Source organism: Equus caballus, chromosome 3 (assembly GCF_041296265.1).
Source record: "Equus caballus isolate H_3958 breed thoroughbred chromosome 3, TB-T2T, whole genome shotgun sequence".
Classification (NCBI taxonomy): domain Eukaryota; kingdom Metazoa; phylum Chordata; class Mammalia; order Perissodactyla; family Equidae; genus Equus; species Equus caballus.
In genome coordinates this window covers 102,299,274-102,371,362 of record NC_091686.1, presented here as the reverse complement: position 1 = coordinate 102,371,362, position 72,089 = coordinate 102,299,274, and the positions used below count along the sequence as shown (strand labels likewise).

Below are 72,089 nucleotides of genomic sequence, written 5' to 3'. Positions count from 1 at the left end.
TTATGTGAAGTTCAAAAACAAGGTTAATACATGGTATTAGAACAATAATTCTGGGGAGAAAGGAGCAAACAAGATGGTCCCCCAAGGGGTTTTGAGTATTTCATCTTTTTGAACATGCAATATACTTTTTGTAACAATTCATTGAGCTGTACACACATAATTAATGCCCTCTTCTGTAGCAATTTTACTAAAATAAATGTATTTTAAAAATCAAAGTGCCAGTAGAGGGAGATAAACCACTAACTGGGGAAAAAAAATGAAAATATCAGAGGTAGGGAAGCCCATCATTCTAGATGCTGGAATGGAAAGACCATAGTATATTGTAGTAGTTCAACATCGACATATTAAGTGATAAATACTGTTCCAAAAAGCAACACAACTCAGGTTCTAACTGGGAAGAACTTACAATAGAGTTTGAGAGACAGACCAGACAATTGAAACGAATTTTTATAGACATTGGAATTTTCTAAAATAGTGGTATTTGTATCGTTCTGTGGAGTATGCTATGAAGCTATCATTTAATCGAAAACACAGAGTACATATGAGGCAAGTGGACCTCTGTTTCATTAGGAATTTCATGAATACAGTTATGCATGAGCTAACATGTTATTCCACTACTTAAGGTCATTGGTCTATTTCCCCATGCCCGTTGGAGAAGGTTTAAATTCTTTATGATGGCTTTTTCCTCTCTTTTCTTCCTTGCATGCTTCATCATCAGGATGAGCTCATGCATCCTGAGAATGCCTGGCATTCTCTTATCATCACCTTACACAAACTGCTATTTTTTGACCAAAACTTGTTCAACTCTTCACCTGACTAATTCCTGCTCATCATTTATACATGTCTTTCTCAATTGCACATTCTTTGACCTCTAAATACTGACTTTTATCCCTTATTTGAACCCTTAACACTGGACACTGACATAGGATCTGTCACTTTGCATTATTACTGGCTTATTACCTGTCTCTGTTCCTGGATGAATGATAGTCTGAATGAGCACAGCCTCTGTGTCTTGCCCACTGCTGTATGCATAGCACCAAGCACAAAGCATGGCACACAGGAGAGGGTTGATTCATTTTTGTTGAGTGTATGAATGAATGAAATGGAAGGAAGAAAAAAAGAAAGGGAAGTTTGGATGATGGAAAGACAGAAGGACTGGGCTAGAATTCAGGTCCTTTTACTACTGGTCTAGGACTTTTCTATTAAAAATTACGCACTCAAATGGATCTAGGGATAGGCAAGAAATAAAAATTAACAATTTAATTCAAAGAGAGTTTGAGGACTCTGATGAATGTGAGCATGGCCCTCTTTAACGCCAAACCAGCTCCTCAGTTCCAGCTTACTTGTGTCATAGGAGAATGCTGATGAACAGTGTGACCAGATACTTTGATTTTTTTAAAGATAATTCATAGATGTGGATTTTGAAATGGTGGCTAGCAATTCTAGAACCACCATAATCATCTTTGTTATTTATTTGTAAATGCTGTGTTATCAACAGTGTACAATCGGTCTGCCTCCAGTTTTCAAACTCTGCTTTTTGCTGATCTTCTACCACAGTCCATTCTCAGAGGAATATTTTTTTCAGAATGATGACTCTATCTTCAATTTTCAGAATGATGATTCTATCTTTAATTGTTCTTAAAGACATCCTTAAACTTATAAGGTTTTATTTGGATCATTCTCATATGTCAACAAAAGAAGTCAAGAGCGTTCAGTCTGCTCAATATAACAGAAATTGTGTTCCTGATCTGACTTGATATTTTAAGAAAAATGGTCTCTTAAATTAGCAAGTATTTGGGAATTTTCCTTAGCTCTTCTTTTTCCTAATACAATTTGAACACAATGATATAAGCTTTCTTGCCTTCTAGTAATTCACTCTGTTTAGTTATTATTTAAATATATCATTGGAAAAAAATTCCTGAGTTGGATTTGAGATCCTATCTTTCTTAGATTTGAATTCATATTTCTATTGTTTATATTTCAACACTTTTTTTGTACTCCATTTTAAATAAAAAGCCACTAGAAATGTACAAATATGATGGCAGAACTTCTTAGGCATGACTTCAACTCAAAAAGCAACCTGTTTTATTTTTACCTATTGGGTCTTAGATGGCTATCTGCATTGCAAGTTAGAATTAGTTAAAACTTGTTTGTAATAGTAGACTACAAAAAGTATCCATTTGGTTTATTTTAACTGTGGTTTTATTATTCTGAGCATTTAGTGGAATATCCACAATTATAATTAGGCTAATGAAAGAGATTCCTCAATAAAGAACTTTATGTTCATAACTTTGAAATCTTACATCAGTTTGAAATGGAGATAAAGGCATATTTTCAGGATAGAGAAACAAAATAGTTATATTTCCAGGGTAGAGTAATTAGAAGAGGAGCTTTTTCAGGCTCAGATATACAAGAAATATATTTTAAAAGCATTATTAGCTCCCCCTCAAATTTTTGGTTCTATTTGATACTTTTCCGGAATTTTCTATAATCCTAATTTACCTATGTTAAGTTACTCTGGGATTTGCTTCTAAATTGTATAATGTATAAATTTTTTTTATTTCTCTTTATTTTTAGCACCCATGAATTTGTTTCTATGGAGGCAAATAAACAAAGTTGGACATATTGAGAAGAAAGTCTTTGCTATGACGATCTCTCACATATTAGCCTTAATAACCCTTGTTAAACATATGTTTGCAATTGAGTCTCACTGTGCTTGATTATCTGGAGTAATCCAAGACAAAAGACATGGATGAGCTAAAATCATTGATTTTCATTTCTTTTCCATTATAGTAGGTAGATGATTAGTTGCTGTCTCTTGAAGAAAAGCCAAGAGCTACTGTTTTATGGAATATCTTTGTTCTTTTCTGAAATAGTTTTGCAATTAACTCACCAAAATTTTTATTGATCCTCTTCTATTTTTAACTTACTGTCCTAAGCTGATACTTGAAAGGCAAATGAGCAACAAGGAGCTTAATGGGGGCACAAGCCAGATATGCAAATGAGTGCCTCAAATCTTTTGAAATGACCTACAGATTGTGCTAAAATGACTGTTACTATGGTTACCTTCAGAGAAATATTCGAGATTAAAAAGAAAAGCATAAAATATAGATTAATTATTTGCCTTTTCTGTACCATTGACTATGTTATTTGTCTCCTTGTTATAATTGAGAAAAAAAATACCCAAGAAAAGCATATTGACTTTCTTAAAAGAAGGGTAAGAGAATTAATGCCTTTGCATGAACATTTGGAAATTTATTATTTGCGGGAGGATGTAGTGCTGCATCAGAGCTCTGACTGGCTAACTCAACAGCAGACCCTCCAACTACTTCAATCTTAAGGTTTCCACTGTGCGCATCAGGTAGATTTTGCTTTATAATAAAAAATCAATATAATTTAGCAGCTTAAGTCAACAACAATTGAATTTGGTTTACATTGCTGTATAAAATATTACCAGAAATTTAGCAGCTTAAAATAACACACTATTATGTTACTATTTCTGTGGGTCAGGAGTCCAGCATGTTCTATCTCTGTGCAGGGTCTTATAGGGCTGAATCAACGTGTTGGCTGGCTGTGTCCTCAACTGTAGGCTTGACTTAGGAAAGATCTACTTCCAAGATTCCTCAGTTATTGGCAGGATTTATTTCCTTGTGGTTGCAGATCCGAAGTCCCACTGTCTTGCTAGCTATTGACTGGTTACTCTTCTCAGTTCCTAAAAGTTGCTCTCAGGTCTTTGCCATGCAGTCCTCCGTGTCTCAGCCAAGAAGAAGCTCCCCTTGGTGCTTTGAAACCCTTGATGCTTTGAATCTTACTAGCATCCTCTTCTAAGAGTAGCCAGGAAAAACTTTTAAAGCGCTCATGTGATTAGGTCAGGCTCACCCCGATAACCTCCCTATCTTAAGGTCAACTGTGCCATATAACATAACCTGATTATGGAAGGAAAATTCACTAAGTGTGTAATCCCAAGGATGATGGAGTGTGTATATATTAGACAGTGAGAAATTTTGCCTACCATGACCATTTATAAATCTCATGAACTAGCTAGGTTGGGCTTAGCTAGATGGTTCTTTTGGTGTGGCATATTATCGGCTGCTCTCAGTGGCATCACTTATGTAGCTGTAATCAGCTGGACATTAGGCTGGGACAAGACATTTGATGATGACTTTGTATGGAAGAGTTGTACGGAGAGGTCAACTGAGTCCTGTATACCTTATCTCTCATTCTCCAGCAGGGTAATCTAGTGCTTATTATCATGGCAGTAGTTAGAATCCTGAGAGAGAGCATAAATGTGCAAAGCATCTTGAAGCTTAGACTCTGAATTCATACATTGGCCCTTCTAACACATTGTGACCAAAGCAAGTGACAAGTCCTGCCCAGATTAAAAGGAAATAAACTCCACCTTATTAAGAGATGGGAAGAATCTGTGATCATTTTTGCTATCTATCACATTTATTTCTAGATAAGATTAATTAGGACAGAAAAGAAAAATATTAAGTGGGAACATATATACATAAACAGATAATTAGTTAACATTTATACTATTTATTTTAAGAATTTAGACTAAAATTATACCGTGAGAATTTTTATAAGGGAGGATCTGAAAAAAGAATTAAAATTTAGAAGAGCTAGATAAACAAAACTACAAAAAAGAGTTAATTTTTACAGCTATCTTGACATAAGAGAATAAGTAAAAGGAGAGCTGGAAGTAAAAGAGAAGATATTTTTAGATGAAACTAAATTTATTTCTTCTGTCTCAACTTTACTTTGACCAGAATCTTGGTATATTAAAAGGTCGGATAAAAATCTTTGACTCATCTTTCACATTTTATTCTCAGGGAGCTATTCATATACAATAAAAATAAAAGCCACTAAACATCCTTCCTCTATAACTACTGTGTAGCTTTTATAAATATTTCTATTTTTGTTTATCATAGAAAATTGAAGGAAATTTGCAAAACCTAAATAATCTTTTCTGATCTATTCAGAATTTGTTACATGTCAACTTTCTTTGCTTGCTTTGCACAATCTCACAGGAAGATAATGGATAAATAAACAATGAGACACACATATTTATTCTTAGGACTCTAATAGTCTCCTTGGACAATGATATTCAATTTATGGCATGATCTCAAAAGGGAGAACTAAATATCTATTCTCTGTAATCAGTAGTGGCATAATTACACTAGGAGAAATATATACAAGCTGCTTGCTTTAAAAAAGACAATGGTTGACTAGCTGTCCAGGGACAGCAGATTTTCTTAGAAGCTTTGCCAGAGATGCTGGCTTCAACAATTAGCACATATCAGGTCTTATTAAAACCGAAGTTTACAGAGATCAGCATTCCAAATTCCGGGGTTATGAGGAGTCCAAGATTCAAGTTTACTTCCCCTTCCATGATGCCTCTCAAATAGGCCATCTGTCTCTGCATGGCTCTCTTAAGTCCATTTCACTAACTGTACTGCCATAGCTCCCAGGAGAGTAGAGAGGGCATCTGCTTTGGTCAAATATGCAGATGTCCAGAACACTTATAAATTTCTCAGATCTTTTTATTTTTGTTTTATAGCAGGTCAAAGAATTCTGTTACTGAATGGATAAAACTTTCCAAGAATCTTTCTATACTCCTGTTATAAAAACCATATAATTTAATGTCTCATAACTCCTGAAGATGTCCAGCAAAATGTGTGTCCATTAAGAGGAAATGAGTTTTGAGAATCTAGAGATATGAATTCTAGCTTCGATTTTATTCATTTGACTAACCAGAAGTTTTTGTGAACCTAACGAGTACCTGACATTGTTCTAGAGTTTGGGAATAAAGTGGTAACCAAAAAAAATCTTTTCTTCAAAGATGTTTATATTTTATTTGAAGAAGGAGGAAGATAAATAATTAACATACCATAATATGTCAAAGATGATGAGAGAAGGGAGGATATCATATGCACTGTCAGAATCCCACCCACATAGCAGGACTCACTGTCTATGGAATCCATGGATTCCTACTATGAACATGTGACTGAGGTCTTTTTCTGGCTGTCTGAATATACCAGACCTATAAGTAGAGAGACAGAAAGCTGAGGATATAAGGTCTCAGGAGCAGTTCTTTTTCTATGATGGAAGGAAGAATGGCTGAATATCCCAGCCACATCTTCTCTCAGATGGGACAACTCTGATATTTGCTCCGTGAAGACTCCTGAGTTCCACAGCAATTTCCCACTGCATTAGCTTGCTCATTAATACACCTTGTGTTGACTGCCATCTCTCCTCTATTTCACTTCCAAACTCCCAATCATGTGTTTTTGGAGATTGTCTCTCAATAAACAACTTACATCCAAACCCTTGTCTCAGGGCCTGCTTTTGGAGAATCTAATGGAAGATGGAGATTAAGGGCAAATAGTGTGACATTTTACATAGACTGATCAAAGAAGATGTCTTTTACGAGGTGACTTTTGTTTAGACACTCGAATTAATAGGAGAGAGTCATAGGGACACAGGGCAAAAGAAACGTTCAGATTGAGGCAACACCAGTCCAAAATCCTTGGTGAGTTAAAGAAAGAGCAAAGGCTATAAAGTGAGTGAACAAGGAGAGTATAGACAGAAGATGTCTTAGTTCATTTAGTTTGAAATTGGGGTGGTTTATAAACAACAAACATCTATTTCTCACAATTCTGGAAGCTGGGGAGTCTAAGATCAAGGCACCAGCAGATTTGGTGTCTAGTGAGAGACCACTTCCTGGTTCATAGATGGCCACCTTCTCACTGTGTGCTTCCATGGCCATCTTTTCACTGTGTCTTCACGAGTAAGAGGTGAAAGAATTCTGTAGGGTCTCTATTGTAAGGGCACTAATCCTAATCATGAGAGTTTCACCTTCATGATCTAATAACCTTCCAAATACCCCACCTCCTAAAATCATCTCTTTGTGGTTTAGTATTTCAATATATGGATTTTTGTGGAACACAAACATTCAGACTATAGCAGAAGATGTTAAGAGAGTATAAGATAGGCATTTTAGGCATTTGAAGAAACTTAGAGTGTTCTCTGAGTGAGATGGGAAATGACTGAAGAGTTTTGAGCAGAGACATTACATGACTTGACTTACATTTTTTAAAAACATCACTCTGGCTGCTTAGTGGGAATTAGGATGTGAAGGGCAAAGTTGAAGCAGGGAAACCTGATATGAAGAGAGGGATGGTCTTGATAAGGACGCTGTCTGATAAGGGTGACAGATAATGCTGGCACAGCCCAGGGAGGTAGCACTGGGCTGGTGAGAAGGAACCATGTTCTGAGGGTATTTCAGAAGAAGAGTTGACAGGGTTTCCTGTAGTGAAATAAGGAAAACTATGGCAAGCACAGTTTCTCAGGAAGGATCAAGAGTCTGGTTTTGGAGATAATCGTTTTGAAATGCCTATTAGACATCCAAGGCTTTGTCACTATATCATTGCAGCATCATAGACAAGATATGTAACCAGTGAAAATCTACTCTAACATATGCCACATGGGAGGAATCCAGCTCCAGGCCAAAAAGATCTATGTGTGATTTTTCAGGCCTGACCATGGGCCATTACAAAAACTTTCCATGGCAGGCCTCACAGGGAAAAGCTGCCCTCCCCACAGTAGACTAGGTACATGCCAGTGCCCTGCTCTCTCTGGAAGGAGTTGCAATCAAGGACTCAGATCCCTCTGGTTGGTCATGCTCTTCACATAGGTACATTCCTAGCTCAAGTGCCTTCATTCAGAGACCTCTTTATTTAAGACCTTCTGCTGAGGCCCTCCTCAAGCGCTGCTGACAAGATTCCTTATGGGAGAAGAAGGGGGAAACCTTGACTCCTAATGCTGCCCCATGAATGGTCCATGAAACTGCAGGAGCCTTTAGTTCAGGGCCCCGTAAGAGTGAGACAACCCCACATCTGTGCTGATCCAGCTGACCTCAACCAGCACGCTTTCCTATGGGGAGAAATGAAACAAGGAGTAGTCAGCATTTTCTTCCATTTTAGCCTCTTGCTTATACTTTCGCAGTAAGTGACAAAAGTGTAACTGTTACTTTACTTTTGGTTGTTGTTTTTAATTGGCTACTCCAATACCTGGGACCTCAGCTCTTTCCAGCTCAGCTGAGCCCCTGACAAATGTTCCTGGAGAGGCTCAAACATGTTTATTCATTCCAACAGCAGCTCCAGAATTTCCATAAACAACGTTGGTATGCATGTCAGTCTTGATAGTGAGGAAAGAAGCAGGGTAGCTATAAAGCATATCTTAAAATTGTATTGACTTCGAAAAGACAGTATTTTAACTTATACTCATATTTTGTGTAACAACTCAATACAAACTGTAAATTATCCTAAAGATATTTTTCATACTTTTAAGAGTCATTCACTTCTACTTCTATACTGCACCCCAGCAGTGCCAATGAGTCATACATCAATTTAACAAATTTTTATTTATTTATTTATTTATTTATTGAGGAAGATTAGCCCTGAGCTATCATCTGCCACCAATCCTCCTCTTTTTTTGTGGAAGAAGACTAGCCCTGAGCAAACATCCGTGCCCATCATCCTCTAGTTTATATGTGGGATGCCTATCACGTCATGGCTTGTCAAGCAGCGCCATGTCTGCATCCGGGATCCAAACCAGTGAACCCCGGGCCACTGAAGTGGAATATGCAAACTTAACCACTGTGCCACCGGGCTGGCCCCAATTACCAAATATTTATTAAAAACCAATTAGATGCCCGGAATGCAGTGGTAAGTTAAAGCGGCAGACCTCCTGTGAAGGAACATATGGTCTTCGTGAGGCAGGCATTAAACAAATAATGACAAAAATCAATATATAATTTTAAAGGAAAGAGTATGGAGTGTGATCAAAGAGTGTAACGGAAAAGATGAAATTTAAATTCACGGCAAGGGTATGACAGCAACATTTAAGGATGCAACATTTAACCCGAGACCTAAAGAGACCACAGGAAGGGGTCAGTTAGATAAAGGATATAGCGCTGTTTCAGTCTCGGATGCAAAAATCTGGGGCAGGGCACAGTTCAGAGAAAGATACAGTATAAAAAATTAATTTGAAAATGCTTGAAAAAGCCTAAGTGGTATATAAGTGTCCATTATTATTATTAATCATTACAGTAATGATGTCTAAATGTCACAAAAATTTATCTCTAGCTGAAAGCATAAGTAGCAGAGAAGCTCTGATCACAACCACACAGTCATAACAAGTAGCTCAACATCATATCTCAGAATATACTGGTTCACAGCAAGCAGCCATAAAAAAAACAGTAAAGATGCCCAGATCCGGAATAAGCAGATAATGTCTGGGCAAGGTACAGATGCTGACATCAGAAAGATGGCCACTCCAGTGGCCAAAGCTGCTTTAAAGAGATTGCAGTGACAGATAACTGGGTGTCATCCACACAGCTGACCATGGTTGCAAGGACCCTGGGAATAGAGATGCATAAAAAAATCTGGCGACATCAGAATTGTCTATAAACTTGTGATGGGGTGGGGATTCACTGATAGCACATCTCTTCTGCTTAGTCTTGGTGTTACCTATTTAGACTTCTAGGAATGGACTCCCAAAGCCATCCTATGATTCTGCCGTCTACCTGATAGAATTGGCATTCCCTGATACCTCTGTTCATTAGCTCCTCTTTATTTTCCACTTCTTTATGTGGCTTACAGTCCTTTAGAGATTGACTCCTGCTGACATCTTCAGTTGTATTTCCTTCTACTCTCCTACCTCTAACACAGCACCTTTGTCACATTCGACTTCTTTCCATTCCTGAATCTACTGTGCTTTGTCTGAAGTCTGGAACATTACATATCCTCTTCCCTCTGCCAACAACATTCTCCCCTTGCCCTTTCTTTGCATTCTGAACTTCTACTTGACTTTCACGTGTCAATCTAGATATTTCCTTCAGGAAGCCCTTTCTGATCCCAAGTCTGAATTAGATATACCTGTTCTGTGTGCCCACAGGAGTCTATCCAGCACTTCTAGATTGTAATTGCATTGACTAGGAATTGTAATTATAGACAAATAGAATCTACCCCAGCTTGTTTAGATAAAATGGGTACACTAAACAGTGGGGTAGTTTTAAAACATGCCTGCAGTTCTTTGACACTCCTATTAAGAAGAAGGCCGACCCCATGGCTAAGTGGTTAAGTTCGTGCACTCTGTTTCGGCAGCCCAGGGTTTCACCAGTTTGAATCCTGCGTGAGGACATGGCACTGCTCATCAGCCATGCTGAGGTGGCATCCCACGTAGCACAACCAGAAGGATCTGCAACTAGAATATACAACTATGTACTGGGGGCTTTGGGGAGAAGAATAAGAAGAAGGAGACGGAGAAGGAGAAGTAGAAGAAAAGAAGATTGGCAAGAGATGTTAGCTCAGGCGCCAATCTTTAAAAAAAGAAGAAGTGGGCTCAATAGTCTCTTTCTTTTATCACTGTGGGCTGACAAGAATGATTCACTTTTAGACAATGGAATGTGCCAGATGCAGCACCACGTGACCACTGGTGCTATGACAGAGAAAGGGATGCAGGTTCCACTTTGCTCACTGCGGTAGGCAGAATTCTGAACTGGTCCCCCAAGATTTCCTGACCAAACCATGAGGACATCACACCCACCCTTGATTATGTTATGTTCTGTGGAAAAGGGAATTTTTTGGTGTAATTAAGAGTACTAATCATTTGACTTTATGTTAATCAAAAAGGAGAGGCTTAGCCCCATGGCCTAGTGGTTAAGCTCGGCTTGCTCTGCTTTGGCAGCCCAGGTTCGGTTCCTGGACACAGACCTGTAACAAATGTCAACAGCCATGCTGTGGCAGCAACCCACATACAAAATAGAGGGAGATTGGCACAGATGTTAGCTCAAGGTGAATCTTCTCCAAGCAAAAAGATGAAGATTGGCAACAGGTGTGAGCTCAGGGCAAACCTTCCTCAGCAAAAAAATTGGTGGGGAAATTGTCTGGGTGGGCCCAACCTAATCACATGAAACCTTTAAAAGAGATTTCTTCTTCTCAAAGAATTAGAGATTTCTCTGAAAATCAGTAGAAAAAGAAATTAGAGAGGTTTGATGCATAGTGGGGATTCAAAGTGAGGTGGCGTGATGCTAGCTCAGATGTTGTGAGTCTGTCATAGGTCCTGAGAGCAGACCTGGGACTAAGAGGCAAGTTGCTTTCAGGAGATGAATGCAGCCCCCCATCAACAACAAGAAAATGAGGTTCTCAGTCCTATAACTACAAGGGATGGAATTTTGTCAAAAGAATGAGTCTGGAAATGGATTTTTCTTCAGAGAATGAGAATGCAGCTGGCCAAGAAGTTGAGTGTGAGACCCAGAGTACAGAATCCAGTTGAGCTTGCTCAGACACAGTGAGATATGATCAGAATAGTGATGTATTAAAATCTATAGTGAATATATATTTTACAGAATAATGAGATGTTAAACTGGTGTTGTTTTGAATCACTAAATTCCAAGAATTTTATTACAATGCTGTAGAAAACTAATGCTTATTGGGTCATCATTTTAAAAATCTGAGTACACAGAGACCACCATGCTGTGAGGAAGCTCTGGAAACTTTGAGAGCCCACATGCAGGAGCTCTAGATGACAGTCTCAGCTGAGGTCCCAGGTGACAGCCAGAACCAATAGTCACACATGTGAGTGAGGACATCTCCTAATGTTTCCAGCTCCCAGACACAGAGTGACATTGAGCCGTTAAATCTTCCCAGTGAAGCACCAAGATATTGTGGAGCAGAATCAAGCAATCTCTGCTGTTTTCGGTATGAGTTCTGGACCCACGGGATCCATGAGTAAAATAAAACAGCCATTTTAAGCTGCTAAGTTTTGGGGTAATTTGTTATGCAGTATTAGAAGCTAAATTCTGCCTGCAAATGAGTGTTAAGCAATTTATAGATGCTCCTCTAGAATAGACAAGGAAAATGATTGAATTCAAACAGCCAGGAGTGCACAGATAGGAAAGATATGCAATTATATCACACGGCTATTATGGTAGAAGCCCCACAGCTATGCACATACAGCTCTGCATTTATAAGGCTAGAGACTGAAAATGAGCCACTTCACTACAACCATTCCAGAAGAGGCACAAGCCGCTCCCTGTACCCTGTACCGCACTCTGAAAGAACTGATCCTCTGTGGTCTCTAACACAAGTCGCTCACACATAGCTCGAAGTCCCCTGAGGCAGAACCTTGATCACATATGGACCATTGGAGACCACGGCATTTATAAATTGTTTATTATTTTAGCTGTCCTGTCTCTATATTACAGGAAAAGAAAGTAAAAGTGGCTGAGAGTGGATGTGGAGTGAGTCACAATATTGATAGTATCTGCCACAATATTATGCATTTATCCACTCCTTCATTGGAACAAAGTACCTAGAAGGAAGGGAAAAAGGTCTTATTCATGTTTTATCTTCAATATCTAGTAGAGAGACTGATACAAAATTGGTGCTTCATAAATATGTACTAAATAAAAAAGGGATTTTCCTTCCTCTTTAACAACACTTTCCTGCCCAGTTTGGCAAAGCTCACTCAAACTACTTCGAGTATGCCGTGCTAACTGAAGTTGTTTCTAAACTAATTCATTCACCTTTGTCTTGTCTTTTGTTTTCTCTGATGTTCACGTGGAAGGCTATTTTTGTCATTCATTTCTCAGCTTAAATATAATGTCCACAGAAAAGTCTTATCTGACTACATACTCTAAATTACACCCACTTACTATCATATTATTTTTCTCTATTTTAATTATCGGTATAGCACATATTAATATGGGATATTCTCTTATTGATTAATGTCAATTTATTTGTGCTCCAATGTAAACAGCATGAGAACAACAACCTTGTGTATGGCTAAAGCAGTGTCTGACACACAGAACGAACTCTTCAAATATATACAGAGCGGACATAGTTCAGTCCTCCAACCTCTCTACTTCAATTATTTTCCATCAGCTCTGCCTTCCGGGGTTTGAGCGGCCTTTTAATTAAACTCTTTTGGATTGACCTTCCTGACTTACTGCTCTGTATTTTCTGTTATTTCCCTTCTGGAACAAAAATATATTTGGATTGTTATAAAAGAATTGAATTATTTTAGGGATAGCTCTGAAAACTGCCTTGCCACTCCCCGTCCACCTGGGTATGGACTCTACTTGCCTTAGTCCCTTAGTCCATGGCATTTTGCAAAGAGGAAGGAAGGTTTTAGCAACAAACGTCCTAAGCACAGGAAGGAAAACAGAATTGGGAATCTAATATGGAAAAAATATCCCTCATGGCTAAAGAAAAGCAAAATTATTAAAACTGAAAGACAAATTCAGAAACAAAGTAAAACCCGAAGTGACTTGAAGCTGAAACCCAGGGTAAGAGATGAAAGGTTTACAAACCCTTCTAGAAAAATTCAGGACCAGTCAAGTAGCCCACTCAACTTGGTGAATGGATTTCTACTAGAGGAGTAGAAGCTGTCTGGATTACTTGAGTCTTAGGCTTGTGAATGGTGAAAACAGATGTCCAAATTCTGGTATTCTGTTTCCCAACCTCTCTTCCTTGAGGACCAGGGCCGTGATGTGGCCCCAGCTATGGGGAGAAAAAAAAAGAAAGAACACAGAGGCCAATGACCAGGCAGGGTCTTAAAACAGGAAAGAGAAAAAGCAAGTAGAATCTTCTGGTAGTTCTCTTAGAATAGCACTATGCCCTGGATGGTTAATCAAGGAGAACAAAGTGTTTTAAAATATTTAATTTCCCAATATCTAAATTAATCATTTCACAGGTAATTTTGGAAGGAACTTTATTTAATGTCCATTTTAAAATTTGAAAACTCATTGTAGTTTTGTTTGTAAAAAAATCGTTCATTTATTCACATGTACACAAAAAGCTTCATTTTGTTGACAATGCCATTAGCCCAAATTGTAATTTTTAAACATAAAATTACAAAGTAAAACTAATTCTTTTTTTCATAGCTACTGTACAGGGACTTTAGTGAATTAAAATGTGTTCTTTTAAAAAATTAATTTCTGAGAAAAAATATGCTTAAAAAAATTTATAATCCTATACATAAAAGCAGCATGTATCTATTAGTGTAAATAAAATTGATTAACCATATGTTATAATATATATGGTTGTTTAATATTACATATCCATAAAAAACATTTGTTTTTTAAAAAATTGCGTATTTACATATCCAAAGTTATTCAATACAGTGCAAAACAATTGTTCTACACAATCTGGTTTTGCGCTTGACTGAAGAACATTTACAGTTACGTGACTATATTTAAATATTACTTTTTAAAGTCCCTCAAGTATTCAGCTTGATAAAAATTTATATAAACTACGGAATGTATTGAATAGTACCCTCTTTCAGTGACTATTATGAGGATTAAATAAATTAATATATGTAAAGGGCATAGTGCCTATATGTGAAAATGCTTAGTGCCTAAATGAGTTAAGTACTAGTTACTATTATTATTAGTGCTAGTATTTATATTCATGTTATTATTAATAGTATAATAATAGGCTAGTTTATAAGAGAGAGTAGATAAGTTTGGGTGACCACTCCCTACTAATGTTTAGCACAGCATCTAACATAGTGTTGGAAGTTACATACTTTTCTATTTCTACTAGTATTTATTCTTATTCACAACTCACAATGGAATTTATGTAGGAAGTGGTCACCCAAACCTACGTGCTTACCGATGAATAAGTCACTGATCTCACTCCATTATGCGATCAGAAGCAAATTTGAGCAAATTTGTTACAGCTCATCTGCCAGAGCCCTAAAAATGTTAGATCAAATTCATAAAGTTGGGCAAAAATAGGTTTCATTTAGGAAGTGGGAAATTGTCAGTAAAGCTTCAGTTCAGAGGCCAAAACAAAGCTGAAAAGACGTGTTCGAATAAATAGACCCAGAGTTAGACATCTGACTTCTTAAATTGGCAAAAGACTGCTGATTAAATCTTGCAATTGTGGACTATCATAATCTGAGTCAAGCTTTTGGCAAAAATTCTGCAGTTGATATGCATGATAAATTGAAGAGCAATACGATGAGAGTGGTGATTCCAGTTGGAGAATGTGGCAAAGTTTATTCACAAACTCATGAGCTGAACTTTGATAGCAGTAGGAACAGTTTGATCTCTGAGTAGGAAAATTAAAATGGAATTGGGGAGCTGGAGTGGTAGCCATTGTATAGAGGTAAGGACTTTTCATTCGGAGACAGAATAAATAAAGTCATTTCTCCATCTTTTCCACCCTTGAAAAAGTTCCTGCAGAGTAAAACCCAAATCCAATGGTGCTGATGCCCTTATTCAGTAAATACTTCTGTGGTATCTCCAACTTTACATGACTGACTTATTAGTAGAATGTATCACTGTATTTTCTGTTGGTTACTATAATGACTGAATGCTGATTGATCAAATGAGACAATGTAGCGATGTGTCAAATGAGCATAATTAGCCTAATTGTACATGCTTGGAAATTGCTTAATATTTTTTACTTATATTAGGTTTAATATTTGAATAATTATTTATATGATAGTTAATATTTAAATTGATATTTGTTTTATATTAGCTCACCCTTAAAGTGATGGCAACTTAAAGAGATGACGGATGACTGCTGGACACGACATAACTAGTTAACAAAAGACCTTGGAAACCTTGAAAGTTTTTCTCTCATGCCTAATATGATCAGGAATCTTTTTACAACATTCATATAGGTTTTGCTGCAAATAAGCTAGACCTTAGTATGACTTAGAAATGTAATGAAATGGAACTAAAAGACTCCTGGACTGAGACCAATTTAAGTCTGTATCCTGCTCATTAAAATGATGGTAGCCATACTGTCTCTGGTCTCTCCGCCTGAAGGTAAAGAATTCAGCCAGCTAGAAAACCAGGGAACACACCTCAGATAAGATGAACTTATTCAAAGTGATCATATGCTTGAACTAAGTGCAGCTGTGTAATTGTCCTGCCTTTAAGTATCCTGAGAAAGACATTTTTTGAGTTAAAGTTATATCCAATAATAAATATCATTTCAATGTAAATATCATTTCTGTAATAACAAATAGAATATCCACTGAATATCAGTGTGTAGTGGGTAGTAAACGACTACATCTATCTATAGAAATGTGAAGTTAATAAAAAACAACTTCTACTAGTACATTATAAAACACTCCATAAATATCTTTTATTTTATAGATGTATGTCCATCTTGTTATTGGATGGGGCAAATAGACCCTAGAATACATTATTTAAAATAATATTTGCAGCACATTATATTGTTTGTTCCCTATAAAGGGAAAAAGTATTAAATGGTGGTGTCAAGTTGGCCTCAGGTACAGCCAGGGGCCTTCCAGAGAGTCATCTCCAATACGAAGTCTAATAAATTAAGCATACTTTTCTCAAAGCGGTTAGCAAGCTAAATGTGTGACTCAAAATTCACACAAGGCCTCGCAAGGAACCTCATGCTTCTAACCATAGCACCCTGGATCCCAGGCCACAGTTGCTGGCCCAGGAATGAGCTCAAGATTGGAAAGAGACTTTACCTGGGAGTTTTGAACTGGACTTAATGAAAAAGCTGGTGATTCCCTTCTGGGGGCTAAGCTGTGAAATGTTTGGTTTCCTGAGCATTGGTTTCCAAATTTCTGCCATGGAGAGGAAGTCAGTGTGAAATAGAGAAGAATAAAGCTGGCACAGAAAGTTGTTCAAAGTGAGTAATGGATAGATGGAAAAATGTTGGCCCACATTCAAGTCCTTGGTTTTCCTCTTCCCTGTAATCCAGCCACAGTCCTAGTTTTGTTCTGCTTATTTCCAATAAACTAGAATTCTTCCAATGAACCTCCTTTTGGCCACAGCTTGTACAAATTAGCTTCCTTCGTTTTTAAACCATAGATCCTCTTTTGTTTAATTAGTTAAAAAGTTATTTTGTATTCAATAATATTTAATAAATATCAATTATGTAGAGAGTTCTTGTGAGATACTATAGATCCAGACTTAAAAAAGACAGCATTGTAGATAGTTTCATATCTGTAGATTCGAGAGACAAACAAGACATTAAATGATAATGGATCAATTATTACATCATGATTTTGATGAGGCCATGGAAGAGCAGGACACTGGGTTCTGAGAGTGCCCGTGGATCACTTCTGGAGAGCCAGAGAAGCTTCCTTGAGAAAGTGATGTTTAAGCAGAGCTTGGAAGTCTGATTTCAATCCACAGAACAGTGAAACTCCGTAAAGCCAATCAGTCCAATATATTTCAGAATACTGACTGTGAAGAGATTAACAGGGAAGTATCTGCTTTTCAATCTTATTTGCTCCAAAATTTAAGAAAAGTCACCTCTAGTTTCATTAGACACATTTCTTGATCTGGAAAGGAAGGAAAATCCAATCTTCCATCTACTGATAAAATTTGATTACAGTTCCCAGTGTGCAATTGGAATCAATAGAGATATTTAGAGTAAAATAATTAATCATTTTTATGAGATTATGAGTCATTTTAGAGAAAAGACCGTGTTTTCTTCATAATATCCCCAAAATAATGCACATGGCTGGCACTCAACATGTTTCAGAAGGGGTCATATTCAAGGTCTTAAAGGATGGATTGAGGGCCTTAAATTAAATGATATGCTGGGTTCATTGCTCTAGTTTAAAGTTTTCTTCTAAGACACACAAGTAAGAACTTTATGTGGTGTCCAATAAAGTCTTTTCCCATATTCCATTATTTACAAAGATGAAGTAAAATGATTTAACAATGACTGTTGAAAGTCCTTGTTATTATTTGCATTCCAGGGTCCCAGAGGACCAATGACTCTGCCTGTACTATACCTTTCTGGTTCTAGGAAGTCATGTTTAATTCCATCATTTTATTTCCCCTCCCTCCCTCTCTCCTTCTTTCTTTCCCTTCCTTCGTTTTCATTCCTTTCTCCCTTGCTCCTGTATTTTCTTCTACTGTCCTTTCTTCTTTCAACAAATGCTCATTGAATACCTGATTTTTGCAAGAACAAAGCTCTAGTGATATAGTGGTAAATAAAGCACATAGTCCTGGTTATCAAGGAATTTGGGATTTGTGCCCCAATAGAGGAGGTAGATATTAAGAAATTAACTACAAATCTAAACATTCAATTATTTGTGTGTTTAAGATGCAGCAATGTGGTGTTATGGGCTAAATGTTTGTGTCTCCTCAAAATTCATGTTAAAGCTTTAGCCCCAGTGTGATGGTATTTGGAGGTAGAGCCTCTGGGAGGTAATTACGTTTAGATGAGGTTATGAGGATGGGGCCCACCTGATGAGATTGGTGTCCTTCCAAGAAGAGGAAGAAAGACTAAAGCTCTCTCTCTCTCTCTCAGTGAGGAGGCTGCCATCTGCAAGACAGAACGAGAGCTCTCATCAGGAACCAAATCTGACAGTCCTTGATCTTGAACTTTCCAGCCTTCAGAACTGTGAGAAATAGATGCCTTTTGTTTAAGCAACCCACGGTTGCTTATGGTATGTTGTTATAGCAGCCCAAGCTGACTAGTTCGTTCACATGATGTTCAAAAGAATTTTTGTTTCTTTATAACTAGATCTTTATCTAGTTCTCAGGGCTCTTCCACAATGGTAACAGAAAATATAATCTTGCCAATTCAAGATTGCTGGTTCTATCAATTCATGATTCCCCTCCTTCCTTTCTAATTTCTCTTTCTCCAGAGAAAATTCCATATACTCTGCCTCATTTGGAAAGACGTCTGTACAACTATTCATGGGAAATTATTCATGCTAGAGTCTGTAAAATGTACAGTATTTTTTTTCTCCATTCCTATGCTGAAATGTCCCTAGCCATGCCTCCTGCTCTCATTCATTGGTTACCTTTGAAACTGCCTTTAAAATTTCAGGCAATGCCTGTGCCTTTTTTAGGAGGGGAATCTTAGGATATTTCTTTGCATTGGTCTGGAACAAACACTTGGGAGGTCAAAATAGAAAGAGAATAACAGGTCTTTTCACTTTCTCCATTCCCAGGTCTCTGCTGATGCCATCTCTCTTTCACTGTGATCATCCCATACAAAGAATTCTATGATATTCCCTTATCCCAGAGTTGCAAGTAAAAATGAGATTAGAATATTTCTGCTCTTTGACTTCTAAACCTTAGGCTGTTCTTTCATCACTACTGCTCTCCTCCTCTGTCATTCTACAATTTTTGGTCCTGGGAAGGACCAATGTATATAATGCCTTCATCAGTGATCCACACAAATGATTCCCTAATTCTGTCATCTCAAACCCACTCCAAATACTTTTGCAGCAGGAAACTGCTCTTATATCGCTCTTCATTCTTTCCAAATCTATCGGTTCTCTTGTTTAAGAGACACGTTTTTAATTCAGTATTTAATGTTCATTATTAAAAAGCTGAGCTTTGAAATCACAAGTTTTTTTGCTGTTCACAAATATATGGCACTTGCAGTTCAAAACTCACATGACTGTCAAGATCTGTCTTGTAGTAGGCATATCAAGAGACTCATATAAAACTACAAATTTAACTTTTTTTAAGTTATACAAGCTTTAACACTGAGGACATAGCATATAGAAAGGTATCTGCTGAGAGAAAGATGAGGCTAATGTGAAATTGTAAGGAAACAAGATATAGAATAAACTTCTGCTACAATCCTTTCTAATAATTTTGTGAAAGAGAGCTGTTGTGTGCTAAACAGTTGCATTCCTAATAGAGTAATGAGTTCTCTGCTTCTCTAAAAAAGTAGCATTTATCCTTAAAACTGAACAATGAGCAGGAATTACCTAGGATGAGCAAAGAAGTAGAGTTTTGGGAAGGCAAAATTAAAAATATTCAGAAAATATCAGATCAGACATGGTAAGGAAGGAAAGAATTTTTGTTTTCTAAGAACTGGGAAACAACTTAGAGCACAGAAAGTGAAGAGTCAACTGCCACAGATAAGACCACTGAGATGGTACCAGTCTTGGAAGCAGGTAAAATGCTAAATGATTTAGGTTTAATCCTAAGGACAATGGGAATCCAGGGAAAGATTTTCAACAGGTACAAGATTTATATTGTGAAATCAGGTGACCGTCACAACTCTCAGGCTACGCTCCTAGGATCCTGGTAGGATGGGGTACCCTCTTCGAGTATACCTGCCCCTGAGGAGGCATGATTTAATTCCACGCTCTAACCTACCTTCAGACCAAGTATTTCTTTATAATGCTGGTGCATAGACAGAGCTTTACAGATTTGTATGTCTGTAATGGCCCCTATATCAGTTGATCACTTTAAAATTAATATTTGAGACACCATATTTCATTGTGCAGGTGTGACGGAAAAGATCAAGCCTTCCTCTGTGTACTGCATAGGTGTGCACTCCTTCCTGTGTTTCCCAGTTTCATATAATGTGTGCTTTGACTACTTCCACCTGGGGCATCATTCCCTCTGTGCTGCCTTTGCTAAAATAGAACATCCCCATTTAATTGCGCATATGTGTGGGTTTTTGTGCATGTGACTGCGTTCTCTAGAAAGATTTATAGAAGCTTAGAAGGGAAACACTTGGAATGACATAATAGGTAGAAATAAAGGATGAAATACTGTTATGTCACCTTTTCTGATTGGCATTACAGAAAAAAATGGATAATCATAAAAGAGACAGAGAACTGATACTGTACCTCATGAATTGAAAAATAAAGTTTCTAAGCACAGGAATGTAGGCATTTCTATTTTTTCATGAGACAAATTTCAGAGAAATTCTGCCATGTCTAGCTAAATGAATTTTTATGATCATAAAACACCCTAGCATATTTAAAGAGATTACTGCCCATTGGCATTAACAAATTATAATCTAAAGTGAAGTGTCCATTGGGAAGACATTTAGAGTTTGGATGCTAAAGTTTAACTTATGGTATGGAAAAAGTCAAATGATACATTAATTAAATTAATATCTGACCCTACACTAGGAGCAAGGAGCAGAGGAGAAAGTAGAAATATTAACATAGGGGCTGGCCCTGTGGCCGAGTGGTTAAGTTCTCGCGCTCCGCTGCAGGCAGCCCAGTGTTTCGTTGGTTTGAATCCTGGACGCGGACATGGCACTGCTCATCAAACCACACTGAGGCAGCATCCCACATGCCACAACTAGAAGGACCCACAACGAAGAATATACAACTATGTACTGGGGGGCTTTGGGGAGAAAAAGGAAAAAATAAAATCTTAAAAAAAAAAGAAATATTAACATAAATGTTAGAGTTGAACCTCACCATGCAAATATGTGATTTTGCCCAATTGAAAAGGATTATCCAATTAAGGCAGAGATAATAGCATAAAAATATACAAAGTCTAACTTTTGAGGCTAAAGTTCTTCAATTTAGTTTTATTTCTGCAATATAATATAAACTGTAAATTAAACAATTCATTAAAGATAATATTTTTAAAAATAATTCAGTCCTCAAATATGAAGTTTTAGATTCTGCATAATTTCAAGAGAATTAAATGGAAATGTTTTTTCTAATGCTTCCGTATATCATACATACACAAGTAAAATTTAGGTTCATTACTTAAACGTATCTGAATTTGTTTCACTTTATGAAAAGACTAGTCTACCATGTACATGGTATCATTTTAGAAATACAAAAAATCTATCCTCTGGTTTCCTGACCCAATCTTGCCTACATTTTAGATAATGATATGCCATATTAATATTTATTCCTTAGTATGAAGCAAGGATGCAAAATTAAGTTTTTATAGTGAAATAAAATCAACATATGATGCAGTGGGAAGAGTTTCCAAAAAAAATTTGGACCATCTTACAATGTGCTTAGAAATGACTTTTATATAAGGAGTAAAGACTCTCTCTCCCAAACAATACCCTGACTTCAGACTTAAGTGGCAAATGTTTTAAAAGTTGTCTGCTACCATTTAAAAATGATTAATTCTCAAAATGAAGATTATTACAAGATTTACATTAAGGAGCTAATTATAGACATAGTTCAAAGTATTTTTCTCTAATTAAAATATTGTTAGTTAATTCTTTAGACAAATTCCGACAATGCCATATTTTGATAACACAAAACAAAATATAGAAAACAAAGAGTTCTGAATATCTGGATGTGAACATCAGAACTAATTCGTCTTTATTTCACATTAGACTATTGCAAAGTATCTTTTTGAGAATTCTTAGAGTCCATTTTCAGTACATTTGTATTATAATTAATAAGAGAAAATTTCTGATACTTTATACAATTAGCTCATTTATTTTATTACTATTTTAATAGCAGTGTGTTTAAATTAATATAAGCTAGCTGAATAAAATAGTGCTATGGAATGTCCTTTTGAATAGACTTCAATAAACATTTTAATGATATTGATTTTCTCTTAGCACAGCAAATAAAACATTCAAGAATAATTAAAAAGTCATAAATCCTATCTAAATTTAATAGTATTTATATTTGTGTAAACAATAATATTCTGCATTATGGAATCTTCCCCGGATGAGAATGCTGATAGATTACATTTGGAAATTTTTAAATAAATTATTTTTACCTCTGTGTGCATGTGAGTATGTATTTAAAATGTCATTACTATTTTATAGCATTTTATATGTTTTATGTTGGTTACATTCAGAGTTCTGTTATTTCTGAAATTAAAATCTTTGTAAAAATACGTTACAAATTTAGTATGTTCTTACAGTATCATGGGGAATTTATACGCCTTTGACTTTTAAAGGACTTACAAATATAAAATAATTAATTTCTCCCCAACTCCACATCTGGTACACATATACACATGCTGTAAACAACTGGTTGTTTAGCGTCATATAGACTGAATTTTAGGAAATGTCAACAAAGAGGACATCTAAAAATTTTTCTATGTTTCAATATTCTTTAACACAAAATATATTAAAGGAAAGTAGAATCATTGTGATAAATATAGATATTTTATCCAAATACTACAATTTGAAAATACATAAAATGTCTATACTTTAATTGATGATATAGCATTTAGTAGAAAGGAAGATTATAAAGTGAATCATATTTTCTATTACTTTGTTTTATTTGGATATAGAACAGTACCAGTGATATGGAAGTGTATTAGTTATTTATTGCTACATAACAAATTATCCCCAAAGTTAGTGTTTTAATGCAACAAATAATTATAATCTCACACTTCTGTGAGTCAGGAATCTGGGCATGATTTAGCTGGGTCCACTAGCCCTGAATCTTTCAAAATGCTGCTGTCAAAGTTTTGGACAATGCTACAGTCATCTCAAGGCTTTCTTGGGGGAGAATTCCCTTCTAAGCTCAATCATGTGCTGGTTGGTATGATTCAGTTCCTCCTGGGCTTTTCAACTATAGGACTCAGCTGTTGACAGAAGGCTGCCCTAAATTTTCTTCATAAATCATCCCATAATGTGACAACTGGCTTCATCAAATTGATCAAGTGACAGAGATTGATCAGGCAAAAGAGAACCAATAAAATGGCAGTGACATCCCATCACCTCTGTCATATTTTCTTTATTAAAAGAAAATCATTAGGTTTAGTTCACACTCAAAAAGAAGGAAGTATACAATGGTGTGAATACCAGGAAGAAGGAATCTTTCAGAGCTACCCTCAAAGTATGCCAATCGCAAAAGATGTGTAAATATATTCTTGCTGCAAAAAACTTCCAAATTTCTGTGGAGTGAGAACTCTTGATCTCCATGAGGCATCTGGAAAACTCTCACATTAGCAAAGATTAGGAAGCTGCATTCTTTGGTCAACCAAATTTCACAGACCATTGTTCTTCAAAGAATATGTTGATGTGTGTATGACATGGGGAACTCATCATCACAGCCTGTCAAAAAATAAAGGAACAGCGGCTGGCCTGGTGACACAGCGGTTAAGTTCTCACATTCCACGTCAGCAGCCTGGGGTTCGCCGATTTGGATCCCGGGTGTGGACCTATGCATTGCTTGGCAAGCCATGCTGTGGCAGGCGTCCCACATATAAAGTAGAGGAAGATAGGCATGGATGTTAGCTCAAGCCAGTCTTCCTCAAAAAAGAGGAGGACTGGTGGCAGATGTTAGCTGAGGGCTAATCTTCCTAAGAGAAGGAAAAAAAATTTTTTTTTAAGTAAAGGAACACTGCAATGGTAGTTATTTCCTAAAATGATCTTATTTAATATTATAGAGTGCTGTAAATCAAGAAGTTCTGCCCAGTTAATTAAACACAAATTCCATTCCTCAGCTGCATTTGTCTTGACTCCCAGAGATTTTAACTTGCTTCCTTTTATGTGACTTCCATACATAGTGCTGTTGAGAAAGAGAAAATAAAATATATCAATGTTAACTGTTCAATTCAAAGAAAACACTATAATGAGAATCCATATTTCTCAGATGGAGAAGCTATCTTAAAAATCCAATGTATTTAATAGTGCCTTACATTCTAATGCATACAGGCAAGCCAGGCCAAAAATAAGAATGACTATTCAAGGTAGGTTCTTTTATACTTACCCAAATACTATTAGATGAATTCCTAGAAAACGCAGAAAGATATGGAACATTATTCTTCTTATGCTGAGTGATTCATTAATGTTCAACTACCTTGGATGATAATGGAACTATCCATGCACATTATTGGAAAAATGTAGCCCTAGAGATTTAAACAAATGTAAGGCAGGGAATAATGTGTTTCAGGAGGGAATGTATGACCTACGCACTATATTAACTTTGTAGTGTCTTTGCTTCTATGATTGGTTAAGAAAACCTGTAAAAATGGTCATTAATATTTTAGAGAAGAGTTGGAAAGGCTATTACTCCACATTTATAAAGGAAACCAAGCAAACCACTAAAGACTTTACATTCAAGGATCATTTTACCCAGGAATATTTACACAATATACATGCTTCGGATTTGGAATAGGATCACACTTGAATATGAACTATTTTTAAGAGAAATTTCTCCACTTTAGTTGCGATGGTAAATCAATAGATCATTATTGAGTATCTACTATGTTACAAGTCCTATTGGGTGATGCAAAGAAAACTAGGATTTTCTTCAAAGAGGCTAGGATTACATGAACTCAAATTTACCTAACATTTTAGAATATACAAATCAATTTCACATATGAGGGGGAGATATTATCTTCTTGATACTTCTTTTAAGTAATAACTTCAAGACTATGCAGCTTATAACATGGTATAACTTGAAAACTTCTGAGTTCATTGTTTTATCCCTCTAACCAAGTTTTTATCAACGTATGCTCCCTATCCCATTCATCTGTAGGATGCTACTTCCCTGTATGACATCCATGGATTGCCTGATTGGAATCACTTGGATGTGTTAAACGTACATTTTCTAGTCACAAACACGATCATTCTGTATCAAAGTCTCCACGGGGCAGCCAAAAAAATTCCATTTTAACCAAGTCCCTATGTGCTTATTGCACACAATGAAATATGAGAATCACTTCCCTTATCTGTCTGATCCATATATCCCAACTGGAGGGGTGAACTTTCACTTGTGAGTGTAATCATGAAGGCTTGAAAGAAATGGAAGATAAATAATAGAGACTCGGAAAGTGGTAAATTCTTCTTAAACACACTGCATTTTGTTTATTAATGAACATTATTGAAAGCTTATTATCTATGAGGCATTGTACCAAGCACTTTACTTGCAGTATGTAACTTGAATCTGTAACAGAGCCTTCCGATGAAAGAAGAATTTTGAAACGAAGAAATTCAGACCAGGACAATGTATTCCTGAATATGACCACAAAGTCATCAAAAGAGAGGTTCAAAACCAGGTCAGTCTCGGGGCCGGTCCCGTGGCCCAGTGGCTGGATTCACAAGCTATGCTTCGGCGGCCCAGGGTTTCACTGGTTCGGATCCTGGGTGCGGACATGGCCACGCTGAGGCAGCATCCCACATGCCACACTAGAAGGACCCACAACTAAAAATATACAACTATGTGCTGAGGGGCTAAGGGGAAAGAAAAGAAAAATAAAATCTTTAAAAAAAAACAGGTCAGTCTCATCTAAATTTGCATCTTCTATGCTACCCTGGAGAGAATAATGTGGTCTGCAGTGGTTGAAGAAAGTTTGACTGAGAAATGCAACTCATGTGGGCTTTGGTGTACAGAGAAGTGTGACTCACAATAGTCACTGAAAAATGATTGGCATTTAAATAAGCATAAAAAAGAAAAGATAGCGTTCCTGCTTTGACCAACCATGGAAGTAAATCTTCAAGTTGGACATTACCGGGATGTATGTGACACCAAATATGAAGTGTAGAGTAGTGGGTAAAGTTGCCTTACTGATAAAGAGTCAATATTTTTTTGGTAGTTAGGAGGTGAAAATTCTTACCTCCAACAATGTGAGGAAAGGAACATTTTATTTATGTGGCAGTATTTGAGTAGAACCTTCCTTCTGCACATATTTATTGTTATATCTGAAGCATTTAAAGCACTTGACCACTTTCTTCTTAAAACTCTCTTCACCTTGAAGTTGAGAGATCTTATTCCATCCAATTTCCTTTCATCACTCTATTTTTTATTAATCCCCTTGTCTCATTTCTCTTTCTGTGCTTATCCCTTAAATGTGGGTTTTCTTCTGCATGCTGTCCAAGTATGGACTCCAATGATTTTACTTAGAATTTCTGCCAGGGGTTTCTTAAACTAGTGTCCAAAATATTCAGTCTTTATATGGCTTAACAGTAAGTGCTGGATGCCAATTCAATTTTAATAGTTATTTCTTCCTTGTTTTTGGCTGACAGTGTCTCAATTTTGTAGAAATTTTAGCACAGCTAAAATGGATCATCCTAACTCTATAATGAAAATTTAGTTCCTCTTCTATTAGATTTAGGAACAGATATATGAACCAATCCTAGCAACTAAACATGAGTTGAAGTTGTCTGGAGGAGAGGAAGCATGGTTCTAAGAAATCTTCTTCCCTGGTAAAAGAAAACTCACCATTGTTCTCTAGCTGGACCCTGTCAGCTCTATATGCTGTTCTGGGAACTGACGAATCTATCTCCTGCCCGTGAAGAGGACTAGTCCAAGTGCAAACAGATATGCCAAGGCTGGCAGGGAAAAAAGAGAAAAAGTACTAATGTCCATAGTGATATTTTGACTGACTGTATCACCAACCTTGGAACTTAATGTTCAGTATGGTAATGAATTTTTCTTACTATTTAAACTATATTAGTTTTGTGTTTTCTCCTACTTGTAGAGAAAGGCGTCCTCGTTAATTTCAATGGAAAAAAGAGATTGATGCAACCTTGAAATTGTGATTTTTTTTGCATGTTTCTAAGTATACAGCTTTTAGTTTTCATGAGATATTTTAAAAAATATGTACCAGTAACAAATTCTTACAATGTACTGATTGACGTATTGATGACTTGGTAATATGCACCTTCTATATTATTTTCATTAACTTCACTCTTATACTTCTCTGTTACTAAAGTTCTACTTGCTAAATGAAATCTGATCATATTATTTCACTACTTAAACCTCTATTCTAATCTCCTAAGGTGTTTGCCTTTAAGAGAATTATAATCATATTGCCTATAATTTAAATTTTTTATAAAATTATTTGGAATGAATTTTTAAATTTTTTGTAAGCAGTTTATTAAGTTACTGTAATCTTTCAAAAATCAATAGGAAATGCACACAAAGCTTCTTGAGTGATGAACTTGTTATGAATAAAAAAATAAGAAAATAGAGGAGAAGGGTGATGTGTCTGTACCAGATCAGCCTTTCAGCTTCTGCAGATGGAGCAGTGTTCCACTGAGAGATGTGTCCAGGAATACCAGGTGATGGTCAGAACAGGAACCCCTAGCAAAAGTGAGAGCGTCAAGGAGAAGCAGAGGATACTGAAACAGTGGTTGAGAAGAGGAAAAATCAAGAAATAATATCTTACAACCATGGAATAAAGAAAGCTAACACTGAGATGGGAAGGAAAAGCACAGGAAAAGCTCAGATGTTGTCTATTGAACCTCAGATGATGAATTAATTGAAGTCTTATTTCCTCACAGAAATCCTTCAGAGCAGCAGCTGATTGAACGGAGGGAAGAAGGGAGAGCAGTCTATCTTTGATTTGCCTAAGATATTACTTATGTCCTCTTTCCTCAAGGTTCAGTGTCTTCCACGTACTGTGGTGGGGAGGAAAGAAGAAAAGAGGTAAGTGTGTTGCCACTTTACAGGTAAGGCTTGTGGTCCTCCCTCTGCTGGTTGACACTGTTTCTCTGGATGATGCTGTCAAGATACTAATGCTTTGCCTGTGGAAGGTGTTTAAACACAGGGAGACTGACGAGATGCTTGACATCTCTCCATTCTTCACTGAAGGTTATGTAGATTCTCCTTGTCCTTAGTCTGGTCCCATCACCCTTCTCAGGGCCCAAAGTCTCTTACAACAAAGGGTAATGGGTAGGTGCCTTAAGAGCAGCCACTATCTTTATGGGAAGAGTCCCCAATTCTCTAATGTTTTCTGGTCCCCATTGTGTTGAGAATGTATGAAACTGGGTACTTTTTTGTTCTTAATTCTGTGGTACAGCTGCCTATTCTGAAAGACAAAAAGAGAATCCCCAAACACTTAAAGCTATTTTATTTAGCAACAAGCAAACAAAACAAACAGTATTGACTTTTCTAAATTGGGGTCCAAGTACTGTCTTCTGTGAAAACAGACCTTTGTGGATTTTGTATTCGTCCATTATTTTTATTACTGCTTTTTTGGTAAAAAAAAAAAAAAAAACCTGTAATATAAAGAGATGTAAAGCGTAAAAATAAATATTTATGTATTTTAAAATTTATTCTATGGGAGAAGTACCTGAAACACTGGCCATGAACCACACTATTCAAACTTATAATTGTTAATATTATATATTTGTTTCTTTGGACAAGGCTTACCTTTGGACCTTCGATTGTACACATGACTGGACAGATACCCAGAAATCTACTTAAAGACGGGACTGAGGAGTTCCTCTTATTGAATGCATCCAAAATGAAGAGAGTTAGGAAGACACAGATGACCTGATAATAAAACCCTATTTATTGGAGAAGATGGGTGATTCTTATACTTGTCATTTTTATAAAAAGGTATCAATTATCCTCTCTCTGTAGCTCCTGTGTGCCTCAGTCCCTTGTTTATGCCTTGGTTTAACACTCAATAGCTTTTCAGGTTCTCCCTAAAAACCCACTAACCAAAACACTGCTTAGTAATGCTTACTTTCTGTAGTTTTATCTGGGAAACAGGGAAGGGATGTTTTTATTACAAACCTTAAAATAAATAAAGAATTTACCGGTTTATTTTCCACAGTCACATATTTCTTGATTCCTCTCGCCTCCTCTTTCTCTCCTTTGATTTTCATCCAAGATTTTTCCTGAGCACTTCAAATTTGTAAATGCTTTAATTTTTTATTTTTTTTTACACAGAGCAATTCAGTTTCCTCCTGGCTCTCACATACACGAAAAATTAACAAAAATGTCTTTCAGTTAATAGTGCCCCCTACCTAGGAAAGCCGTCTGTGTGTTTGTACAGAATGTCTTATATAAATTCTTCCTCCCCAGTCTTGACCTTATGTTTGAGTCATGAGAAGTGAAGAGACAAAAGTTTGTTGGGGGAAGTACAAAACTGGCTAAAAGCTAAATGACAGTTTGAGTAATAGACTATAGGGTGTCAGTGGCATGAATAGTATGGTTCTCACATGATAAGGTATAACACAAAACACTGATGGAAACTTTCACCCACAGCCTGTCTTTAGCAGAGGCTGAAGAGTTCACTCACGGTGCCCACTGGTGGGCTTAACAGGGAGTTACATTTCAGCACCGTATCTCTCCAGAGGGAGCCTGAGAAGCAGAAGAAGAAAACAGCGGCTTTTATGTTGTGGATGAAGGACTTGTCCTTGATCACACGAGAGAGAAACTCTGTGAACTCCAATGATAACCCAGGAGCACACTGGAAGGGAGCAGCAGATCCTGAGGAACATGAGTTTACCTATACGAATACTATCCTTGTTGAAGCCCTGTGAAAGAATGCTTGAAAAAACATGAGCTATCCAATCATACACAGCACTTGAGAATTTGGGAGCTGGAAAGGACTTCCAGAGATCCATCTCTCCTAAGGTCCTATCTGCCTCTTCTGCCGCCCTGTAGCACAAGCTTGCAAACCTTGCATACACTCTCAAAACAACTAAGTTTTATCACTAAAATATTTTCCATTCTTTCTAAATACTCTTGCTATTTATGATATGTATGCTACACAAATCATATATTTAGTGGCATATTTTCTTATTTCTATAAGATAAAGTTTATTTTGGGAAAAATTATTTTTCATCATCTATAAAGATTTCATTGTCTTTTACTCTAAACGTCTTTATGCTTTCTGCTGTGTATTTTTAAATTTTTTATGGATATAATACAATTAGATTTTTAAAAGTGATAGAATTCAGTAAATGACAAGAATGCAACCCCCAAAGCTATTGGTAATACAACAAAACAAGACAATGAAGATAATTAGAAATCTTAAGAATTTTTGAAACAAATTTATGGAGCTGAAAGTCTACTTCATCAGATAGGAATATAGTTTAATATAAAAATAATTTGATCCTTTCTCCTTGGGCTATAATAACAGTTATGAATTAAAAATACAAACAAATATTTATTAAGAGGGTATTCTATATGCCAGTCATGGTTCTATGCGTTCTTATTTTTCATTTAACCTAATTACCTTGGACTCATAAATAAAGAAAATTGCCACTGAAAGAAACTTGCCATTGTAAACATGGTTTTTGGAGTTAAGTAGGCCAAATTAAACATCCAGCTCCATTCTCTAATACTGTTCTAAATTTTGCTAAGTTGCTCAAACTGTCTAAGCAACTATTCCCATGCATATAAGGAGGACATACCAATATATATTTTTGTGAAATAAATAAGAACTAAACAAGAATTTATTTAGAATAGTACTTGACACTTAGTAGTTGCTAAATGCATATCAATTCCCACTCTTAATCTACGAGGAAATGGAAAATTGTGTTTTCGTGGTAGACCCATATTAGATGCCAAAAATGATTATATTAATGTCTAAACATTGAAAGAGTGCTTACCATGTGCCAATACTAAGCACTTTACATGTATTATCCCATTGATGTCTCAGAACAATGCTGTGATGTGAGAAATATTATTATCCCCATTTAACAGATAATGAACCTGGGACTTCGAGAAATATCTTGCTATGAGTACACTGCTGCTGTGAGAAATTGAGATTCTAGTTCAGGGAGCCTGATGTCAGGGCTCCTGCTCTTCCTCTGTGTTATGTTAATTTAACTCTGTGGGTATGCATACGTGTTTATGTGTGTGTTCATTTCCTTTTGTTGAGGGGACATTTTGAGTGAGTCTTCATGAACAAAGAACCATAAACTATGTGATTAGCAATAAGCATTTATGGAGTGTCTGCTTCCATTTGTTGTCAAAGTCACACTTACCTACTACATAAGAAGGTAATTTTTCAGAATTAAGAATGGCTCGGTGGCACAGTGGTTAAGTGCACACATTCTGCTTCGGCGGCCCGGGGTTCACCAGTTCGGATCCCGGGCACAGACTTACACACTACTTATTAAGCCATGGTGTGGCAGGCATCCCACATATAAAGTAGAAGAAGATGCGCATGGATGTTAGCTCAGGGCTGGTCTTCCTCAGCAAAAAGAGGAGGATTGGTGGCAGATGTTAGCTCAGGGCTAATCGTCCTCCAAAAAAAAAAAAAAGAATGTTAACTAAAGACCTTCATAGTTAGAGTTTGGGATGGAAACTTCCTGAGTTAGATGGAAAATATATATTTTTATAATATATAGATATATTTAGTTATAGATATATAAAAAATTTTAGTAAACTTTTTATTTTGGAATAATTTTAGATTTACAGAAAAGTTGCAAAACGGAGTAGAGAGAGTTCCATATACCCTTCAACAAGTTTCCCGTAATGTTAACATCTTACACAACCATTATACATTTTTCAAAACTAAGAAAATAACGTTACTACATTAGTATTAACAAAACTACAGATTTCATTCGGATTTTACCAGTTTTCCCAAGAATGTCCCTTTACTATTCCAGGATTCAAATCAGGATACCACATTGCACTTAATTTTCATATTTTCTTGTTCTCCTTCTATCTATAACAGTCCATCAATCTTTCCATGTGTTTAGTGACCTTGAGAATTTGAAGAACACTGATAATTTACTTTGAAAAATGTTGTCCTTCAATTTCTCACAATTAGATTGGTGTTATACGTTTGTGGGCAGAAGATCAGAGGTAAAGTCCCCCCTCACCGCATTATACTGGGGTATATGATATTAACATGACTTACTATTAGTGATGCTCACCTTGATTACTTGGTTGTAGTAGTGTCTTCTAGGTTGTCTGCTATAAAGTTACTATGTTTTTCCTTTGCATAGTATGCAAAAGAAGTCCTTAAGTCCAACTCATACTCAAGTAGGAGGGAATTCAATGCCAACTCATAAAAGGGGAAAATACCTATGTATGTTATTTAGCAATGCCCTGTAAAGAAGATTGTCCCTTTTCTCCATTTATTTATTTATTCAATCATTCATTTATATCAATAAGGACTCATGTAGTTTTGTTTTATGCTTTGAGTTAGACTCCAATATTGCATTAATTGTTTTTTCCCTTTAATTTTTCCAGCTTTGAGCACAGGGAGTTTTTTCAAATGGATAACTTTAAAAAAAGATGTGCTTCTCTCTGATTTATAGGTTTCTATACACACCTACAAAATCTGATTTATAGGTTTGTATACACACCTACAAAATCTCTTTCTTAATAACTTTAGCCTATACAAATTTTCTACCTTCTCTTATCAATTCTGCATTTTATTCCATAATTAACAACTTACATACCATTTTATCTACTAATTATCTTGATCCATAAAATTTGCTGTGTTAAATACATCTTGTTCAGTGATCCACCAAACAACAAATCTCTAGGAAATACTTCCTATTTGTTAATGACAATGCTAGATGCTATAGAAACTAAAGGGGGAAAAAAAAAAGAAATAATATTTGCCTTCAAAGATCATATAACCTATGTGAGAGAATAAAAATAGCACTCTTGAAGCAATTGCAGTATAATATGAGAACCTAATAATAGAAGAGATTAAGTCGTAGAAGTGAGGAAAGAGGGCAACAAGGCAAGGCTTTACAAGAATTAAACAGGATTTATCCAATAAATACAATGTGCTAAGGTTTAGGAATAAAGTGGTGAGCAGATGATTAAGAAGTCATGTCAAAAGAGTGTGATGAGTTAGTTTTCAAGATTAGATGCACAGAGCACTATGATGTAACTTCACATGATTTTATGTCCTCAAATTAACTGTAAAATGTCTCTGAGGAGTTTCTATGCAATATTACTTAGCACAAAATTATTTTTCAGTAATCATTCTAATGGCATGTTATATGTATTATGTGTTTGTGTTTGTGTGTGTCTGTGTGTATCTGCATGTGTGCTTTCTCTGTTGGATTTCTTTGTACATGGCCATACACCAACTCTTTCCTTATTCACTCATTTACTCTTCCAACAAAACATCTTCAAGTACTTTGTGGTAGGCAAGATTCTAAGACCCCAAAGACCTTCTCTCTTATAGAATCTATACCTACATATACCTATTTATATAATGGTCAATTCCCTTGACTGTGGTGGCACCTGTGAATATGAGGAGATATAAGTCCTTTGGTTATATTACATTATATGGCAAAAGAGATTTTGTAGAGGTAATTAAAGTTACTAATCAGTTGACCTTGAGTTAATTATAAAGGAGATTCTCCAGACGGGCCTGATCTAATCACATGGGCCTTTGAGTCTACATCTAAAAGTCAGAGAAAAGGGAATTCAGAGATCCAAAGTGCAAGACATATCTGATGCACCATTGGTGATTTGAGGATGGAGATGGCCTCATGGATAAGAATGTAGTAACCTCTTGGAGCTGAGAGTGACCCTGACTAACAGTCAGCAAAAAATAGGGACCTTAGTACTGCAGCCTCAAGAAACTGAATTCTTTCAGCAAGAATGATCTTTCAAGTGAATTTTCTTCCAGAACATCTGGATGAGAACTCAGCCTGGTCAACACCATAATTTCAGCCTCATGATACTCTGAATGGAGAACCCAGTCATGCCATTCTGAAAACAGTAACAAAACAACAATAAATCTCCAAATCTTTGGGCCTTGACACTACAAAAGTTTAGTTCTCATTTATGCAAATTGTTCAGGCAACTGTCCACTGTGTAATGATGCATCAACTCAGGCTGTTAATCTTGTAACTTCATCATCTCAACAAAAGCCTCTCTTCATGATTGACAAAGCAGGGTAATGAACACTGGTCTTATACAACCAATAAATATTTTCACATGGAATAGACACACATCACTTTTGTCTACAGAAATTGGCATGAACTAGTCACTTGGCCATGCCTGGGGGTGTGGGGAATGAATGTGCCCAGTATGGGAACAGGGTACATGTGAGCACTAGAAGTCTCTACCATACTTGGTGGATGAAGAAGATTTTTAAATCAGTGACCAAGACAAAACCCTTGTCCTCATGAAGATTATTCTAGTTTTCAAAGGAATCATCCGCCACTGAGGATAAAAGATTTTATTAGGACAATTTATCCTGAATAAAGCAGAAGGTGAATGCTTAAGTTTAACTTTCAAAAGAACAAAATTAGCATTGTCAAGATGTCAGCCAGTCTGTGTCTTAAAGGTTCTGCTAACTCACCCATGGAAAGACGAACGTGGGAGAAGGAGGGAATCCTTTTTTACTCCTATGGAATTGAGAAGAGTCAAGAAGGCAGATGAAGAGGTAAGAAGCCCATGCTATCATACTCATCTCATTCTTGGTTTGAGCCTTGGGGAGATTGCAAGCATGTGTCCACACCAATATCCAGGATGGAGAATGAACACTGGGGTCAGGTCCTTCAGAATAAGAATACGTCTTAAGACACATTTCTCACCCTATTCCACAGACATTTTTAATTCTGCATCAAGCAAATCAATAAGCAAAAAACCTAGTGGTCTTAGGCAAATTTTCTCCAGCAAAATAAAAATAATAATAAGTAAACAAATAAATAAACTATGTAAGTAAAATGTAAAGAGAAGAAAATTTTTAAGCTCATATGCTGGTTCAAAAGATGCAGTAGACAGACAATTCTAAAAATTTACTTCCTCTCTCTGCACTTACTACTCAGCTTCTACATTTTCAGAGATCACCTTAGACCATTTTAAGGAGTCATGTTTTTACCTGCAATTTTTGTGTTCCACTTTAACTGTTAGCATTATTAAAAAAAAAATCAATGGATGTATTCAAATATCTAATAGTACAATATAAGACACTACAATTAGAAATTTGATTTCCCTTGCCATTGTTAAGCTGCTTGTCAAAAACCAGATTCCTATTTATATATGAATTACTGTGATGCAGACACTTTGAATCAATTGTTTTAATACATTCTACACAGCTAAGTCCAACTCCTTAATTAGTTTTAATTTTATAAGTCCCAAAGAAATAATTCCTCATTTTTTCATTGTTCTATCACCTTCTGATTCAAAAGAAATATCATTTTATGTCATATTACTATGCAAAATTATAGTGCTTTAACAAAGAATAGTTGCTCATGCTTTATCTTAAATAATTAAAGATTTGAAGTTAAGTAGAGCTACTTTCATTGTGATGCATGATATTAAACATATAAATGTCACTATATTTCTCTAATAAAATTTACATAAAATATATAAGCAGTAAATTATTAAAAAGGAATATTTCTATGTACTATAAATTTGTATTATGAACTTACAACCTGGTACTGTACCAGGTTCCATGAGGAAATGTACACAAAATTCAGGGTCTTCAAGGAAGCTGGAATAAAAATAGGAGGACAACATGTAACAGGTGAAAAAGAAGTACAATAAAAATCAGGATAAACTAAGTGTTGTGTGAAAAGGACATACAATGTGCTAACAGAAAATAATTCATTTCTTCAAATGTTCGTTGATGTTCACTACATGTCAGACTCCATGATAGGGTCTGGAGGTGCAACGATGAACAAAAGCAGGCATGAGTCTGACTTCCTGAAGCTTGTAGCCTCCTGGGTGTGGCATGCATTCATTCAATAGCCATGCAAACAGATGTAAAGTGGCAACTCCGTTGAGTTGCCTAAAGAAGGGCATGGCCTGATTGGGGAGGGCATAAAAGAATTTCTTTAAGAAATAATGTTTGGATCAAGAGACAAAAGAATGAAAAATAGGAACTAAATAGTCAACAAAGGAAGTAAAGAACATTCCAGGAAGAGGGAATATCATGTTCATGAGGCCGGTAGTAAGAGGAGCGTTGTAGATTCAAGAACTAAAAGAAGGCCCTTGTTGTAACTGAATACGATAAAGAGTAAGAAAATATTTGAGTTGAGTTGATATCTGGGGAAACTCATCCAACTCTATCAAAAGCAGCTCTTTCATCAAAAGTCAAGTGTTAGTAGGAATGAAAGATCCAGATATTACTTGTGTAAACATTAAGAGTATTTACTTTCTATAGTTTTGCAAGATTGAGGGAAGCCCAAATGCACCTTGGTCTAGCCGTCTCCCTTTCTTATAAGGTCCTTAAGGAAGTTAAAGAACAACGATTAGAAAAAAGGAATGTTCTCTCTCAGAACCCGCATTCAATAATAAAATTTAAGTGAAGAGCTCTCTGGAAAATAAAAACAGATCACTGATTTGTATGTGAACACTTCCTACCAAAATTAACCATTCACTCTCTAGTCATTTTGGTCAAGAGATCAAGCCAGTAAAAGATGATAAATAAAGAATACTAGAAAAGAAGATTGGTTTCCTGAACTTAGTGCCATATGTGCATGTGGTTGTGATTTATACCTAGAGCATTTATTATTCTAGACATGTTCAAGAAGGAAGCAGCATAGAACAAAGCTGAGATTGCTCCTGAAACTTTCCACTTACCATTTCTGTAGCATAGATGTTATAGGGAAGACAGGCCTAGAGACTGTCACAAACCATGTGTGTGACAATGAACAGAAAGTCTACTCTTCAACAAACATGACCCAATGTAAGTCCAGAATATGATCAATAGGATTAATATTCTCTCATCTTGGGTATGAGAACTTTAGTTCATCACCTTGAATAGGAGCCTATGGAACTTCGTGATTTTTGGTGTCAGTGGCAAACACTGTAGATAGAATGAATAGAATGTAGATTAACAAGAGGTTTAAAAGTGATTAAATTTATACAAAATTTTTCCATGTACAGTGATTAAGTAGATTTCTATAGATAAAAATATAAATATATTGAGGCTGGCCTGCTGGCGCAGCAGTTAAGTTCGCACGTTCCGCTTCTCTGTGGCCCGGGATTTGCCGATTTGGATCCCGGGTGCGGACATGGCACAGCTTGGCAAAAGCCATGCTGTGGTAGGTGTCCCATGTATAAAGTAGAGGAAGATGGACATGGATGTTAGTTCAGGGCCAGTCTTCCTCAGCAAAAAGAGGAGGATTGGCAGTAGTTAGCTCAGGGCTAATCTTCCTTAAAAATATATAGAGAGAGAGAGAGAGAGAGAGATATGTAGATGTAAGGAATAAATGCTACTTTTAATGTAATTAAACAAAGATGCCATTATACTGAGGTGGCTCACTCATTGGTAGCCAATGTAAGCAAACTAAAACTTAAGTCAAAGTCTTTTGGAGGAGGTCATAAAGAGGACATTACCACTGGTTGACCCCCAAGATGGACCTGGGCAATTGGAGGCTCCTCACCCCCTCCCTGGCCCTTAGAATGTATGCTTTGCCTGCTGTTCCCACAGTCTGATCCATTTTCAGGGACACAGCCTTGAGACAGCAATGTGTTGTTGAGACCATCTGGACAAAATACCCGACTGAACCCAGGTAAGCGCTCTATGTAAACTTTTAAGACTCTGGTGAACAGGGGTGGAGATCTACTCATCTTGCAGTCACCCAAAGACAAGCCTCATATGTAAGTTTCCTTGCTTATTAAACCATTAAATCTATCACCTACCAATGTGGAGTGGTCAACTTCTTTCTTTGGTTTCTCCTTGCCCTCCGTTTACGGGGGCCAGTTTACAAACCAACAAAGTTGGTGCACTTAAATCTGAGAAAATAAAACTTAAGAAAAATGAATCACAAACAACCAACAAGCCTTTCCCAAATAAGACAATGCTTAAGCTATAGCCAATCAAACAATGTCCTTTCTTTGCTTCCATGTCTCTTCTGTTAAAACCTCTCCCTTGGCAACCGTCAGTGGAGTACTCGTAACCGTGTTTGTTTTGACACTGCCTGATTCAAATTGATGTATGCTCAGAAAAACTCTTGAAAACTTTAATGTGCCTCAGTTTATCTTTTAACAATACTAATTAATTATTAATGGATAAAATTAATTAGTGATTAATGGATAAAATGAAAGATAGTATGCACACAGAGATTACTTCATGATGACCACAAATTTCAACGATAGAAGGGAAAATACAAACAAAATAATTGATAAAACTTACATTACAGATAGTGTTGTATAATACCATATTAAATTATTTTTCTGCCATTATTTTCTCATGTCTCTTCCATCCAGTTAAGTAGACTGCAAACACAAGCTTTCTTGCTCCAGGAGAAATTTAGTTCCAAACACCTAAACTCATGTTTGAGATTATGCTGGATACTTCTGAGGGAAATTCATGGAATTTACCAGACAGTCTTAAAGAAACTAGGAGAAAAACTTTTCCTCCAAGTTTAAAGATTCTCCTAAATGAAGAAGAAAAATAGATAAAAGTCATATGTTGTGCCCTGAATACAAGGAACACATGACTTATTTCCTGGATGTCAGGAATTATGTAAGGTATGAGAAAATAAACAATGTTGACGTGAAGCTTGGTGACTAAAGGAGTTTGACCAAAGAGACAAATACAAATATACGAGCGGCTGGAAATGAAGAATTAGGCCAATAAGGATTATGGATGTCTCAAAAGCAGCCTGTGTAGACAGCCCCACAGAGAAGCCAGTGCATTCATCATCTCTACCCACCTAGGCTTTGGCATTAAGATGGCAGAACTATGTCACAACCACAACCATAGAGAATAATAGGAAGGGCTGACAGTGAGCATTCTTCCAGAAAATCAAAAAGGAAGCATGGAATGAGACGTTAACCTACATATATGAGTTTGAGCATCATGATACCTCACTGCTACTACATGTAAAAGTAGCGCTTGAAAAGCTAAAATTCAGAAGGGACCAAGGACTGCGAAAACATCGCTTTTACTTATGTGCAGAGCTTGAAGGATAAAGCAAAAAGGATGTTGACTCCATAGCAGAAAGAATACAGTACATTCATTGCTGTGTATCTGTGGACTATGTAATCTTAGACATCCATTAGCTGGTGGGAACATAAAGGCATAAAACAAGGGAATTATTCTGTTCCCTCCAAAATCATCCTGTTATGAACTGATATATGAGGACGTAGATATAGATTCATTCTACTGGTGGGGTGCCATAGAAAGACTTATCTGTTTGCCCTAAGGAACTCAGAGAATGAGGGCTCCTCACCCCTTCATTTTACACAAGCTTGTATTTTGATGAAAATAGATTAGGCAATATAATATTTGCTGGTTTTGTGACATTGTACCAGGGAACACATATGCTTTCTTATTTCTACTTTAATGTTTTCTCTTATCTCGGGTATGAATTCCAACTTCCTTTTGCTATACTACTCCACTGGAAGATCAGGTACATTAACCTTCAGCATTTCCTAAATGTCACTATCTTCTCAGCATTGTTGAATTCAAAGCCTCCTGCAGGAAATACATGGAGACTTCAGATGCAGATAAAGTGGCTTGCTCTTTAAAGGTTACCTATGGACCTATGCTCTCGACCTAATAATAACTCAAAATACTTTAGTAGTTATTAGGTAAAGCAAATCAATAATGAAGGAAATCAATATTAAAGAGGAGAAAAAATATTAGACTTAATTATTATTGGCTCTTTATTCTACCTTAAAAATCAATTGTTGCTCAAAAGCCCCGTTACCTACCTTTCCCCAGAACAATTGTTTTGTCACAGGATGTCAAAAATGTGAAAAGTAGTCATGGTCTAGTCTTTTTCTCCTTTAAGTTAAACAATTCAAAGCATTATGTTCTTTATTTTAAGTTTATGTATGTAATTTTCCATTTTGGTTAAATTTAATGAGTTTAAAATACTAATGATTTGAAACTTGGTACAAAGTTTATTAACATTCATCCTTACAATTTATTATTTTGTCATGTACCTTCGAACTAGAGTTTCACAACCACCAACAAAACATTTTTATGTTTCACCCAAACTGAATCACATACATAATAGCAAAATATTCTGTTTCATTCTTCCCCTTAATTTTTGCTCTTGAGTTTAGAAGCCTGTAAATACTCTCTATCCTTTCTCTCATTTGGTGAACTTCCCAGTCTTTAAGATTGCATATAGTAGGGGACTGGTTAAGATGCCCAGATGGGTGGTTAACTATGGCTGGTAGAAATCAACTTGACCACATCTTTGTCTGCTAAAGCCTAATAGAATAGAAATTCAATGTCACTCACAGAACCCCAGCATTCGAAGAATTATTAGAACAGCAACCAGCAGCAGCATTATCCCATTCACAGGTTGCCTTAGTGTAAATAACATGGAATTTATCCCCACAAAATCCAAACCCTAACTCAAACCAAAAGCTACACATGTTTTTGAAAGACAACAAAACAGTCTTCAATTGACTTGCATATTCTTATAAAATTCTCTTACTGTCTTCTGCCTTTGATAGATCTGCAATAGTTTGTAATCATGCTACTCAATGTGAAGTCCAAGGACCAGCACTACTGGCATTAATTGGATTTGATAGAAATGCAGAATCTCAGGTGCCACAAGATTTGTTGAATAAAAATCTTAATTTTTAACAAGACCTCCAGACAATCCACGAGGACATAAGAGATGCAAAAGCACTTGTTTATAAGATATTCTTGATAGATCAATGTAAACTATGACTTCCAGGCCCTCAAACTGACCTTCAATTTGTCACGTGCTGTATTTCTCATTTACCATTTTTATTCCGTAGAAAAATATCATTGTGTAATTATCATTTGCAAGTATCCACTTAGGTCTTGCAAATTCAGCAGTGATAAATATAAACAAAATATCTCCTCTTCTGAACTTATATTCTAAAGCAGAAGAGAATTACTAAACACACAAAATCAGGAAAATATTTAGACTGTTAGGTAGTGACAAAAAATATGGAGTAAGATAATTTATGGAAAAGGGAGAGGGAGGTGGTAAAGTGCAATTTTGGATAGGATGGCTAAGGGAGTTCTTACTAAAAGGCTAACATTTTAATAAATTCCTGCAGAAAGTGAGGCACTAAGCTAAATGGATATTTGGAAAGGAAGAAGTAAACACTTTATGTTATGAAATGTTTTTATATTAAATCTGGAATGCATGATTAGCTCTACTTCCAAGGGCAGAAAAAATCATAATATAAAATATTAGAGGAATTTACTATTCTTTGAGTGACTATTAGTTGCTGTTATTGTGTTAATAATTTTTATGCATTATCTCCTTTAGTTATCGTGACAACTATACCAGATAAACTTTATTATTATCTTGATGAAACTGAATCTCAGAGAAGTTGAATAACTTGCCAGATTTCATACAGGTTGAAATAGATGAATCAAGATTTAAATGTCAAGTCCATCTGTCTCAAAAGCCTATACTGGTTCTTCTCCTTCTCTGTAGCACTCTCATAACCAGGATGACATTGAACTTGGGGGCACACACAAAGTCCGTTTCCTAATAAGTTGAAAAGTATGATTATGAAATGGAGTCAAAAAAAATTCTTCCAGACTTTTTGTTTCCAGAGCATATAAAGGAAGATGAATAAATGACTCAAACATAATGATGACTCTATTATAATTTTTAATCAGTAATTTTAGTATTTTGTGAATGAAGAATCTGCAATGGGATTTTCTTTTCCAAAACCTTATGTTGCACCCCCAACCCCAGTGTTTTAGATTCATTAATTCAGCTTTGTGGCTCAGAGATCTATTTTATAACCCAAAGTTCCGTAAGCAATTCTGATGCTTGATAATATCTAACAATCACTGGGGTAAACTTTCAAAGAAGCTGATCAAAATCACCCAAAAGCAATTTCACCTTAGGGGAAATTAACTTACCAGAAGATTAGTTGGGAGTCTAGCTCACATTCTTTTCCTTTAAGGACTATGCATCTGCCAATAAATAAGCTAAACTACCTTTGTAAACCTTTTATCAACCCTGACCTAGGTGGTGTGCAATTTCCTTTCCAGCGTGTCTCCAGATAGTCAGTGCTGATTGGGCAATATCAATCTTGCAAATTGCATTCACCACATGTTATTTGAAAGGATATGGGATGTGACCAAGGAATAAGAATGAGTCTGCACATTGGAAATAGAATATTACAAGCTCTAGTTGGTAAAGTTTAAACGTATCAGATGTATGTTTGTTCTATTCAATTACTCATATTAATTAAAAAATTCTGTATGATGCAACTTAGATTTTATGCATCCCTCTATCACTTTGAATTGTATTTGAACTTTTAACTCAAAGTTCTTGAAGAAAAATCTGCTTTAATGTAAATTCACTTTGTGACTGACAACTTGACAAGAAACAGCAGAATTGTGAAAATTTGAGGATATTGTCACAAGACTATCTTTGAAACTAGAAAAACAATAGTGATATTATAAAGAAGGTCACTTACTGTGATTTTTGGAATTAAAACTTATCCAAGAGTATACAGTTCCACCATGTATTGTGAAAGCAATTTATTGCTGCTTTTCAGTATTGGAAAAGAAAAAGTTCATGCTGTCATTGATTGACCTTTAAAAAGAAAAATGTAGCTGGCTTATGGGTAATAAGAAAGCAATATATTTTTTTTTGTTACCTTTACAAGTAGACTTTCTTCATTTGGGTCCACTGCATAGTTTTTTCACACTTTTATTATAATCTGATTGAATAAACTAATCACTGCCAAGTCGTATTACCATAATGGATGTGCAATGCTTTTGTTGCAATATTTTTTACGCTGCAAATCTTGCAAAAATAAAATTGAAAAGTAGGAAGACTTGTTTTTTCCTAATTTAAGTCATTATAATTTCCTCATTTGATAAATATGGTGGCATAAAAAAGATGTAATAATTTTTATCATAGTTCTTACAAAAAACTAAAAGCCTCATTTTAAAAGAATAACACTGTGGAATATCTTTGTAGCTATAAGTGTAACTGTCAATTTCTCCACTTCAGTAGAAAATATAATTAAGTAGCATAAAGACAGTGATTGATAAAAAAAGTTTACATGATAAATGATCACAGTCGTGGTCAGTTTTCATAATTGAATAAGGAATGATTGTCTTGAAACTATGACATTTTTCCTATTCAAAATTACCCTCATGTCTTCTCTCTTTTATCTTCATTTTCAGATATTTGCTTTTTTTGTTGTATCATATATTTTACGGAATATTAAATAACAAAAAACACCCAGTTATGCCATACTACCTTACATTATTTTTGGAAATCAAATTCTAACTTGAATTTTGTCTGGTTAGATAAACTTAACATAATTATTATGTCCATGTATTCTATAGATTATCTGTTTTAATAAACAGAGTGTCAAATGCATTTATTTCTTGAACATTAATTTTACTTGCAAAACTTAGTTCTCTGTCCCTTGGCTCTTCTGGTTCAATTTAATTTTCTAAAATGAGAATACATGAGTTTTAGTGAGCCCTTACCATAATGAAGATGACATTTAAAAATAGAAGCCTAGTAAAAATATAAGCCTCATTTCTGACACATTTACTTAACTAATATCAAATAAACATTTTTGATCTTTTTCAAAAAATCATTGCACTTCATTTCGTTTTTAAAATTAAGATTTGGTGATGATATCTTCCAAACCTTGATTTATGCCAGTTGGCACAGAATCTAATGCTAAACTCCTTTTTCAGAAGGTCTCCTAGCTTTACATTTGAGTTAATTTAAGTTAATTGAGTTAACCTTGAGTTAATTCTCTTGAAATCATTGCCCTTTCTTTCTTTGAAAATGGAAGATAATAAGCATCTTCTTAAGAGACTTCAGGGATTTTACATTTTATGGTATCATGTGATTTATATTTAATGCTTCTCTTTTTAAGTTCTGTGAATCTGCCATGTTATCGCCAGCTATAGACCCAGCTTCTACTATAGCCAACATTCAATGGCTGAACCTCCAAAACCCAGAGGCCTTGAAAGATCTTTTCGAAGGTGGCCTTCTATGATAAGGACACTTCCTGCTGAGTTTATTCAGACATCTTGTAGAGACCAATTGCATCCTCTTACAGTGCGGTACCTCAAACCTCAAACACCCTTATAGAGGCCAAGTCCTAATTGTACAGAGCATCTGTAGCTCTCAAAACCACATTTAAAAAGTCCTGTGAAAGATCATCTCTTGACTTGCCTATGTGATTATGCATGACATTCTCTGCTTAGTACCTCGAGGCAAGGAGCCATTTGGGCATGCTTTTCTTATTTGCCTTTGGTTTCCTTTCTATCTTTAAAAGAGGAACGGTGGAAACCAATTCGTATGAGCATGGTTATACTGATATCCACCTTGTTGTCCAATCTTCCTAGGGCTATCTATGGGACTTCGATAAAACAAAGCCTATTTGGGGCCATAGGAATTTGGAATTTGGGGCTTTAGGCAAATTTTCAAAGATATATGCTCTCCACGTATCTCTTCTGCCAGGCTGAAATCTAAACACATCTTTATCAAAGAATGGCAAATAATAATATTTGCAGTAACAGATATATTTTTTTTATTTCACTGGCTTATCACAATAAAAATGTACTTCTCATTTAATACATCATCCAGTGTGGGTAGGAGGAAGGAGGACCCAGGGTGCCAGAGCTCTGCTCTACACAGGGCCAAGTTTTTTCCATCTTGTGTCTCCAGTCTCTGAAATGTGTTTAGTGTCCTCTCCCTTCAGCCACAGATGGGGAAAAAGAGAGCCAGAAATCTGGAAGGAAAGTTTATATGGGACAGTCTTGGGAGTGATGCCCATCAGGTTCACTCATACATGCTATTGACCATTGACAAAAACATAGACACATGGCCACACCTAGAAAGTTAGAGATGCAATGCATTTCAATCGGTCACCCAGTTCAGCTGTAAGGACCATTACTGACCGACCCTGGCAATATCTGTTACAGGTTTTATAGCTGGGTTTTCTATTTGTCATATACATTTATATATTTGTATATATCTTTCCTCTCTGACTACATTTGCTTTTGACTAGATCTCTTGTGACCTGCCAAAAACAAGTTTAAAGACTTTAATCTATTTTGTTTTTCCACTGAGCCATCACTATTATTTGAATACTTTGTAGACTAGCATTTTAATTTTAACTCTAAAATTCAACTATTTAAGCTAGAAAACTTTTTAGAATATACCGAAGTTTTCACTTTCTATCCTCCCGTTTTGTTTTCTCTTGTTGTAGCTGCCCCTGACGCAGGAAGGGTTAATAATCACTGGAAAAGGCTTGCCAACAAACTGTGACCCGGAGGTGAGAAGGCCGGTTAGCCAATGACGGGTAAGGCAGGGGGAGGCAACCTAAGCCAGGCATCGGCCGCCCGGTGGCACAGATGGAGAAACGATATTGGGAGCAGGAGGAACAGTTGCCTAAGAAGCCTTGCCTGCTCCGAGATAAAAATATACGAGCACAGCAAAAACATGATAATATCAAAACAGAGGCCGAGGGAGGGCTCCTTGAGAAATCACTGAGAATTCTTGGCATTCGCTAATTACTTCATCCAGAACACCTGTGTATGTTTAACAGCTGTAAGCTATGCATATATTGAAACGCTGGTTATAATAAACTCAGAGTGGCCATCAGCCCTCTCCGCATCTATCCTGATGTGTACATTGGATTGCGACACCGACACTTGTGAGATAAATTATAGAGGAAAAAGAAGCAGCAGAACAGGTCTCTGTTGCCATTTTCAAAATTTCTCAATGAAAATTGGCATAAATCGGGTACAGTGCCCCATATGGAATTTAGTGGTTTCTTAGGAAGACATGAAGAAGAATCATTTTTTGCCTTACTGTCCTGTACTAATTTCAGTTGATAATTAGACACAAATTCTGGTCTGTAGTGATGGGCTTTCATCAGTTGTAAAAATAAATGAAATAAAAACAAAACTTTCTTACCATGCAATTATTCAATAACTACAAAAGTCATCTGCGTTTTTAAGGTTCTATGTGTTCATAAATGTTTAACATTAGCTTTTATATCCTCCTGAGATTACTGGTCTAACAGGGCAGAGAAACTTGTAGAAAAATAACCTGATCACTTGTATCAAAATACTGACTATAGTTTACTAGATGAGACATGTTGGCTAATGGCTGTATCAAATAACTCAAGATTTGAGTGATAGGAGATACTCAAGAAATATTTATTGAGCTAAATTGAGCTTCATATCTGTTACTTTCATAATGTCAAACATTCTTGGAATACTCAAAAGCATTCAAATTTACCAAGGAAATCTCTTTTAAAAAGAGGACTATAGCAATGCTATAAGTACCATTCTTATTAAATATACAAAATTACTTATAACAACATTTTATAAAGACGTTTTTGGGCCTAGGAATGATGCAGAAGGAGGAAAAAAATGAATGAAGTCAACAGACTGTGCAGCATTAAAGAGAAGAGAATTAGACTGACTTTAATAGTTACCAAGATAAATGGTCCATTATTGAGAAAAAAAATAGTGTAAGACTGAATTGCTTAATTTAAAGTCTGAGTCTGTTAAAAATAAAAATTATTTTATTTTGTAAACTTGTTTATTTATTTATTTTATTTTTTGAAGAAGATTAGACCTGAGTAAACATCTGCCGCCAATCCTCCTCTTTTTGCTGAGGAAGACTGGCCCTGAGTTAACAGCCATGCCCATCTTCCTCTACTTTGTATGTGGGATGCCTGCCACAGCATGGATGGACAAGCAGTACGTAGGTCCACACTCAGGATCTGAACCGGTGAACCCCAGGCTACCAAAGCAGAACATGGGAGCTTAACTGCTGTGCCACCAGATGGGCCCCCAAATTATTTATTTTTCAACAATGTTCCTAAAAAACTGATCAAGTCTGCCTGATTGGTCATGCTGGGTATTGGAAAATTTTTAAATTCTTCTTACTCTCTTAAGTACAAGAAATCCAAGGGAAAATGATGTGAACTTAACAATATTTATAGGTAGGGTATTCTCAGCCTTTTTACAAATATCTCCATTTACTTTTAAGGTAAAAATATGGAATTTAATTCATTTATGTTTTTTATTCAATCAGATATAAAATTATATCATGTGCATAAAATTTAACTTATGAAGATGCAATAGAGAACAGCACAGAATCTGATCTTATATACACAGGATTTATATTCCAATGTTTATGCAAAAAGAAAATGATTTCAACGTGTCATGAAGAACAAAAATTTACCTGAAATATATTCATAATATCTAAAGATAAAACTCATGCAGTAACAAAAAGGAAACCTACAGATGCAATGGAGCGTGTCTCAGATATTGCTTATTTTCTACACTGAATGCTCACAACAACCTCATCCTGTATTCTAGTCATGGGCGCCATGACAAAATTCATGCTGGTGCATCTTGAGATACCTCACCTCAGTCTAAAACTGCTTATTTTCTTTCAGTCTTAGGATGTTTTTCATGAGCAGGAGAATAGAAAGAAAAACAGCAGAAAATGACTTACATCTCAGCATAGGCAACCTCGAAATGTTGCATCCTGTGAGGCTAACTATGGTCAAGGGGATGTGAGAGACAACAAGCGAATGTGTCTCTCTCTCTTTCCCCAAGTGGATTGTCCTGAGTCACATCTCTTAGGCTTCTCAGAGCTTCCCAAGGGAGTGAGTGACCAGAAGCTCAAGCAAGTGACTGACCAGATAAGGGATCTTGATAAGGGCTCTCCTTTTTGTTTAATTCCTCACTCCTGTAACTGGGATCATATTCCCAAATAAACTGCAGCCCTATAAGCCTTTGTCTCAGCTCTGTTTTGAGGTAATTCAGCAAAAGATAGTGTGGCTCAGGTAACTGACGATGGGACGTCATAAGGGGAACTGTTGTAGGCTCACAAAAGCAATTTTAAAGTCTATACTCATTTGATCCTTTGTTTTTATATTTGGGTGTTAGTGCTTTGCTCAAGGCCTCACAGTTTGCAGCTAAAGTGTGACTAATACATGGTCATCTGCTTCTTCATCCAATTTATCTTCCAAATTTGTTCATAGTTATTCTAAATTGTCTTTCATGAAACACACCTTTATCTATCCTAATATGGTTCTCAAAACAGAGGTAAAAATTGAGAGATTTAGAAAAACTAGTCTATAAATGAAATTCTAAAGGATACTGTATATCAGTCATATAGGAAGAATAAAAATATTATCTTATTCTTTTCTACTCTTAAAAAAAAACTTATTAGAGAGCCAGCCCTGATGGCCTAGTGGTTAAAGTTTGGTGCTTTCACCAATTCCACAGCCTGAGTCCATTTCCTGTTCACAACCATGCCACCTGTCTGTCAGTTGCTGTGCTGTGGTGGTGGGTCACAGAGAAGAACTAGAAAGACTTACAACTAGGATATACAACCATGCACTGGGGCTTTGGGGAGGAAAAAAGAAAAAAATACTTATTAGAAATTGCCTCATTTATTTTCAGTAGACCCTTCTCTTTTTTCTGTTGGTTTATAAACAGCTATAATTTACAGAGATGGGTACAAAACAAATCAGAATGAAAACTAAAGTATGCTAAAATCTTACATAATAGAAAGATTTTCTTCAGACATTAAATAACTAAATCGTTTTAGCTTGCTGTCTTCTAAATAGGTCATTTCCTAGATAAAACAGAACAATAAAAAGAAAAATTACACAGTAAGTGATTTTTTTTTAAGCTGGTCAGTGAATCTATTCTACAAAACATTTCATTCATAAAATCTGAATTGCTGCTGCTGCTATCAGCAAGAGGACCCTGGACCAAGGTATTTTGGGATTACCCATCACAAGGTCGTGTGATAGTCATCTCTGAAATGAAAAATATAATCTCAAAGACTCACCAGTCTTGTACATAAGATATTTATAGGTATTGAAGCTTAAACAGGTTCTAAATATACTCATTTTATTGTGACATACAAATTCCATTGATTTTTATGGCTGTAGTTCACATTTTTAGTGAAGAATATGTTGCAAACGATTGTTGAATACATGTTATGTTTTATCTTTAGTAGTCTCCCAAACTTTATCGAAAATATTGAAAATACCAGTTGAGCATCATTTTAGGTCTAGTTCCCCAGAAACAAACCATAATGTTAGGATTCACATGCATGTAAATTATTAAGGAAATGCTCCCAAGAAATCAAGTAATTTCTATTAAGTCCCAGCATCAACTGTATTGTGGTCCAGCAGGAAGCTTCAAAACTTAGTTTTGCCTCTTAGTTTATCCCAATTGGGGAGTGGGGGAATGAAGAGTACAATGGAGAGATGGGAACTCTAATCCCACAGACACTTCCATATTTCCCTCCAATCTCTTTGTATTGGGGAGAAATGGCTCTGACGGCCTGAGGGCAGTCATTAAAAGCAAAACAGGAGCATCTGTGGACCTAGAGATGGGCACACAGAAGCAGTACATGTGTCGGTCGAATAGTGACCTCTCCATCCCCTGTGCAAACAAACAGTGGGGGCAGGAAATACTTCTCTTGTTTAGAAGCAAGGAATTATGTAACAATGTACTTACTGATCAGTCCTTGAAGACAGGAACTGGTCTTCATTGTTTTTATCCCCAGGGCCTGGCACACTGCATGATATGTGGTAAATGCTTAGTAAACATGCATGGACTAATTGAAAACACACACACCTACATACACACACATACAAATTTAAAGGACATAGATAATGAAGCTTCTCAATTTGCATAATTTATACATCAAAAGCCTGAGAGTCAAAATATTGTAGGTATATCAAACCTCTACCAAGAATATCTCACATAGGATTTTAGTGTTTAATCAAATGAAAGAAAAAGACATGAATTTTTATTTCCTACTATACACATGTTCATGCATCCCTTCTGTACTTGACCCTCCTGTGGATTTCAAAGGAGATTTGCTCAGCAGTGCTTAAGGCAGAGGAGTAAGAGATTCATGAAAATAATATTTGATGTTTTAAGCTAATTCAATAACCAAAAGGGAAAAAAAGAGGAAAGAGAAAGAATTGTCATTATTGTACACTGATTTTAAATGCAGCAAAGCAATAGTTTTCCACAATTATCCTTACTTTCTTATACTTCAATGAGTTTTCTTGGAAGAGAAAATTAACTGTTTTTTTAATATATATTAACGTTAATTCATAAAGCATGACCTGTAATTTCTATACACTGAGCACTTTAAATTCTGATTTTCCCATCTTTCCTTAACTTTTTATCACTTCCCATCCTTCTTTCTCCTTCTCTTCTTTCCATTCAAAAAAATGCATATGTGGATAGATGGAGTATATATACACAGCAGTTGTATAAAACATAATAGTAGGCACATTTAAGCAGCATGATAAGGCTAAGATATTGTCACCAGGAAGCTTATAATGCCACTTTTTTTAATCTATTAGAAATAGACAAAAAAAAATTTCTTTTTTTTTCAGTCTTAGATGAGAAAAAAAAGACATCATTTCAGTGTGGTGAACTTAGAGGTTGATTTTTTTTTTCTGGCTTTACTTGTGACAGTCTTTAGAATATAGGTTTTTTTGTTTGTTTTTGTGAGGAAGATTGACCTCGTGCTAACATCTCTTGCCAATCTTCTCCTTTTTGCTTGAGGAAGATTGTCACTGAGCTAACATTTGTGCCTGTCTTCCTCTATTTTAAGTGGGATGCTTTTACAGCATGGACTGATGAGTGGTGCTAGCTAGGTCCTAGGCCCAGGATCTGAACCTGCGAACCCCGGGGCTGCGAACTTAACCACTACTCCACTGGGCTTGCCTCTAAAGCATAGTTTTAAATTCATGAAACTTTTTTATTTTTGAGGCAGATTAGCCCTGAGCTAACATCTGCCACCAATCCTCTTCTTTTTGCTGAGGAAGATTGGCCCTGAGCGAACACCCATGCCCATCTTCCTCTATTTTATGTGGGACACCTGACACAGCATGGCTTGACAAGCAGTGCATAGGTCCGCACCCGGGATACGAACCAGCGAACCCAGGGCCGCCAAAGCAGAACGTGTGAACTTAACCACTGTGCCCCCAGGCCAGCCCCTGCTAACTTTTTGACTTAACATTTTTGCCTTTGATGCATCCCTAATGATAGATAGTGCAGACATTTTTCTTTTGACAAGTTATCTGTAAAACCGTATATGCTCTAATCAGGATGCATGATACTTATTAATGGCTTTTTCTGTTTAACATGGCATCAGGCATAAGGCTGGGAAGAGAATTGTTGCTCAAGAAATACTTATTGAATGACTTTGGTAAAAGCTTATAATGTCAACACAAAATTATTTAGTACTTTTCTGGATATTTCCAGGCATTATAAATTTAAAATATGCTAAGTGACTTGAGAAAGAACAAATTTACTGTGTTAGATATTTTTGATCACTGATAAAATTCCCTTTATATTTCAGATAGAATCTTATATGAATTATTTCTTTGTACCAGACAATGATTACCTTTCTAATTACCACTTGGAATCTATAATAATTTTGTACAAGTGGAATGTGCTCCATTGTAGTATTAGGAGTTGCCCATCCCTGGAATTATTCAAGGTGAATATCACTTTTCAGAAATGACAAAGGTATTTCCATGGATAGAAGTATGGACTAAATGCTAAGTAGTTACTTCTAAAATACATTAAGTTCATGTTACTTACTGCCTTAAAATCCTTCAGTGTTTCCTCATAGCTTTCCGGATAGAGTACAAAACACCTTAAATTGTCTTACAAATCTGTCTACAATTGGCAAAGTGTTAGGCACTCAACATCCCACAAGTAGTATATATAAATACACACACACCCTCTTGCAATTTACTACAAAGAAGTTTGACAAGATCATTTATTTTTCTGATGTACCCAAGAACCTTGTATGTAGGTACGTAGAAATAACTCCATATGGCCAACTAAATAAGCGACCACAGCAGAATATGACAATTACTGATTCAAACATACATCAATCCTAGTGAGATCTGAAAAGCATCTTTAGATATCCTTAGATACGTGTTCCCTCTTGTATTGTCCAGAGAGGACTATGATCTTTGACAAATCAATTGGTTCACCTTTAAACCAACCCATTATTTCATATTCTAACAGTAAGACAATGGATAAAAATTTACAACACTTAATTCATAACAATAAAGTAAATTTGATTTGGAAACATTCCAGTGATAGTTATTATGGAAGAATTAATCTACAGTCCTAATGAGGAAATTTTCTCTTGAAATACATCTCTTATGTTGAAGGATAAACTCAATTAGTCTAAATAAAGCCTCCTTTCATTTTGGTCTCCCTGCCTACTCACCTTCTGTCGATGAAAAGTCTTTAATTGTCAATCCCTAATCTATAATTAAATACATTGAGCTTCTCTCCCATGCGTTTTCTATGTATTGAGCTAAACTTTAATTACATGTGTATTGTGCTATTTCTCCATAGTTGTACTTTTACCTATTTATTTTTCTAAATAAAACACTTATGAAATAACTGTATGTATTTGTATTTCTAAAACTGATTCTGTTTTATTTTGATAAATATTCATAAAATATGGATACAAATTCATGATATTTTGATGTAATTAAAAAATATTTGTGTCTCCATCTCATGCAGTCAATAATTCTTGAGGATTAGGTTCTGTTTATATGTCCTAGTACCTGGGAAAGGATGAATTCAGTTGACTTGCTTAATTAGTGGAAAAAATAGGCACATGTAGTAAATGTGAAGTGGAAGGTAGCAATAACACTTTCGTTTGACCAATAGACACTAAATTGTTGATTTATATTCAAGTGCTAAAGAGTTGACCTGTATAACATGATTTGCCAAATAACTGGAGAAGAGAAGGCTGCACATTTTCTACGCCATTCTTCTTTCAAACATTTTTCTTTACTAAAAGGGCAAAGAGAAGCACTTATCCCAAACTGTGTTTTACTGAAGTTATTAGAGCATATGATTTATGCAACTCCCTCTTTACGAGCATTTGGAGATCCCCACCTTGGCCAGAGGATTGTATTCCAAAAATGAAGGGTGTCATATGTAATTTAAATACATAGCTGACTTACCAGAAAATTGTTTTCAAAACAAAGCAAAAATCTTTACCAAATATACGTAACTATGGAGCATTGTTTTAGTTCAGATCTCTCCCACAAAATAAAACAAAACAAACAAAAAAACAGTGCCTAAGACAAGGACTTGGGTGAAGTCATTTACTTGGAAGGTGATCCCGTGTGCTTTACTGACAGTGTGCTTTACTGAGAAGCATGCTGAAGGCCTCCCAGAAGCATCCAATTGAAAGGCCACAGCATTATCCAACAGTTTCCATCTGTTAACGTTGGAGAGTTTTTCACTGCACACCTGGGCTGAAATTTTGCCAGCGTCTAAAGCTCCAGAAACATTGGGGAAGGTCCTGGGGCACATGTGGAGAAACTCACAGATATGCTTGAGGTTGAGTGTGATAGCCAAGGGGAATCAGTTCCTTTGGGCGTGGCTGAGCTGAAATCAGAGCTTGGACAAAGGGATGTGATACTGGTACCTGAAATGTGTGCTATAGTGGTTCTCTGTAGTACAGCTGTAACCCTAAGTGCTTGGGATGCATCAGTGAATAATGCAAACCAAAACCCTGGTCCTCATCCAGCTTCTCTTCTGGCAACATTAAAATGTTCAAGTGGGTTAGGAGAAGACTTGGTTAAATACATCCTTTTATTATTTGATTGATATTTCAAATTGCGAATAGTTTGCAACATTTCATAATAAACCTTGCACTATCAAGCATTTACCTCTGTTATAACAGTGTTTTCCTTCTGGGAAACACAGGAAATTGCACTGATATTCAGTGATAAGAAATAGCAGTGCTAAGTTATTACTATTAAATTATTTATAATTATCTTCATAATCAGAACATATTTATGCTGATACATGTATTTTTTGAAAATAGTCAAAATTTTCCATATATAACATTAATAGTATATTTCTTAAACTAAAAATTAGAATAGCACATTTTTTGATTACTTCCTTTGAAGACACATTTTTACTACTACACGGGAAATTCTATAATTGGTAGCATAAACAAAATGATACTACATTTATCATCTTAATTTGTCCCCATTTCCCACAGATTTTAAAAACCATAAAAAGGACTATCATATTCAAGTATTTTTCATGATGAGAAAAAAGTGCCAGTTCAGATAAGGTAATTATTATAACATCCATAAAAATAGAATATTTTTATAATTAATTAAAATAAAGGAAATATGTTTTTAATTGTGATATAATTGTTTCAATGAACAATCTGTAGTCTACCTTGTATTTCATGTTCTTGTTGCAAGATGCTCAAAGACATTTTTGACTGGCTTGCTAATTTGCTAGTGCCAGTATCTAGGAAGTTCCATAATACTGAAAAAAGATTCAGTTTAGCTGCTTTCCACCTGGAACCTCTCAAAGTATCTATAAAATTAGGGTCCAAAAAGAAATATTATTCATTTCAGAAAAGTGTAAGAGAACTTGAAATATTGACAATATTCAATGCACCCTTAGAGAAGCAATTCCTACTTTGGTTGCGCAGAGACAAAGACATCTATTTATAAAATTTGGACCAATTGCACTCCAGGCAGTGTTTTTCAGAGAAGGCCGCAACGATACCTTTCCTCCATGCTCGTCTACATTAGACTGTCATTTCCATAATAGGTAGAGGATAACTCTTCACCCTTAAATCTAAGTGGGTCTATCACTCCTTTGTGACTAATAGAATGTGGTGGAAGTGACACTGCATGACTTCAAAGGTGAGGTCATAAATGGCAATGGTCTGCTTCCCTTGATTGGACATAGATTTTGGAACTCTGAGCCACTATGTAAGAAGCCCTACTATCCTGCAGCTGCCATAGTGTGAGGAAGCCTGAACTAGCCCACAAGAAGAGACTACATGGAGAGGCTTTTAGACTATATGAATATAGAGTGAGAAAGAGAGAAAGAGGGAGGAAGGGAGAGAGGGAGGGGAAGAGAGAGAGAGAGGAGCTGTTTGGTAAGTTTACAGATGGTCCAGACCCCTGCTGTTTCAGCTCTGACCACCACCTGAACTCAATTACATGAGAGCTTCAGCTAGAACCATTCACAGAAGCCCTGTCTGAATTCCAGGCCCACAGAAACTGTGAGAGACAATGAAATTATCGTTGTTTCAGGGAGATAATCAAAATGCTTCTCCAGAATACGGACAACTTTTGCATGTTTTTAAATTATTTCCACCAAGACTTTATCCTCGTAATAGAGAGCCCTGAATATGATGTGCTTAATATATGTTTATCGATAATTTAATTTGTTAACTTTGTTTTTACTTTGAGGAAACTATATATTTATACCCAAAATCCCTTCAAATACTTTAATCCAGAAAAACATATCTATCTCTACACAAACTGAGAATATATATATGTATGTCCAAAATAGTTAAAAGATAGTATAGACTAAAGATAGATACTGCATCTTACTTCTTTTCTTCATCATTAGCCAAAAAGATACACAAATTAACTATTAGTACCTTGACCTTAACTAATAGAAGGAGTTTTGTATAAATCAATCCGTGGTTTGAGTCAATAAGTCAATACATAGAAACTGTAAATATTTTCATGAATTACTATGAGGTAATTAATTTCTCAGGCCATTGCTGGATGGTTTAATCTTCAACTCCCATAGGAATATCTGAAATTTATATTTAAAAGTTTAGTTACAAAAATTGCTATAGAAAAACGAATATAGGGGGCTGGCTCTGTGGCCCAGTGGTTAAGTTCACGGGCTCCGCTGTGGCGGCCCAGGGTTGGGATCCTGGGCGAGGGCATGGCACCGCTTGTCAGGCCACGTTGAGGCGGCGTCCCACATCCCACAACTAGAAGGACATGCAACTAAGATATACAACTATGTATGGGAGGTTTGAGAAGATAAAGCAGAAAAAAAGGAAAAGAAAGAAAAGCAAATATAGCAAGACATTAAGAAAGGTAATTCAAGATAGAGAAAGTGACCTCAGTGGGCAAAACCAGTTTATCTTACATACTGACAGCAAAGCTTTATTCTCTCTCTTGATTATGCAAAAAGGCCTTGGGAATGCACAGACTTCTATGTTCTTCCCTTCAGATTGTCCAGCCCCTCACTGTCTGCCTATTTTGGAAATGCATCAAAGATTTTCTGAGATATAAATCAATTGACCTGGCACCTTTTATTTTTATTCGAAATTTTCCAAAATCCTTATTCTTTGGAGTCTAGTCTTTAATTTCCCAATTTCAAGAAATGTACAAGCTACATATTAACTTTATCATTTATTCTTCACTGTTTACAGACAGCTTCAATACTCAGTAGTTTAAAACAACAACCACATATTTTTGCTTGTGAGTCTGTGGGTCAGCTGGCGGTTTTACTGATGAGTTTCCAGGCAATTGAGTGCTGCGTGGTCTAAAATACTTTCTGTTGGCCATAGTAAGTCACACAAAGCCAGTTCATATTCAATGGATGGAGAAATGGACAAACAGACTTTGTCTGTCAAAGGGAGGAGCTTCAAAGCCATGTTGCCAATGATCTCAAATGCAGGTTGGGAGATAATTGTGTCATGTTTTCAAACATTCTACCATATGAGCCTGGTGGCAAGAAAAGGAACATGTTACCAAGACAGAGAAAGAATATAATTGCCTTTTCTGATTGTCACCTCTCTGCTTCCAGACACTCTATATTTTTGCTATTCTTACAAGATTTACTTTTCATACTCACTGTGATATTGGTGGTGATAACAAAAACAATAACACCATTAATAATCTCTGTTAATGGTTATTGAATACTTACTAAATACTAGCTAGTGTACTAACTTAGTCACTGACATTGTCTAATTTATTCCTTTCAGTAATTGTATGAAGTAAATATAATTATTATAATATAAAATTATGAATGAATAACTGTGCATAATTATATACAATTATGAATAAGAGCTCCCTATTTCTCTCAGAGTAAGCAAGCAACCGTGCATTGGCATATAAGGACCTGCACAGTCTTGCACACTGCAAATTCTTTGATTACATCTCCTTTTCTGCTCTTCTCGCACTCCTCTACAGAAACTCTGGCCTCCTTGCTCATCCCAAAGCAAGACAGCATGCACACTCCTGTGCACTGGGCGTTCATCTACTTGAAACAATTCTATGAGACGGATGCATGGCTTCTTCCCTCGCCTTCCTCAGTTCTTTGTATATATAGCACCTCCTTAATGAGATTCACCCTGATCATTCCATTTACTATTTTAATCTACTCTCCCATCTCCATTCCCCTAACCTGTCCTTCTCTGTTTTCTCCTTATGACCAATCGGTAGTGAGGCATTCTTTCTTCATTGATGTATTCCAACGTCTAGAAAAACAAATTAGTAGTTTTTAAATGAATGAGCTTTTCAGCCTACTCCTCTCTATCATATCTCCATACACAAATAGTATTATAAATACTCTGGCCCAAAAGCACCATAACATAAGAGGGAGAATTTTGAGGTGAGCAACATTACCCAGTTCGAAAATTTTCAAATACGGTACAGATTTATTATATGACTTATAGACACATTTGATTATTCCTTCCATTCTAAAGTTTGCTATTGATTTTTCTGACGTATATATCTTGATGTTTTTCCCACTCAAAATTGATAGCCTTTAAAGTCCACCTAAAGGTTCATCTCCTTTTTTCCCAATCCTTTCCAATTACTTCAATCTAAAACATGTAATGTCCATTTTAATTTCTGTATTTCCTAGTAATTATATTATTAGTATGAACATTTTGTTATACGCTCACTTAAGTTTTCCAGATATAGATAATAGTGCTTCGCCAAATTACCTTTAAAAAACTGGCTTCTTGCATGCAAGAATTTTGTCTTTATTTTCTCTGTGTACAGTGACAAACACTGAACTTGGAATTTACTAATCATTCTACCAATGTTTGATTTTATTATAGTCTAAATTTAGCTCTGCTAAAAATAATTGTGAATCTGTTAAGCACCTACTGTTATATATAGAATATTATACTTATTATTTCCTGAAATGGTAAAAGCAGCCAAATATATCTAAACTCATTAGAAGTTCCTCAAAAAGAAAATTTATCAAATGCCCAGCCCTCCCTTCCTTTATCCAAGGTGTAAATATCATATCCCAGCCTTTGTCATCCTCCTTTATTTCAGACAATATTAGAAAGTGTTGACATGTGAGAGGTGGATACAAGTTTTCATTTGAAAACCATCCAACCTCAGAGAGAAAGCGTTATTTCACATAATTAAAGGAGTGAATTAAAGTCAGGACTTATATAAAATCAAGATGATCTTTTAGCTACACTATAAGATGTATTATAATCGTTCGCTTGTTCAATAAGCATCTTAAATGTCCATTTGTGCAGACTTCATTGTGAGACTCTGTGGATATAAAGCTAACTAACATTTTGTCCTTCCCAGACAAGAGCCCACAGACTTGGAATGTGGGCAGACACAGACAGCTACCCATGAATTCACACTGAATTCTGCATTCAGATGTGTATTTGCAAGACTCACATGAATTTGGTTCAATATAGAGTCAAATACTCTACAATTAAGTCTCTTGATTTTTTGCCTGCTCTTTGTAACCATCCATGGGGATTAACTTTATATGTTTTTTCTAAGTTTCCTGTAGTGTAGTTTCAATAATTCCTTAAAAAAATTCTGAAAGACAGTTTTTGGAAATTTCAATAAAGAATTCATAAAATATCTCTCATTTTTAAGATAATTACTGACACTGCATAAATAGACTTAGTGAATGAAATATATTTATATATTCTTTTGAAAATTAGTGGACCAAGAAAATGCTTAAAGAACCTACATTCTCCTGATAATAATTGACATCGTCATTTTTCCTAATATACTGCTCCCTGACTATCTTTACTTCATGTCATCTCTTTATATTCTCAATACAATTGTTAAATATAACCACTATTTGGCACCCATATAGTTTTCTGTTTTGAGTTATATAACCATAGATATATACTTTATCTTTTCAATTATATTTTATACCCCATAATAGCAAGGATCATGTCCTATTTATTTACTATTACCCATTAAAAAACAGTACTTTATTAGATGTTCAATTTTAAATGACCGATATTTTTTAAAGTTAGATTTTAAAAAGATTCAATTGTTATTTTATCTTTCATCCCCACATTAACAAGCCTTTTTTGGCAAATTCCCTATCACATAGAATTTCAAGCATGCATATTATTGAGGTTAAGAATAAACATCACTCAACATCACCCAAGGACTTTACCTCCTCTTCTGGGGAAGCAGTTAGTGATTTTCAGTTGTATTCAGGATAGCTGTATCATGTTAGATAGACTTATGATCTTATTTTCTTTATTTGGAGATTGGATATGGCTTAAAAAGATGCACATTGATGCCAAGATGACAAGAGGTGGATTTCCGATAGTTAATTTTATGCATCAACTTGACTGGGTTGTGGAGTGCCCAGATATTTATTCAAACACTATTCTGGGTGTAGAGGGGAATTTCTAGATGAGATTAACATTTGAATCAGTAGACTGAGCATAGCATATTTCCCTCCCTCATGTGGATGGCCCTTAGCCAATCAGTTGAAGACCTAAGTAGAACAAAAAGGCAGACTCTTCTTCAAATATGGAGGAACCTCCCACCTGACTGTATGAGCTGGAACACTGATATTTTCTGGCCTTGGATTCAAGTGAAACTTTGACTCTTTTTGAGTCTCAAGCCTGCTGGGTTTTGGACTGAAACTTAGATGATTAGCTCTCCTTGTTTTCAGGTCTTTAAACTTAAATTGGAACTACATATCAGCTCTCCTGGGTGTCCAGTTTGCTAATTACTGATCTTGAGACTTCTCAGCCTCCATGATTATGTGAGCCAATTTTTCATAATCAAATTATATATAGATTATTCATATTCACTTTGTTAATAAATATATGTATATTCTATTTATTCTGTTTCTCTAGAGAATACTGACAAATACAATAGGCATTAGAGATGAGGCTGGAAGTATTGAAAGAGAAGTGGGGTGGGAGATGGAATTATCAGAAGTATACAGAGTCTTCTGAGCTATCTGCCTTACTTACCAAGCAAAAAAGTTGAGCCAGAGAGGAGCAAGTTTATCCAGAGCATGCAAGTTGCTGAGCACCTTTTGCTTTACTGGCAATGGTGTGGTTGCCTGGAGTGAGAGGAGTCTTTTCTAAAGCATATATTGCTCTGAGGTATCCTCAAAATCCCTTGATTATCATGATGGACAGTTGGGTTGGAAAGTTAAACAGATAATGTAAAAGATAATTAAGCAAATATGAGATATTGTCATCACCAGATGCTAAAATCTAGGAACAAATATTTGCAGATTTTCTTGCCAGCAAGATTCTGGCAGTGTGAAGTAGGTGAATGAGGTTTGGAAAATAGAAGTGTAGGGAAAATTGTTACTGCTCCAGAAAAGAGAAACGGGGATGTGAGCTCTGGACACACCAAACATAGCATTTTATCAGTAATTTCCATCATCCTCAATCACACACTTCATCACTGAAAAGAGTTGAAATGAACAGCACAGTTTTCTGTGATTCCAGAACATTCCTGATTTTTCAGAATGTTGAAGTGTTTTGGTAATGTTTGCTCTATCACCTCCATATGTTCTGTAAGCACCTAATTCCCTGTATTAAATTCATTCCCACCAGAAATACATATAATTGATTTTAGTTTTTTGACTAAACCTTGAGTGATATGGCAATGTATTCTAATTTAATGAGTACAGAAAATGAAGCAGATATGCACAGTGAAACAGAATGGATACCACGTTGCCCCTGAGGAAAGAGAATATTAACACTTTCCTGTAACTTATTTTCCCCACACAGCCCAACTTTACCTTATTTCCTGCTTGGAGATTCATCTATATATCCTTACAATAAGCTCCTTTATTTTAATTAGTTTAAGGTGGTTTTCTTTTATTTGTTACTCTATTAGTTTGCTAGTGCTTCCATAATAAAGGATCATAGGCTGGGTGGCTGAAGGAAAAGAAATTTATTTTCTCATAGTTTTGGAGACTAGAAGTCCAAGATCAAGGTGTCAGCAGGGTTGGTTTCCTCTGAGCCCTCTTTCCTTGGCTCGTATATGGCTGCTTTCTTCCTGTGTCTTCACATGGTCTTCCTTCTGTAGGCCTGTTTCCTAATCTTTCCTTCTTATAAGGACACCAGTCATATCGGATTTGGGCCAACCCAAAGGACCTTATTTTAACGTAATTACCTTGAAAGACCTTATCTCCAAATACAGTTACATTTTGGGGCACTGGCTGTTAGGACTTCAACATATAAATTTTGGAGGGATACAATATATCCATAACAATCACTAAAACAATATTAACCCTGAAATCTTGGAAAATTACTCTTAAAACAAGAATACTAATTCTAATTGTGGTACTTATGAAATCCTTCTTAGATTCCAGGAGGCATCCACATGGTTTTATATTTCCTCAATCTGTAAAACAACCTCAGGAGACCAGTATGTTTTTATCCTCATTTAAGTATTCAGTACTGAGCTAAGGGTCTGAGTTGCTAGGTAACTTGCCCAGTGTCATATAACCATACTGATGCCTGTTAAGAGTGAGCTGTTGGGGACAGTTGTAAGGGGGCAGTAAGATATGGAATATACATTATCAGAAATGAGATAAAATAGGAATGATCTCACTAAAACCAAAAGCTTCTATAAACCCAAACTTTGGAATTTGAAAACAGTTTGCTGTCAAAATTGGAAATTGTGAAGATGTTGATAATTATGCTTTCTTGCTTTTGGTTCTTTGCCTTTCTGACTATGATAAACTCATTTCAGAAGTTTGCAGGCCCCAGTCCGTGTTCTTGGTCTGTTGCTGTTTACAATAGAAAATTAAAATAGTGAATTGGCAAAAAAGGATCTGAAATTCATCGTTTATAGTTCCAATATTGAAATATACTGCTTAAGAGATGTACTAGTATCTGAAATAATTAGATTTTTTATATTTTTTACCAGGTTCTACTTTGAAATGAGTTTGGAACAATGGAGCCAAATAGGATTGTACGAGCAGTAAGTTGTACAGAGAGAAAGAGATAGGGAGACAGAGAGAGAGAGAATCCCCATAGTTAAATATGCCAAGGCAAATAGCAGATGTCTGTATCCAGAATGATTTATTTTATATCGTAATAAGTGAAACTAAAGGGGCCTCAGATTTACTAAATAATATCAAGGTATCTAATGAGCTTCATGACTTGGAAAAGGTAGGGATCCAATGAACAAGGCTATCTTTTGTCAAAATTTGCTCTACTAATCACCAAGTTTGTGAAATTAGTTCTTCCACACACAAACTATTTGAATCAATACACAGGATGTTGTACCATATTTAAAATTTTAGTTGAATATTCACTAACAAATTGGTCTTGAGTGAATTGTTTGGTCAATTGAGCCAGTAAAAATGTATGATGTATTTATTTTGTGCCCAGGGCTTGATTAGGTACTAGGGGGACCACAAAGGAAATCTACGCCTTGGCTCTCACCCACAACTGGCTTCCTATCTTCTGAATGTAGGGTTTACATAAATGAAGGTACTGAAGGATATTAGTGTAATAAATTCTATGGTCTGTCTAAGTGACAGACCATAAAGTCACACAAATAAAAAAAAATTTGCTTTCCAACTCTTTTCTATGAAAAGACTCCTTACAGTATTTTTTCCACTATGATTTCTATGTTTTGAAGAATTTTTTTAATTAAAAGAATTAAGACTTCTACCACCAATTAAAATAAATAAATTACATAAATGCTTGGTGATGTGGATTAAGGCTGCCCCAGCTAGAGAAGCCCAAGGTGACCTGGCCTACATGCCAAACTATATGACCCAGTCGACTTTTATGGTATGAATTAGGACTGCCCCAGGAAGAGAAGCCCAGGGCATCCTCACCTACATGCCGATCTATATGGCCAGATTCGTATCTAAAGTTATATGACCACACAATAACCGGACCCCATCTGCATTGAAATCATTTAATGACTTTTTACATCATCTTTTCTTTTTCCAGTAAAAATAAGTCACGTACCCATGCCTTATAAAATTAGCCCTAACCCTCAACTCAGGGCAGCAGAAGCTCTAACTGCCCATGGATCCTGTCCCCATGCTATTCCACACTATTCTCTAAATAAAAAGAGCACTACTGCCAGATCTTCAGAGTCCAAGAAATCTTTCTTTCGACTCCTCGGCTCACCGACCCCGCATCACTTGGCACAATAATTATATCAATTGATGATGTAAATAATTTTTTTAATTTGTTAGAATAATGTAAAGTATGGAATGCAGCACTGTCTTCCATTAGAACATATTCTGATGAGCTCCAGGGGTTAAGAGACCATCCTCATGTTGGAAACTGATGTTTTAAGGACAAATGAAGAATGTATGTAGATACAGTTGAGCAAAAGTTTATAGACAAGAAACATGAATGAACTTTACAAGAGGAGTAGGTTTTCAAAAATAGGTGGAAAAAAATTGTGAAAAGTGAGTATGCAGTCATACATCAATTAACAATGGGGATACATTTTGAGAAATGTGTTATTAGGTGATTTCATTGTTGTGCCATCATAGAATGTACTGAAGGGGGAAAAGTTTTGCCATCCCAAAATGTGTCTCTGTAACATGAAGATTGTTTTAGGCTTATTATTTTTAAGAAATAAAAGACTCAAAAATTTTTTCCTTTTACTCCTCCTTTAACTGCCTAAAAGAATTTAGATAAAAATCCTGTCTCAGGAAGTGAGGTATTATCTTAGTGTAATATGAACTAGGTGGTAGGCAGGGAGGAACCCAGAAAAGCCTGTTTGTTGGGCTTCCCTCTGTGTTCTTCTGTTTCTGTGTGGCCAAACAAACTCTCGTTTTCCAAACATTTGCTCCTTTTCACCTACCTGTGAATTGCCTTCCTTCCCTTTGAAGTCCCTGACTCGTCTCACCTCCAACATCTTATTTTGTCTTTAGCTGCAGATGGTATTTAGGGTGGAAGCCTTGGCCATTTTGATGAGTTACTCAATTTTCCTGTGTTTCTCTCATGTATACATGTTATTAAAATTTTGTTTTTCTCCTGTTAATCTGTCTCGTGTCAATTTAATTCTCAGACTAGCCAGAAGAACTTAGAAGGGTAGAGGAAGATCTCTTCCTTCTCTGCAATACTTACACAAATCTAGATGGTAAAGCCTCTACACACCTAGGCTATATGGTACTAATCTTAAGGGAGCACCATCGTATATGTGTTTCATCATTGACCAAACATTGTTATGTGGTGCATAACTGTAATATTATTGTCTATTCTTTTTCAAGTCATTTTTATACGAATTCTCTAAGCATGAAAGCAAAGGTATTTCCTTCTTCTCATGTATGAAGGAAATGCTAAAGACATTCATTGTGTTGTCTTTGCTTTACATGTTACTTCTCTGTTTGCCAACTGCTTTCCTGGAGTTAAAAAGGATGTCAGCTTCATAGTAGGTCATATGAAGGGACAATCTAATGAAATAGAAGAGAAATTAAAACCCCATTGCAAGATAATTATAGAATCATGTACAAACTTTTAAAGGTTAATGAGTTCTCTAGAGAAGATGAATGACAGTTCTGGAATCAGTTGTCTTCCTATAATCCATTTTCCACATAATCCAAGTTGTGAAGATTTGACATATTATGGGTACTTTGAGGTGAATGTTAACTGTCAGAATGGTAATTTAGGTAATATGAGCACAGCTGACATTAAAAGAAACACCATTTGGTCAAGAGATGAAACAGAAGAATTTAAAACTTAGTTACTAGAAAAACCAAAGCACACCTTAAAGATAAAAAGCAAAGTGAATGACCAAATAAGGATCTCTCAATTTACTCATCTAGGTAGCAGGTCAAATAAGACATATGTTGGGTTTTTCTTTGAGGAAAATTAGCCCTGATCTAAGATCTGCTGCCAATCTTTAAATTCCTCTTTTATGTAAATTTTCAAGTATACAATTAAGCAATTTTTTTCTATCTAATTAAATAATATCACGATAGGAAAAGAAAAATGATACAAAGAGAAAATGTTTTGCAAAATATATCTGACACACCTAAGTTGCTGTTACAGTAAAAAAATACAACATGATGCTTTTTTGAGGCAATATTTCCCTACTTCATATCTACTGTAAGATTACACACCCCTTAAGAAGATAAAGACTTTAGCATGGACAATTATGAGGGCAGTCAATTCAGTAACTGGGAAATAAGTCAGAGTAACTTATAAAATTAAGTTGGTGAAATTAGTAAAATTAAATTTTTATTTTGTATAAAAAGGCAGGTCTCAAAGCATTTTTAAATTAAAAATGTATTGCAAATCAAAGAAACTTTGACATCAAATATAAATTATTTCTTATATTTAAAGTTGTGCTCATGTCAACTTGTAAATAAACAATCTCATGATTATTAATAATAATAAAATAATAGGAGTAAATATTTACTGAAAACTATCCAGTATGTTTCATTGTTCCAGTAACTGTGTTAATCACTTTATGTGCATTATTTCATTTAAATATCTTAGTAACTTTACAAAGTTTGTATTTTTATTGTTGCTATTATATAATAAAGTTACTGAGATTTTTATGGTCATATGATTTATGTGAAATCATACAACCAGTAAATAAAGAAATTAAAATTTTAATTCAAGAGATTTTCTTTTAAAAATTGAATTTTACACATTGGTGTTTTGATACTCTCATCTTTATAAAAATTAAAATGAGATACACAATAATTTCTTCTTTATTTTTTCTTTTTTTGAAAAAGATCAGCCCTGAGCTAACATCCAGTAGCAATCCTCCTCTTTTTTGCTGAGGAAGATTTGCCCTAAGCTAACATCTGTGCCCATCTTCCTCTACTTTATATGTGGGATGCCTACTACAGCATGGCTTGATAAGTGGTGTGTAGGCCTGTGCCTGGGATCCAAACCAGTGAACCCCAGACCAATGAAGCAGAGCAAAGAAACCCAACCACTATGCCACCAGGCTGGCCCCTTTTCTTTAAATTTTAATGCTTAATAAATGTGATCAGAAATAGCTTTGTATTGTTCTTCATGAATAAGTTATAATTTGTTAAAAGCTGTATTTGGGTTCTCCAGAGAAGTATCCCAAAACGAGTTTGGTTTTTTTTTCCCCTCCAGCCTAAAAACTCAGACAGAGTTTCTATGCTGCAGTTTTGAGGAGAATTCCCTCTGCTTTGGGGATCCTCAGTCTTTGCTCTTAAGGCCTTCAACTGATTGGATGAGGCCCACTTACCTTATGAAGGATAATCAGCTTTATTCAAAGTCTACTGATTTCAATGTCAATCACATCTAAAATATACCTTCACAGCAACATCTATACTGGTGTTTCACCAAACAACTGGGCACCACAGCCTAGCCAAATTGACACATAAAATTAACCATCACGAATGTCTAATCTGTAAGCATGACTAAACTTCATCATCCTGAGAAATCCAAAATAAATGAATAACAGTGATTGAGCGGGTGTTATGTGAAGGCTATTAGAATAAGTCAGAGAGAGAAAAAAGAGAGATACTGACTACTCCATTTCTAATAGTCAGATCTCTTCCTTGACCACAAAATCCTTATAATAAATTTTATTTTTTCTTAAAATAGAGTTTTCTTGGTTACTTTGTTTATTCTGTTACTTGCCCCCAAAGAAGACTGTTATAGGTTTTATTAAGTTTGACAAAATGTAAAGAGACATTTACTAGAATCTACAAAACACCATTCTAAATCAATCTCAAAGACAAACAACAACAGTTTTCCCTAAGATTGTCAACTTAATTCCAAAACTAAAATATGAGTTTAAAAGTGTTCCTGTACATAATAGTACAAAAACTCAGAGCTAGAGCTACTGTGTTGATTAACTTTCATATGCTAGACTTCACTTAAAAATATCAAGATACATCTAGAGGAGATGTCGAGATTGAAAGAATTCCTTTCATTTCATCATTATAGTGATTTCAACCTTCATGAATTAATTCCATACTTATTCTTACATAAAAAAATCTGCAAAAATTAATTGGTACCTGAAATATTTTAAATAAGTAAAATATACGTATATCTTCATTTATCCTAAGTACTCTATTTATGATTTTTACATTTGTGTTGCTATTGTACGAAGAGGTGGATTGCTTATGGATTTTGCTCAACAGACTAATGTATGTCTTAAATGTTCTCTGTTCTTTCAAATGCTGTGTAGTCCTTTTGAAATGTTAACACTATGAAAGTAGAAAATTTAATTGGTTATGGACCATTGGGAAGAAAGTTCATATAGATGTGGATTATAAAAAAAGGAAATTCAGTGTCAGAAATATAACGGTGATTCTAACACAAAATTAATGGGAGAAGGCAAGACACTTTCCCTTGGATCTCAGTTTTCTTAGACAATATGAAATTAATCATAAAATGATGGTACTCAAATTAAATTTACATTATTATCATGTGATATAATATATATATATGAATATGTATACATGCATAGATAAACTTACGCAGGATGAAAAGACAAAACATTTTAGTGAGTAAATAAAAATAAAGGAGGCTGGCCTGGCAGCATAGTAGTTAAAGTTTGCGTGCTCCACTTCGGCAGCCCAGAGTTTGCAGGTTCGGATCCTGGGCATGGACCTACACACTGCTCTTCAAGCCATACTGTGGTGGCATCCACATACAAAACAGAGGAAGATTGGCACAGATGTTAGCTCAGGGACAATCTTACCCAAGTAAAAAATAGAGGAAGATTGGCAAGAGACATTGGTTCAGAGTCAAATCTTCCCCACCAAAAAAATAAATAAACAAAACTTTACAGTAAATTTTTTCTTACTTGATTGAAAAATAAAACAATTCACTTCATGGATATTATTTCTATATAACAAAAAAAAAGGATTCTAAGTTTAAACAGGGCAATAAGCTCACAAATGTATGTAGTACTGTCTATGCTTATGATTGGAAAGAGTAGATATTACACACTTTGCTAAAAATGTTTGACAGTAGAAAGATTGAAAAGTTATTATCATGAATGACTTTGAGTTTGCAAATGTTCTTCTCAGAGCCATGAGAGCAGTTCTAAGCACGAGGGAGAAGGTGCATGTTAGAAACACGATCGGAATCTTGGAAACCCCTATGTGAATTTTCATGTGCTTCCATAACGGAGATCACATTTCCGTTTGGGTGATGAACTTCCCTGCTGCTGTCAGGCATTTAGTATCTTTCCACTCGCAGGCTTAAAAAAATAAGTATTTCTACTCCAACTTTTGCAAATCCTTCTGAAAGAGGAAAATTAAATAAGACACTTACTGTGAATACTAAGGCAAGTAGATTTTCCAAACAATTTATGTTTAAATAGAATAACCTGGTAGACAATGGAGTGATAGCTCTTAAAGATATTTTTTTCTTCATTTGTACTTATATTTTGTATACTCCAAGTTTTCTCAGGGTTTTTTTTTTTTTTAATCTAACTTAAAATATTTAGAACAAGAGACAGCAATTCTCCTTCAGAATTTTACATGTGAGATTTGAGAGCTAAATTGAAGTCTTCATAAAAATGGAAGAAGTAAGTTATTTAAAAGAGAAGACCAGAGAGGCAAAAAGGAAACTATATGTACATTTTTTTTCTGTTACAAAATAATAAAGCAAGCACTGATTTGTTGTGGGAGCTTAAAAATAATTTTTCCGTCCAAATAATTTCACAGTCTACATTAGTCATTCCTCCCAGACATAAGCAGGATGGTTTTCACTAATACTGTTAACAGCATGGAACTGATGAATGAGAACAAATTGAGATTGGCAGAGGGCAATCTTGGATATATTGGGGTAGATTTCCCTTCAAATAGGATGAATAATCATTAAATATATATTTGTAGTGGAGCAGACTGCTCCTTCTTAGTCTACTCTAAACATTCTTCAGTGTTTTTAGGTAGCATATTTTTTCCCATTGATTTATCTTCCTAAAGAAAGCATAAGGGTAATAGCTGCTGTGAGCTGTTGCTGATGCTGCATGTTCCAGCTTACCTCCAAAGAAATATGAGATAATTTATCTGAATAGGGGAAAAAACAAACTCTTAGTTCCATTTGATTCTCTAAACATTAGTTAAATTTTTACAAAGATAAAAATTTGTATATTCTAAATATATTTAAAGAAACTTTCATAAAATAAGAAAGACCGCCATGCCAGGATATGCAAGAAGTATGGTGTTTATCTGTCAGTCACACTGTAGGAATGTCTGCCTGAACAATTATAATTCTTTTTGCATTAATAGTTCGAGGCCCATGCATTTATTTTATCTTGTATGATAAACTTGCTCTTATTTGAGTTGCTAGTGTTTTTTTTTTAATAACTTAAAGGGCAATGCCTTTATTTTAGACAAGCCATCATTAATATAAACTAAGTAATTAGCTTAAGATCACGTTTTCCAAATGGCCAAATGTATTATTCTTGATGCTACTCTGTCTCACACACACATATCTAACTTATAAGCAACTAATTTCCACTCTATGCTATATCCAGAATTTATTATTTCTCAACACCTTCATTGCTATCACCTGGGTCCAACACAAAATCAAACTACGCAATATTTCTTTCAATAGCCTCTTGATTTCCAAACAGTCTATTTCTAATACAGTAGCCAGTGCAATCCTTTTCAAATATTTCAGACCATCCTATTCCTCTGCTCCAAGGCCACAATGGTTCTTTACTGACCATTCTAAGCAAAACGGTATTCCTAACCCAACTCACTCTCCAGACCTCTTTTGGATGCTTAAATCTTCTCAGAAGCACTCATAACTATGTGACAGCCTACATTTCTTTATGTTTGCTGTTTACTATTTGTCTTCCCAACGATAATATAATGAGAGACTGTAAGGTCAGGGACTTTATCTTTTTCACTACCATATCTCCAGTGCCTAAAACCTTGTTGCTTCATTATAAGCTCTGAATAAATATCAGTGAAATAAGTGAATGAAATTAAGAATATACCAAGATTCACGATTACAACTAAAATATAGTTCACTCAATAATTGTACATTGATTAAACAGGTAATATCCTTTAATGCAGATCAGTTTTATCATTATTACGTGACAATTATACCAATAGGTGCATTTTTCTTCTGCCTTGTGTTACAAGGCACTATGGTAAGTCCTTTATATTCACTGTCTTATTTAATCTTTGAATAATGCTACAGAGTAGGTGCAACTATTTCACAGATTTTACAAATGAAAAACTGAGACTTAGCAAGATTAAATTAACTTCTCAGGATAAGAGAGTGCTTACATTGCAGAGCTGAGCCTCATCAAATTGATTCCAAAACCTATTTTAAGCTATGCTGCCCCAATCTGCAACTTAGGTATGTGGGGTTAAGTGGTGTTGTATGGACCTGCCAGACACCATAACCTGCACCAAGTAATATGTGGCAAATTTGTCAACTATTTTCCGAAATCCCTAAGTTGTACCTCATCAGATCCTTTTCACCACTCTCAAGAACATAAGTTCTCACTATTCTGTTCATTTTTATTGCATCCTTTTTACTGTTTGGGGATGATCTTGAGATTTCCAACTATGACTCATACTTTACTTTGTCATTATTCAAATAATCTCAAGTTATGGCCCTCTTCTTTCACCCAGGACTTCAGAACTTTCCTACCCGTGGTCTTTGTGGACAGTAGCTCCACCTTGTTCATCTTTGCCTCACAAACACACAAACACTATACACATCTGTAATACCTGAAAAACTGTAATACCTGACAGCAAGTTTTGAGCCACTTTCTCACTTCATTCAGGTAATTCCCTTGCTTTTTACTTTTTCATCTGAAATGCACTCATACAGTACAATGTAACTCAGGTTAATTTATTCACTTAGAGAGAATTTAATTTACTAGTATCACACACTATTTCAGACTTATTTGAATAATAGAAAAGAATAGTAATGCACACGTATTTCAACTAGTGCGTCTTAGTCTGCACTTGTTGGATACCCAGGTAGTCTGTAGATAAGATGTAGGGGTTCCAAGAACAACTGTAAATGTCCTGCCAAACTGGTGTGTGTATGTGTGTGTGTGTAAACCTGTGTGAGATTTCCAGGGAGGACATCCATAACTTTCATCAAATTGTCAAAGGGAATCTTGTCAAAAGAATCTTAAGAATCTTTATGTCATTATATCATATTTTTTGGAGGAGGTTATCAAGATGATGTGACAAGCAGTTGATCTGGGAGCTGGACCCAGGCAATCTGAGTCTCCTCACCCCCTCCCCTGTCCTTGGACTGTACATTCTTCCCACCATTCCCACAGTGGGAGCCATTTGCATAGACACAGCCTTGAGAGAGCAACATGTTATTGACAGCTTCTGGACAGTATATGTGACTGAACTCAATTAAGGCCTCTCGACAAACTTTTCACATTCTGGTGGACAGGTGCAGAGATATACTCATCTTGTTGCTGCCCTAGACTAGCCTCATATGTAAGTTCACTTGCTTATTAAACCTCTCATCTATCGATCTGGAGTGGCCTGTCTTTTTCTTCTGTCTCTCTTTGTCCTTCCTGGAGTGGGGTCAGTTTGCAAACCAACAATTTGCAAGCCAGCCAGGAGACGAAAAAAATGAGCCTTCCATGGGGAAAAGGAGGCATCCACAGGGGAAATCCCAAGTTGTCCATCAACCTCTATGTGGGGAGGGGTGGCCTGTGTGATAGATGCTTTTGGACCACTGCATGAATGTGGGGCTCCCTAAAAATGCTGGGTAGTTTCATGCAGTTGTTTGAGGAACACTGTGGCAAAGAAGGGAAATGATTGCCTG

The 72,089-nt window shown here is 35.8% G+C and overlaps 1 long non-coding RNA gene across 2 annotated transcripts; it reads right to left on the bottom strand.

The window, feature by feature from the left end:
- Window positions 1-24,084: 24,084 nt before the first annotated feature.
- LOC138923488 (uncharacterized) lies at window positions 24,085-54,995 on the bottom strand. 2 transcript variants are annotated; one of them, XR_011437152.1, is made up of 5 exons: window positions 54,884-54,995; window positions 49,802-49,861; window positions 27,671-27,759; window positions 26,896-27,005; window positions 24,085-24,240 (listed from the first exon to the last, which is right to left on the bottom strand). It is a non-coding gene; the product is annotated as an uncharacterized lncRNA (long non-coding RNA). The 2 variants fall into 2 exon arrangements; XR_011437151.1 differs by lacking the exon at window positions 26,896-27,005.
- Between the last annotated feature and the right edge of the window lie 17,094 nt (window positions 54,996-72,089).